The following is a 72,089-nucleotide window of genomic DNA, read 5'->3' on the forward strand; positions in this document are numbered from 1 at the left end:
GTAGAAGTTAGAGTCAGAAAGTTGTTTAGATGCTTCTTCTATATATAGATCATTTTTCCAAACTACTACAGCTCCTCCTTTGTCTGCAGGTTTTATGATGATGTCATTACGTTTCTGTATATTCTGTAAGGCGTGAAATTCATCTGTTGTCAAGTTTAAACGATTAGTGTGTTGTTGAAAATTAATTTGGCTTATTTCTTGTTCACATTTATTAATTAAAAAAATCTAAGTGTATAGTTTGAGAAAAAGGAAAACTGCTGTGTACCAAAATGGTCAATAAGAAAAAAGAAAAAAGAAAAGGATATTTCAGGTACTTAAAAAGGTAGAATAATTGATTACAAATCAATTATCAGGACGTTTCGGACAACAAGTTCTTCATCAGCTGAATACAAAAAAACAATGAATTATTCTACCTTTTTAAGTACCTGAAATATCCTTTTCTTTTTTCTTATATATATATATATATATATATATATATATATATATATATATATATATATATATATATATATATATATATATATATATAGTTTGATAATTACATATTTGATTAAGGGGTGGATTCTCCTTTCAAAAATACAACCGTTTCCAAGGAAAACGTACACATTTAGGCAGGAATTATATACTGAATTACTATCAAAAACACCACTTCAGGCAAAGATCTGTATGATGTTCTGATGTAACATGTATTGTTGTATATATAACATTTTAAATATTAAAATAACATGGTTCAAACCCTCTAAAAATGCCAGAATGAAATATTGATTATATTTTTTAAAGCAGTTGTTTTATTAAGAGTTGAATGCAACATAAGTTAGTGTCTTTTTTTGTCCCTCAGGAGCAACTTAAATTAAAAAAGTACAGTGTATGATGATACCAAATTCTTCTTTGTGACACCTCAAGGGTACATTATCGTAACGTGAAGTGTGTGGATGGGGACCAGTGAAATGTCATGAGTGTGAGAGTGTGTTTCCTCTCTGTTTGTTGAGGTTTTTGTACAGACAGTATACGGAAACGTATCACCGTGGCCCCCTGTCCCCACAGTATCACACTGTCATACAAAAACCTATGCGCGTGTCATTTCCTCTGCTGACATCACTGCTGAGGTCTGAAGAGAGACAGACAGTTCTCTTTTATAAAACTGTGAAAGGAAATGGCATCAGACACATCTTACCTAAAGACCTGCGTGTAAACTGAAGATAGGATCCACCTTTTTAAATATACAAACACATCACAGCCCTTTGCAGTCACGCCCCCTCCACATCATATCCGATACTGATTACACATTTCTGTCATCTATGTCTGAATACACTCCCCTCCCATAAGTATTGACACTGATGAATATATATTCTGCTTACTAAAAATCATCTCTGAATAGATCATTGTCATTTCTCCCATCTTAAAACAATGGCTCCTTTTGCCTCCCCTAGTAAAATCATTGCTGCATGTAGTGCAGGGGGAGTCATGAAATTGTGGTTTGAATTCCAAAGTTGCCGATCTTTGTTGGGGACTTACAGTTGGCCTTGGTGCTCCGCTGAGGAGTAATGAGAAAAACTGGCTGGGGATAGCTCCACCCCTCAGCACCCCCTACTGGTCAGATAGTTCACCGGACCACTCCTCAGCACCCCTTACTGGTCAGATGGCGCACCACCCCACTCCTCAGCACACCCTATTGGTCAGATAGCTCACTGCATCACTCCTCAGCACACCCTACTGGTCAGATAGCTCACTGCATCACTCCTCAGAGCCTCTTACTGGTCAGAAAGCTCACCGAATCACTCCTCAGTGCCACCTACTGGTCAGAAAGCTCACTGCACTACTCCTCAGCGCCCCCTATTGTTCAGATAGTTCACTGCATCGCTCCTCAGTGCCCCCTAAAGAAAAACTCAAATGAGATTATTATAGAATATTCTTACATTATATGTGTGTAGTTGTTTGGTCTGTAACACTGTAAAACATTCCTATGTTTAGTTTACCCTTCTGTGCATGGTGTCACAATAAAAGCATTCTATATGATGGTATCTGGAATCCAACTTATATGTGAAATGTAATAAATGTGTATTTTCTAATCCTATACCTTAACCATTGGCAGGATAGGAGGGTGACTTTTTACAACATATAAATGTGTTCAAGAGGCAAAGCTGAGGTTTACAGTAACTATGCATTCCTTCACTATCAGTGTTATATTTTAAGCTGTGTTGTTGTGTGATGCTAACATAAATGTAATTGTATCCTATCAACAGAACGTTTTAGCTTAACATATCCACACTTGAGATTTGTATTTTATAAAACCTGGAAGAAACACTATTGACAGAGACAGTAGCCCTGTCTGTCTGAAGAGAGACAGACAGTTCTGTTCGAAAAGGGAAGGGTGTGTTTTATAAAACTGAAAGGAAATGCTATCAGAAAGACCTGAAGACCTGCATGTAAACTGCAGATAGGAGCCACCTTTTTTAAATATACAAACATATCACAGACATTTATAGTCACGCCCCCTCCATGTCATATCAGGTACTGACTGCACATTTCTGTCATCTACGCCTGAATACACTTCCCTTCTCAAGACATCAGCCAGTGTTTTTGTATTAAGCACCAGCGCCATCTAGTGCACAAAAGTGTTATGCCAGCCAGGTGAGGGGCAGTAAAAACAAGCAAGAACATGAAATTCGAAGCTACTTTATAAGAATGTTTTTAAAGAGTTCTTGAACATGTTGATGGTATACGATTTCATGTATCATGTATTGCCTTAATATAAAATACTGATTTACACAAAGAAAATCCACAACATGTGGGAGAAACAAAACATTTTGTGTTACTGTGTGTTTAACATGCTGAACTCAACAACTGATCGCAGCTTTACAGGTTCTGCATTCACAAAGACAAGAAGCTGGTGAGCTGCTTTTCCGATAACACCCACGATATTTACCTGCAAAAATGAGAAAATCACCAATTATTACCTTTTTTTCAGTAACCACTGTGATACATTTTATATCAAATAAATATTGTAAATAAAGGGCTTTAGAGATAATGTATCGTGTTGTACAAGAGTTTGTACGTTTCAAATGCGTTGGGCTGAACAAGGGGGAACTTGAAAATTGTTCAGCCCTGTATTTCTACAGTATGCTGACAGTTGGGGCGATACAGTTTGTCTTAACAGTAGCAGATCTAAATACTGCCCTGGTGTAGCTCATTAAAACCGGGCTCTTGTGTATCAAGCTTGTGAAAACCAAACCTTAAACAGTGCATGTCTTTTGTGTATAATGTTTGAATGAAAATGTATGAAGATCAATGGAATAAATGCCAGTGAAGGGAACTGAGAACACTTGTCTTGGGTGGAATCCCATTGTTGAACTCTTCCAAAGCCACAAGAGGGCAGCAGAGATATCTGAAATTACCAAAGTGGGACAAAAATGGACTAGTTGCACTATACATTCTACAGGTGATTCACTGCATGAATACCTTGGTAAGCTGTGTGTTGTGCATGTAGTTATACAGCTGTAGTATGGAAAAGCAGACAGATCTCAGTGACTTCACAAGGGGCATGATAGTGTGTGCCTGTGTAACCGTCTCTCACAGTGGCTGCAATGACCAACAGCAATGTCCCCCACCATGACAGTCTCATGTTTCTTCCTGAAATGCAGAAAAAAAGAAAGAAAGACTGATGGCAAAGGGGTCATGATGGATTGAGCCTGCAGACAGGTGCACAACAGTGACCCCAATCACAGCTTCAACCCTGGATAAGAGACAAAGAACAGAAAGAACATTGACAAACAAGAGGCGGCCATTCCACCCATCAGTACTCGTCCACTTGTTTGCAGCTGATTGATCTCAAAACTTTGTCAAGTTGGGTCTTAAAAGACCCCAGTATCAACAACATGACCAGGTAACCCATTCCATCCCCTCACCCCTCTCTGTGTGAAGAAGTGTCTCCTTCCTTCTGTCCTACAGTAAGTATATCTCCACTTAATCTCCAACTGTGTCCTCTACTCCTGGTTTCTGCACTGCTCTTAAAGTATTGGCTATAGTGTTTGTTTGGTCAACTTCTTTACAGATTTTAAGGACTTCATCATCCTCTGTCTAATTCTTCTTTGTTCCAGGCTAAATTTATTTTATCCAATCTTCATAGCTCATTCATATAAGCCTTTGGGATTGGTCTCTTCAACACTACATAAGAGATACGTGTTTCCAACACAAACCACATGGTTCTCTTTTAATATTGACCGAGGCTTTATACTGACGGAAAATCTGGGCTGTAAAAAAGCAGCCTTAATTCTGAGGTAGCCTTTTTACTGAAGGGGGCCTAAAGCAAGGTTTTACTGTAAGATGCAAACTTGTCACCATATTTACTACATTTTACATGTTTCCCAACCCGTCACACTTACTACCAACCACTAACAAAACATTTAAAACATGATAAGAAAGCTGTTCACAGTTATAAACAAAAACAGTGCCCCAAAAACAGAAAAGAAATGACACACCTGTGTTTGAATGGTATCTACCTCATATCTTAAACAAAGCACTGAATAACATACACCACACTTTGCAGACTATTTGCAGGTTTCCTTTACAGCTGAGGAGGGATGCTTTGCTGAACTGGGTAACCACAACACTATGCAAAAGCGAGAAAAACTGCTTTAAAAACATGTCCTAGTTCCGGCCCGATATGGTAGTTTTTCTGGTAATTATATACCTCACACTTGTGGGTGGAGAAAAAACGTTAAGCACAGATGTTTTCACATCTGAGAATTGTTTATTTTATGATCTAGTTTAAGATCAAAAAGCTTCCTCTCTGGAAAATAATCTATTGTAGGTAGAGAGCTATTTATGTAATTTTTATTATGAATGTTGAGGGAAAACAGAAGGAAGAAAAATACACCGACTGGCCAAAGATATAGAAAACGGCCTTAAGGTCATTCCTGTATTCAGCATTAAGACTGTCAGCAGTCCCAAGTACATCAAGCTGCTGTTACCCTACAGTAAGATCAGCATGCTGTAAACTACCAGCCTCTTAAAACTAGGATGTAACGTGATGTAACTCACTTGATTTAGTTAAAAAAAAAAAAAAACTTAAAAAATAAAACAATAAATTAAAACACTATGCATAGACGAAAGCTACTATAAAGTACATCTCATTAAAATACTTAAACTCTGTACCTCAGTCGTAAGGCCACTCCCCTTTAAGGCCACAATTCTTTGGTATGGAGACTGGCTTTAATAACTACTTATTTTGTAATTAGTCTCCTATTCTGTTTTGTTTGACTGGTTCTGCGCTCCTGAGTATTGTGCAGGTTTAATCACCAGCGTATCACTGCAACCTTTGAGCGAGTTCCAGCATTCTGGCTTTTCTGTAATGAGACCACTATATAAATGACCACGAGGGCCAGTAAGTGTATCAAACATTTGCGATGGAAAACATCAGACAGCCTATTGCTTTAGTGGGGAGGTTAGTGGTGAACATCATTTTTACACTGCCCTCCGTATATAAACTGACATCACAAGGGTAAAATATAAAAATAGTACATTGCTTGTTTCTGTAAGAAAACTAAATGATCTTCGTCAGAGAACAACACATAGTATGTATGATTATTTTACACTCCCCCATGTCGTCTCATTTAGCGTCTCCCACCTCCTCCCCTTTCTCCACCTTGCAGCAGGTCTCATCTCAAGGGGGGGGGGGGGGGGGTTCTCTGGCTGCCACGGCCAACAGGGCAGCTTAATACGTCATTGGCATTCATGCATTGGAAGAGAAGCATGATCAAATCTGAATATCCCTATTTTAATTTTCTGGCTGAAATGCCTGTAACTTTATTAAGTGTCAATTTACCCATAAGTGCTGAAACAGTAATACATGATGATTGATACCATGGCATAATAAACACATACTTTATATATATATATATATATATATCGCATTATAAAGTTTCACGGCGGCAAAAAGGCCTTTTGGCCCCAATTACATTGTGCTATTTAAAAACAAAATGGGTCACACTGTTAGCATTTCAACCTCTTCTTAACATGTTCTGCGGTTAAATGACCTACTTCTTTCCACTCATAGCGATACACAAGCAGCACAAAAGCACCAGAGCAGACTCACCACTTCCTCCGCACCTTGGTTCTGAGAGCAGCTTGGAAACACAGGAAACGCTACAGTTTCCGAAGAGGGGGAGAGCACAGCACACAGCTGAAGCACACTTTTGTTCTTCGTTGAGCGAGGGTGTCATTTTACAGAAACTGTTGAAAGTATGCAGAGAAAAAGCATCCGTAGCACGTTAATATCTTGGTGTCTGCATTCTACAGTCGAACCATTTCGATAGCGCTTAAAGAGAACTAAACTGGTGACAGTAAGCGCCTGACTTGATCAGGAGTTCAGCAATAACAAGCATGTCATGCGGCTCTTACATCTACCCTTTCTAGGCTTTTATTTCTGATGTGATACTTGCTCTTATCTGCCCCCTATTTTATTGCATCTAATCATTTACATCAGAGTACTGTAATCTGCCAAGTGTTTAATCTGTAGTATTTTGTATTTAATCATATCCTGATGTAACTATCACTGACACTGTTATCTGCTGTATTATTGAATTGTATTTTGTCACACTTGTACTTGCCTCTCACCAGGACATTCTGATGTGGTGATAATAACCGGATGAGTGATATTAAGCAGGTTTAACTGTTTATCACTCAATTTACCTTCAGGAGTGTTACCTCAACTACAGGACATCTCCTTCAGTTCTAACCACTTAATGAGGACCCATGAGTGATGGCCTGAAGCAATGGTTTTAATGAGTTTCACCAGCCAGTCCAGACATTAGCCATGGCATCAGTGTAGCTGTGGAAGCTGCGTTTTAAAGGTTAGGTGTGCTGAAGCCAGCACACAGGTCCAGTGCTTCACGGCTGATGAGACAAATAGAGGAAACCGGATTCAGAACATGAAACAGACACTTTGAATTTGTTTTTGTTCTGAGTGATCAAAGGCCAAAGCTTCCCACTGTCTAATAATCTTCACAGTTCATTCAGTTTAAGGGGCTTTCTGGCATGATCAATTTTCGATCTGTTTTTAAAATGTAATAGCACAATATTCCAAGTGTCATAGGGCTCTGTCCCTAAAATGTTATGGACTGTTTCGTTAAATCAGTTTTGCAGTTCATGAAACCTATTTCAGCTGTTTCAGAGAGGTGGTTGTTGTGTGTTTGTAAGATTTCTTTTTTTCAAAGCTGTGTTTAAGCTAAGATGACCTTTAAACAGTAAACACACAAAAACTGTCCTTAAAAATCTTTCCTTAGAATAGGTCCTGAAGTTTTGTGAATAAGGCCTCTTAATGTTATGCCTTGAGAAGTGTTGAACATTGTCTCTGGTTAAATGCACAGGTTTGGTGTAACCAGGAGGAAGCTGGGCCTGAACCAGTGAACCCAAACACTGCAAGCGAGCATCTTAACCACTGTGCAAAAGAGCCGCCAGGAATCTTTAAAAAATATTTATTAACCTCATCTCACCGACAGGGACAGAAACCAAACAGGAGGACATCACCCAACACTGCCCGTTACGTTGTTTCTCGGTCATATGCTTAGAACAAAAACCGGGGCAGCAGTGTGGAGTAGTGGTTAGGGCTCTGGACTCTTGATTGGAGGGTCGTGGGTTCAATCCCAGGTGGGGGGACACTGCTGCTGTACCCTTGAGCAAGGTACTTTACCTAGATTGCTAGAGTAAAAACCCAACTGTAGAAATGGGTAATTTTATGTAAAAATAATGTGATGTCTTGTAACAATTGTAAGTCACCCTGGATAAGGGTGTCTGCTAAGAAATTAATAATAGGTTGGTCCTTCACTGTGGAATGCCTACACGTTTGTTTGAAATATGTATTACTGTACTTGTACCCTATTCATAACACTGCTTTCTAAGGCTGCATGTTTAAACATTATCTTTGATTAAACACTGCTTTGAAAATTTGGACTTGTAATCCTCTGTAACATCAATTGAAAAATTGATTTAATTAATAAAAGTTGGACACTGGATATGGAGTGATTTCAGCTGTTGAATTGCAAGCTTGAATAAACGCAATAAAGAAAATCACAGAAAAAAAAACAATATGCCACGTCTGTCCAGAGAGCAGCGCCTTCGTGCAATCGGCATGTTGGAGGCTGGACTAGGGCAGCATGCTGTGGCTGGCCGTCTTGGGTGTTCACGGTATAACCAGACACACTCTGTCAACGACAGTCCATGAACTGAGAGACCAAGAGTCACAATACCTGCCCGAGATCCACAGATCATTTTGTAGCATCTTTGTGATGTCAATTGTTAATCAGCACAATAAAAAGTCACCGCACCTGCTCTAAAACAGAGTTTGTCATTTTTCGATCACATCTAGTGAATTTTATCCAAACATAAGTCATAAGTTTCTTTAGATGCTCAAATATAAGTGATGAGTTTCTTTTGATGCTCAGTATATATTTTGATGTTTGGATATTAAGACACAATTCTGGATCATTTTTAAATGTTTAAATTCTAACATATCAACACATTACACAAGTACAATAGAAATAAAAACAAAATGACAGCAACATGATTTTATTAAGCTAGTTTATTAGGCTGTAAAGTAGGCAAGCTTGAAAAGTTCAAACGCATTGGCAAAACTAACATGTACTCTATCGTATTCATTTCTAGTAATTACCAAACATGTTCTGAAGCATACATGCACCAAGCTTACAGACGTATTAAGAAAATCTAAAGCTGAAATAATCAAAGAAGCCGATCATTCGTCTCTTCCGTTTAGCTGCTCTCTCTTCTCTCAGTTTAAGCGCTTGCTTGAAGAATTAGGCTGCAGGAGATAGAGGAAGGTGAGATCATTGAAACAAACCTGCATCTTAACCAGTACTTCTATTAAATGATCAAGTAGCAGGGGCTGGTTACTGTTGGGCATCAGGAACAGAATATATAATAGAAGGAGTGTTTCCATTTAAAGTATTCTATAGATTTCTATATACAGATTGTATTGCTGGTTCCATTCCACAGACACCAGCTCGCCTTTCGAATGACATGTCCTATAACTATGACTACAAGTAGATCATATTCATTTCCCTCAGAGAAACATGGCTGTACTAATTCAGGCTGTGTGTTTAATATAGGCAGAGACCATTACAGTGATTGATAACCACTTGAAACTTGAAAGATCTATTGTATTTGCAGCCCAGGTTTCAATGGCTAAGTTGATTGTATGACTCCTTCAGCAGCCTTTCTAGGTGAGCCAAAGACCCTGATAGAAGTAGTTTAAACCCAAGCACAATTTGGGGTTTGGTTTTCCAAACTCTTTCTAGTGAACTATGCTTAATTGTAAAAACAGCTTTTTACAGTCATCCTTACCCTCAGTTTCCACGCAAGAAATGTCACGAACAGTCCATACATTAAACTTTTGCCAACCAACAGCATGTATGAAATCTGTGCAGCCACTGATTCATTCCGATTTAAAGCTGCAAAAGAAAAAGATAAAAACAAAACGAAACTTTAAGAAATTCTACAGTCAGTGTATATTACTTCAGGTCTCTTTACTGTGTGTATTATACATATATTATACTTTAAAACAGAATACACAAGAAAAAATGCCATGATGCCCGTATAAGCATTTAGTATAATTCAGAAAGGGGAAACGGGGGATTACGTCTACAAGCTTCGTCGTAGGTCTGAATTAAACAAAATCATTCTACCTGATACAGCAGAAATAGTGAATAATGTCTATACGATCATGGCAAGCCATCTGCAGCATATACATTGTGCAAGTTATATTTTGTAATCTCTTGGCTTCGCTATACAATACTATTGAATACAGCTACAACGACAGATTTAAATAGCTGAGGTAAAAATAGTCAAGTAGGTGGGAGTTGTCACTATGGGGGTTAAAGGCTTTACTCCAGTCTTCAATTAACTATTATTTTTTGAAGGGACAAAAATCCATGATTATGTAAAAAACAAAACAGCTTGAGAGAGTTTAAGGAGTAAGTAGCGGGGTTCGGAAAATATATGGTTATATGTCCCCATGTGTTGCTACAACTGCTTGAAATACGAACTTGTAATTTTTTTCTTTTCGTTGTTAACATTCTACAATCCAACATATTAGATTCTGAGGTTAAAATGAGCTGCATTTGTATGATATTTTCTCCCTGTCTCCCCCAGCTTCATTGGGGCATGTCTCTTCAGGAACACAGGTAAGAAAATGACGTCAAAGAGAGGACACGCCTCTGATCTCAAACCCGAGTGCACTAAACAGACACCTTGAAAAGACCTTTGAGAGAGACTTTAAAGTGTAAAAGTTGTCAGTAAGTTAACAACAAAAAGAAAAATGCCAGGTATGTTATGTAAACAGTTGTAGCAACACGTGGGGATGTGTAACGCTATATTTTTCGGAACCCCGCTAATTCTTTAAGAGACCTTGGATTGTGCTTGTTTGTTTTTAAAAACTATTTATTAAATATCAAACATCGACTCTACATTTTAATGGATTGCAAGCACAAGTGCACTGCTGTCCATCTGAAACTGCATATTTCATAATGACTGCACAATCACATGACGTGCGACTAGTCGACTCCCAGTCTCTGAAACTGCATACTTCATAATGACTGCACAATCACATGGCGTGCGACTAATCGACTCCCAGTCTTTGAGGTCGACTATCACTTTACTATTCCACTAAATGGTAAGTTGACTATTAGGTGCTCCCCCTACTATTGAGCAGATGGGGCAGCTTTAGCTGAAATATCACAGCAAACAGTGATCTGAACACATGCCTGTATAACTCAGTCCAGTGCAGATCATCATTTTAATGTAAGAGCTTAATAAAGTTATAACAACCATGGGCAACACTTTATATCAAGGTGCTGCTTATTAATGTTTTATAACTGTTTTATAAATATATAATATATGCTTAATAACTATGCTATAGTGTTAATAAAGTATTATAGATGGTTTGTAACCATGCAATAGCCATAGGCTGAATTACAGTTTTATAAAGGGGACAGTTTTCAGCCACCTATTGTACTTTGGGATGTTAAACATAATTCCACCTATAGCTATGTCTAACTGTCTCTGTTTATTATGAGTATCAAAACTATAAATTAGAGACTACAAAAAGCCTTTTTATCGTACATTACCCCAAACAACATCTTATTAGCAAAAGTCTACTGTAGTAAAAAGAATATATATATATATATATATATATATATATATATATATATATATATATATATATATATATATGTGTGTGTTTACCTTTAGTCATGCCACATCCTGTAATGAAAGAGATAATATCATTGTTAAATGGTTAAAGTGATTTTTACATGTTCCATTACTAGTATGGTGTTTGCCATACCACACTCTGAAAGCGCATTAGCAAAAAGAAAGCATGAGGCTGAAATCATGACATCACATTTCTAGTGCCCCAATCATCTCCTCATCTGTGCCACTTCTATTGGGTATCACTTTTTTCTGCATTGTGTTCGTATAATCACAGAATTAAGAACTTGTTTGGAAATCAACATAAAAAAAATACACTTTCAATTTTTTCAAAATCCATTGTCTTGCCTCTTATTAGGACTAGCCATATTACCCCCACCTTTATGATGAGAACAATTGAATTTGGTTTTACATGGTTAATTGCAGACAGACTTACAGAAAGTCTTAATAAACCTACCATCCTTTCCAGAAATGTGTTTTTCAGGAGTTACAGTTTCTGAACCGTCTCCTTTGTAGAACTTCACAGCGCAGGTGAAGATGTTCTGGGGGTTAAACCATTCGCTCGGAGTCAGTCTTAGCCGGCTGCTGATGCTGTAGTTGTTGGCGTTATTGTCCTTGATAGCATAATCATCTGTTTTAACCCCGTCATCTCTATTCTTGCCATTGATCTTCCAGGTGATATTAATGTGATCCGGGTAGAAATTAGTGGCCAGACACACCAGGGTCACCCGCTTCTTCTGCACAATCTCTTCCTTCGACGGCTCGAGGATGTGAAGTATAGGTTCAGAAATATCATGCTCTGATAAAGAGAAATGAGAGTAGAATTGAACACACTGGTGAAGACAATTACATTTTAAAATATCAAATTCAACAATAGCATCTGTATTGCCGATTTTATTTTAAAGTAATCCATACTGTTACAAGTTACTGTTAGAGATTTTTTTTTTTTCGGTTTGGTCAGGCTGAAATATTCTCTGAAGATCCAGCAATGAAACTCGCTCTTTCTCTCCTTTGATGCCATTTTCTAGCAAGATGATATAAAATTAACTTGCCCTGTCAAAGCACTTTCTGATGTCCATGTTATTGATTATCCATAGTCTTTCTTTTAAATGCAACTAAAAGTAACTATGTTATTATTTCATATTATTTGTTTATTTAGTAGACACCTTTATCCAAGGCAACTTACAGAGACTAGGGAGTGTGAACTATGCATCAGCTGCAGAGTCACTTACAACTACGTCTCACCCGAAAGACAGAGCACAAGGAGATTAAATGACTTGCTCAGGGTCACACAATGAATCAGTGGCTGAGCCAGAATTTGAACTGGGGACCTCCTGGTTACAAGCCCATTTCTTTAACCACCAGACCACACAGCCCTCTCAAAAATGTAGTCCTTTACCTCATTTAGTTACCAACCTGAGAAAGGAATCTACAGTTACAAGGTACTGGAAACTAAGCAGAGTACAGTAATGTTACCTCCTTAACACTGCTAAATAGAATCCTGTTTTTGGCTTCATTATTCATTTTGCATGTGTTTGTATTTGGAATATTTTACAATAAACATTATTTTAGTTGATGAATAAATTATTTTTTGAATAATTCACATAAATATTACAAATGCACTTATTAAACATAAGTTTTAAAATCTCTTCCCTGGTACGCTATACCCCCATTTAAAAATCAAAACATTCCTCTCGTTGGATATGTCTTACTAATAGGTTATAGGGGTGTTAATAGTTTAGACATTTAAATGTTAGGTTATATCTCAAAGAAGCCTCTCCAGATACACATGCTCACCCTCATTGCTAGGCTATTCCTGAAGACAGCTACTATATACAGCTAACCACGCTGTTGAAGAAAGCAGTGCAATGCAGCTGGAACATGAACTGTTAACCTGCTATCCTGTCCCCATTCCCAGCACAGAAAAATCTTCCTTCCACATCCTAACCAGTTCTGAGTTTACACTTGATCAAGTTCAGGGTGTTAGAAGACCAATTCAATAAGCATTAACAAGTAATCCTATAGTCAAGTATTATTACAGCCAACTGAAGTGTATTCATCTTCCCAATAAATATTTACCCATTTCATACAGACCATGTACATTAGAATGAAAGACTATTCAGACCACTTCTGTAAGGTGTGACGGCACCAGTTTAATATAAGATAATACTTGTGTGGGGTATCCTATTCCCATGCAGTTCTGGGTTCTCAAACTGTGTGATGTCTGTTATACTAAGATACACCCTACACATGACATTTTATTATCAATACTCGTGAACCACAATTCAATATAAAGTGTTAGCTTAAGAATCGTGTTAGTTGCCCCAGGTGACATGTGTACACAGGGAATCATGCACTGGAATTAATAGTTGATTTCTCAAGATGTACAACACCGAATATAAATGGGTACAATTGTACCCAAAGCTTCCTCTGCATAGGAACATTTAACTACCTATTAACTACATTGTACCTGCAAGGATTTCTGAGTGATTTTTTTTTCCATAAAAGCTTGTGACTTTTTTTTTTTAACTTTTTTAAAAAAAACTAAATTTGCACATTTCCCATGATTGTACCATGCATTTACCAGTTTACCATAGTTTTTTTTAATATGCTTTACCATGTCTTTCTGTGCTTTACCAAGCTTACCTATGCTTTACCATGCTTTCACTGTGCTTTACCAAGTTTACCTATGCTTTACCATGCTTTCACTGTGCTTTACCAAGCTTACCTGTGCTTTACCATGCTTTCACTGTGCTTTACCAAGCTTACCTATGCTTTACCATGCTTTCACTGTGCTTTACCAAGCTTACCTATGCTTTACCATGCTTTCACTGTGCTTTATTACACTGTGCTAAGCTTGTTGTTGATTGATTGGAAAATGGGCATGTGTCTTCATAATGATGGGGGTGGAAGCACGCACAATTGCAGATTGTTCCAAGTAAATGTTTTCCCAAAACACGAAAAGAAACCGACTGCCTGGCTATTAATATGATAATTTGCAAGCCCATTTGGGTTATTTATGATGTTAGGCAAACACACTTATACTTGTATTCACTATCTCCATATTTCCCACATACTTTTAGGAATTCAAAGTGTATTACTTTACAGTTTATGGGTCACTGAGGAGTGTCCTGGAAAAAGATAATCTTTTCTTCTCATTAAATACATACAGCATTCTAAAAGCTGAAGATTTCCATTACATCCTTTTTTATTATTATAAAACATTTTCTACACAATAGTTTTTGATAGTAATATGAGGTTCATTAAAAATTGTGCTATATCAAGTTTTAACTGGACACCCCTCAACAAACAAAACAAAACTGTGCTAAAGTTAACTGATGGTTTTTGCTATTTTATAAACTGTTAACATTAAATTACTACACATATTGTCATATGTTTTCTTCACCTGCTATAAAGGGCACAGATATTTACATTTACAAGAATCCTATGATCTACATTTTTTTTCTTTCTACTCACCTAAAACTGTAAGTTTGGTGCCTCCACCAAAGTATTGCACATCTGCAGAACACTGTGCTAAGCGACTGTGAAAAAACTACATTTCTGAGATCTGGGTTATTTATACTTTTGTTTTATCAGTTTGCCAGTGGTTTCCTTACTTTAAATTATTAGAGAGATCTTAAAGAATCCCATTGATTCAGCCTTGATAACTTGGCTCCGTTCCATACCCTCCTCACTGTGTGTGAAGATGTGTCTCCTGCCCTCCGTTCACTTAATTTCCAACTGTGTTCTCTGGTCCTGGTTACTGTGCTGTGCTTAAAATACTTCAAAGTGATCATGCATAACTAGAAAACAGAATATGCAATCACAATAAAATAAACTTAATGACTGAGGAAGTCATTCTATATGGGGTAGATTCTCAAAACGATTTACTCCAAACTCATCAGCACATTATTATATAAAACACCAATTACTAAAACTGATAAAGCTAGAATATACATTTAAAGCCTGTGCATTGAACATCAGAGATCCCAGTGTCTTAGCGTTTGTTTTAAGACATGTTTTTTTTTAGTATTACTGCAATTGCTTTCCCACTGAACCAAATGTGTGCTGTGAAAGATTGTATTAATTTAATTTATGGATGTCCAAGATCAATGTAGAAATTTAGGTCTTAATTTATCGATCTGTCAAACTGCAACACTGACATTTGAATATGCTGTATTTTGGTTTATGTCTACAAAAAAAAAAAACACATTATAAAATGACCTAGAAAGAAAACATCTTTCCATTAGGAATATTAATAATTTCAAAATAACAACTGGCATATACCCGCAGCAATGCTGGCAAGGCTTGAGGAGTCTTCCTATAGAATAATGAATTCCTTACCAAGAGCAGTGAGGACGGCAGTGTCTCTAAAGTACTGTGGATTGCCCGCACCACGGCATTGAAATAGAGCACTACACAAGCATTAAATTATACAGCATTATTTCAGTTGGTGCCTCTCATAGCAGCAACACTGTACTGACAAAGAACTGCAATCCTTAAGCTGCACAGGGCATTATATATTTTACAAGAGCATTCCCTTCTTACCTAATACAGTTAGTTTAGTTCCTGTGCCAAACTCCAAGGGTGAAGTGTTAGAACACAGCACTGAAAGCCTTTAACAAAACCAGCACCTGTATCTAAGTTATTACAGGCTGAAGCTCTGCTGTTGTCAATCTTTACAGCTAATGTTTCTTACCCAGAACAGTCAGCTTTGTTCCTTTGCCAAAGTACTGGGGTGAATTTCCAGAACACAATGCTAAACGACTTTAACAAAACTAACACCAGCAAAAAAGCACCCACAATCTTGGAGACTACAAACTGTACGTTATGAATGTGAAGATGATACTGTTTTTCTGAATTCTTACCTAATACTGTCAGCTTGGTCCCATTGCCAAAGTACTGAGTATTTGAACCAGAGCACAATGCTCTGACTGTGTAAGAAAACTAGAGAAACACAATCCACTATCTTCACTGCAGAGCTTAAGAAAGAAACAGTCAAAACTACTGACGAACATTGAAATGCAATTGACAGGGGTATCTATTCACAAAACTGTTGTATATTTATGATACAGCCTCTTATAAAGTAAAGGCTTAGTTCCATGTTTTGGTAACATTTTAGTTTAGGGATGCGATATGCGTGATTATAAACTATTTATAAACATGTTATTAATTATGCTATTAACAATTACAGAATATGATTAGAAATAATAAGACTATTATTATACACTTTTGTAATTGTTTGTTTTGCTATTGTTTATAATCGCTTATAATGGATATAGTCCTTTCAGGTCTGTTTGTTCTATGTCTGTCTGTCTGTCTGTCTGTCTGTCTGTCTGTCTCACCAACTATATGGGGTTGCTTTGTTTTTGCAATACAGTTTGCTCTTGTTTTTCATTGAACCTTGTCAAATGTGTCATTTTAAAAATGTGTGCAAATACAGTACTGCTCTCTTGGAAATTAGGCTTCGGCTTTTCTGTCTGCAGACCTTGAACACAAATGTTTTTTTTCCTTTTGCCAATTTTTTTGCTATTGTTTATAAGCACTTATAATGGATCCCTAAAATAAAGTATTACCCGTGTTCATATAAGCATGTAGGCTGGTTTCACAGACCCTGATCATCACTATTCTTGGACTGCTGTACCTTAAGATAACATTATGTAGTCCAAGATTAGCCAATCAGGGTCTGTGAATTAGTTTAATACTATAATCTGATAAATAACTGTCTGATATGGTTTATAACACATTATTCATTGTTTATAAGAGATTTTTTTTTAGTGAACAAGCCCTCTCAAAAGAAGACTTAACCGTGATGCCATGCAACTGGCATGTGGCGTAAAGACTAAATCACTCAGATCATTGACTTTCAAGGTGGTCTCTTACCTAACACAGTTAATCTGGTGCCATCCCCGAAGTACTGTTCTCTGTTATTACACACCGTCTCTCAGCTATAGCAAAACCACCAGCTGCAGGTGCACTGTATCTACAGTAACTGGAATGTGTTAACTAACCGGCCTAGATACTTAGAAATGAACAAACTAAACCCTTCGACAATCTAAATTAACATGAGAGATATGGATTTTTATTACTGTGCTTAAACCCTAACTTTAACATGAGCTAAATTATGTTCACAGTTTTTTTTATTTTTTGTTTTTTTTTCAATCCTACAATTCGAACTTTTGGCTAGAGCTGTACAAACCTAACAAACCATCCCCTGTGCCAAACATGTTTCCTTCTCCTTTTTCTGGTAAAGCAGAATTATCATCAATATTTATTTAACACAGATGTCTATCTGACAACCAGAATACAGAATGATGCCGTGCACTTTCTCTATAAAATACAGTTTTGCTTAAGCCTGTATGCAACTAATGTACCCTGGGGCTAACTGTTTTAAACATTACATTTCCGTCTGGTTTCACAGACCCTGATTAACACTGATCTAGGACTTTCTAATGTTAGCTTGGGTAAGGTTGTCCAAGATTAGTGCTAACTGGGGTCTGTGTAACCTGCAATACACACAAACCTGTATAGTAAATTAGATGTTTACTATAGACTGCAATAGCAGAGTTCTCTATTAACATGTTTACAACTACACTAAACATTACAGTATGCCATTCAATTAAACTAGAATGATAGACTATAGCCTGACTACATTAAATACAAAATCTACTATTCCACTCAACAAAGGGTTCCAGAGACAGCAATTAATCAACCAACTAGTCTGTCTGGATTGAAGTACTTATTGCTAAAATATGTTCATCTTTCTTACCTAGCACTGTGAGTTTGGTTCCATTTCCGAAGTAAGCTGGCTGTGAGTTCACACTGTTTGGCAGCTGCAGTAAAACTGCCTTTGCCCATCGGACACAGATGGGCTTTGGGCTGACTGCCACAGCTAGCGTTATGCTTGTGTATATTCAGAAACAAGATTATGTGTACAGTGCAGTACAATATTTTACACAATCGCTTGGAATTGGTCTGTCATCCATTAGGTGATTATTCGTTCTGTGTTCTTACCTAGAACTGTGAGTTTGGTTCCTTCTCCAAAGTAAGCTGGGTAGTTGTTCACACTGTTTCACAGCTACAGAAAAACTTCCCCCATGAAACAAGGGGCATTGGATTGACTGTCGCACAAACTTTTATACAGCTTCATACTGGTGAACATCCACTAGCAAAATTTCATGATGTGTACAGTACAGTACAGTACTTTACATAATGCTTACGCTTGGTTCATCATGAGTTATGGGATATTCATTCTGTTTTCTTTTGTTTTCTCTTTCTTTTCTTACCTAGAACTGTGAGTTTAGTTCCATTCCCAAAGTAAGGCTGGTTGAGATTCACACTGTTTCACAGCTAAAGAAAAACTACCGCCACCCATTAAAAATAAATAACAGGCAAATCAAAATAAAAACTCCATATTTTAGACATTAATTAGCTTGATTTTGAAAGGGACGAACAAGCATCCCCCTTTTAAAATACACACAACTGGAATTTGGACATGGTGTTGCAATGACCTTAATATACTAAGGTCATGAAACTAAGCTGAAATCACACTTATTGTAACGTAAAAAATAAATGTCATTACATTTCTGCAGTTTAAAATTTCAGGTAACTTACCAAGAACGCTTAACCTGGTGCCTTCACCAAAGTAAGCTTGGCTGGTACTGCTGAGCACAGCCACAAAGGACTCTCAGATATCAGCATTAACCCCCCCCAGCACCCATGTAGACCAGCAAACCAAATCACTATGCTTCTCACTGTACACACATGTCCTTAATAATTGAATCTTGAATTCACCTTCCATCAGTTTTCTTACCCAGAACTGTGAGTTTGGTTCCTTCTCCAAAGTAAGCTTGTTCAGTATTCACACTGTTTGACAGTTATACAGAAAGATGGGCTTGCCCACTAAATACCAAGGGGGTTTGGGCAGAATGACATGGAACATTAGTACAGCTTCAATTGTGCTTTTACCCTGCTTAAAAATGTACTGTTGTATTCCAGTGCCACGATACAATGAAAACTGCTTAATAGTATCACTGAATAAATTGCAGTGAAAAATTACATTCTCTTGTTAACAATGCATCCGCTTAATGTGATCAAAATGAAGGTGCACAAACATTATCACATTAAGAGTTTTCACTGTAAAAGAAAAGTTCAGTATCGTAAAGTACTGTGAAACACAGGCAACTGTATAACTGCACAAGTAGCACAAGCGGACTGTGGTGAAACTAAATTTACAAATTAGCTTTCATTGTGTTTATCAGGAGCCTCTCTGACCAAAGTACAGCATTTCAAAAGATTGTGTCTTGAATTTGAAAGGTATTTAATCTGTTTCTTACCAAGAACTGTGAGTCTGGTTCCTTTTCCAAAGTAAGCTGGGGTGTTTTGTGTCACACCGTTTTACAGAAACAGAAAAACTGCCTTTGGGGTTTGGGCTGACTGCCAAGGCAAACTTTAAAAGAGCTTTTATCCTTCATGGAGGTTTTTAGAGTGTTTGCGGTTTAGGCAAAGTGCAGTAAAGGACTGTGAAATAATATGCAAGTACTGAACAAGGCAAACCATGGTATATGCATTGTATATATGTTAACTGCAGAAGTAGACATAATAACAGAGACATAATAAATTCAAAGACAACCGTTTCAACTAGAAGTCTTTCTCATTTTCTTCAGTCGTTGAGAAAACCTTCTAGCTGAAACGTTTGTTATTGAATATATTCCATTTCATTTAGTATTTCTAAATGTAGCACTATTGAGTGTATAAAAATGAAGGGTGATGATGCACTGCAAAGTGCTATAAGGGATGGTTGTGAATATTCACAAACCAGATTCCATTAACTTTCATTCCTCAACTAATTCCTAGCCAGGCAGTTTTTAACTAATGGTTAAGTAGGGGCTGCTCTTATTCGTTACTGGTAAGTGTACTAGACTAGACCAACTCTCATCCTTATAACTTAACTTATTACATGAGTAATTGCTATGGCAACCATTGGGTAAATATTATTTTTTGGTATGTTTTTCACAGGAACCCCTCTAATTAAAATAGAATATTTAAATTAATGTTGTCTTAAATTGGAAAAATATTGAATCAGTTCCTTACCCAGAACTGTGAGTTTGGTTCCATTTCCAAAGTAAGCTTGGCCGAGGTTCACACTGTTTCACAGCTACAGAGAAACTGCCTTCCCCACAAAACACAGATGGGCTATAGGCTGACTGACAAGGCACATTGTAATAGAGATTTCAAACTTAATTGATTCTTGTTGTCCTATATGGGTACCATTGTAAAAGTACAGTATAGCAAAGCAAGGGCTATATACTTTAAGAACATAAGAACATTTATAACTTTGTCATCCGCTTCCTATAGCTGGTTGATCTCAAAAGTCAGATCTTAAAGGATCCAAGTGATTAAACATTAACAACATGACTACCCATTCCATCCCCTCACCACTCTTTGTGTGAAGAAGAGTCTCCTTCAGCAACCTGTCAAGGTAACCCATTCCATCCCCTCAGAACTCTCTGTGTGAAGAAGAGTCTCCTTCACACTGTCCTAAGTCTATCTCCACTTAATTTTCACACTGTATCCCCTCCGGTCTTGGTTTTAGTGCTGCGCTTAAAGTATTGGTAAAGGTTAACTTTGTAACTCATGTCCCACTTAATTCTTCTATTAAATTAATTATTCTAAAAGAACGTATTTGCTCTCAAAGCTAATTACTCCCAATAATAATTTAATGTTGGGATTGCAAGTCGAGTGTGGTAAAGATAAAAAAAACGCTGACAATGCCAACTACATAATATGGGAAACAAAAATGACCATTGAACAGTGCACAGTATTTTAATAAGGGTGGTTCTTGTAGGAACACATATCACCCTTCATTATGTTTTAAGATATAGTCTAGTAACAATTTCATCCTGTATTATAAAGACATTTATTTCAGTTTCTTACCTAGCACTGTGAGTTTGGTGCCGTTTCCGAAGTGAGCTGGGTTATTGTTCACACTGTTTGACAGCTGCAGTAAAACTGCCTTCCCAACCAGACACAGATGGGCTTTGGGCTGACTGCCAAGGCAGACTTTAATAGCTTTTGTGCTATAGTGGCACCATGGTTAAAACTTCTATATACTGTAATAGTATGCTTTTGAATAGCCACACATAATATTGCATGATATTGTGGGATATCTAGGGACCCCTCAGAATGAAAGTAAAATACTTTACATACATGCTTAAAATAAAAAGGTTCATTTTCTGTGTTCTTACCTAGAACTGTGAGTTTGGTTCCTTCCCCAAAGTAAGCTTGTTGGTTGAAACTCACACTGCTTCACAACCACAGAAAAAACTGCCTTTGCCCATTAATGACAGCAGAGCTTGAGCTGACTGCCTAGCAAACTTCAATACATCTTTTTTTTGTGAATTCATTTCTATTAGGCTTTGGGTTAGAACCATTGCTGAATTATTTTTCAATTTGTCTGTTTCTTTACACTCACTCACACGGTAAGGCCACTTGACAGTAACATTTGAAAGCTGTTGCATACTTTATCCGTCACTAAATATTTCACCATTGTTTTATGTTTAAGTCAGCAAGCGAAGTGGATATCTATCATAGTGTCAACTGTACTAAACGGAATTGGAGAATAATATTAGCTTATGGTCATAAAAGTACTTCTTACCTAAAACTGCCAGCTTGGTGCCATTTCCAAATGTAGCTGGAGTGGTTTGAGCACAGCGTGAAAACAACGTCTTAAAAACAAAGCAGCTGTGCCTAACAACACACCTCCTTCACTACAGACTGCAGACTTATTGGAAAAACCAGAAGAAACCAAGTCAAGCAGACAAATGTTGTAGCTAATGACATGAGGTCAAACAAGAAACTTTTCAGCCACTGCATTCAATGGAGGTATAACTAGAGGAAACTAAGAAAGGAGACTTTTACATATCTTGTTTTTTTGACATGCTAAACATAATCACTCTTCATTTATACAGCAATATATTTAATGATAGCTCTTACAAAATATTTTCAAAAATGATAATAACTTCCGAGGAAATGTTCATTTTGTGCCCTCAACAAAGTGTGCTTGGAGGTCAGTACAGTGCTCAAGTGTCCTATCAAAATACTGGGGCACTAGAAAGCAGCAGTAGGTATTTTATATTGAAAACAATGGGCGCATACACTACCTTAGAAATCAAGATGTACTTTTCCACATTTTTATAATGCTTTCTGTGCAGAATGCTTTAACTACAGTACATCACAGGACATAATTATACAATCTTAAACATCTTCTAGTACAGTACATTAACTACAATTGCTTTGGCTAGTGTCTTCATCATTTGAAATAACTAATGAAGGAACTAGCTGAAACATCTGTGTACTTGACCTAGTTTTTTCACGGTCTTGCTCCTTAAAATGATCATGTCTTTTTCAGTGTGAAAATGTTTGTGTTGAAATGTTTGTCTAGTAGACTAAGACGCTTCATTAGATTTACTCAGATTTGACGAGTGTTTAAGAGACCGGTGAACTCAATAAAACAGATATTACATCAGTTTTCTTACCTAGAACTGTGAGTTTGGTTCCTTTTCCAAAATGAGCTGGCTCGTAAGTGTTCACATTGTTTAACAGCTGGGAAAAAACTGCCTTTGCTTATAGAAAGGGTGTGTGGCTGTCTACCAGACACACATACAGCACACAAAGGAGATCTCTATCACCACATACATATCTACAATTAATAAGAATGTAACTACTAAGCCATTACAACTGAATACATTCAAATCCAAACCTAGCATTCATCACAAACTCATCATGAATTCATCAAAAGTAGTGTTGGTGTTGGGTTTCTTAATATAACAAGTGTTGAATGTGTTATGAATTCATATTTAATGTGTGTGAGTTAAATAATTAACTAATGTGGGTGAATTTTCATGTGTAATTCCACTGAATTTTTTGGAACATAAACAAAATAACCTAAAATTATTTATATCACCTTCAGTCATTGCGTGTATAATTGTACCATGTTAAATGTCCTATCTATGTATCTATTTTATAATGCATATATATATATATATATATATATATATATATATATATATATATATATATATATATATATATATGCATTATAAACATTTCACTCAACATTTCGTAATAATTAATGATTAGTTCACTAATTAAGTAGGCAATGTGTATGAATGCATATTAACTGCATAGTTTTCTTAATCTAACATATACAGTTACCTATATTTTTCAGAGTGGTATTAGCTTGTTGCAAGTATATCTGTTTTCTTACCCAAGACTGTGAGTTTGGTGCCGTTTCCAAATGCAGGCTGAATGCTTGAGCACAGCGAGAAACAGCTGGCATTAAAACATGGAGCTCTACCTAACCACAGACTTGCTGGACTGCAGACTGAAGATCAATCAAATCAGATAGGAGGCAAGATTTTCAAATGTAGGCAAACGCTGGGCAATTGAACTCAGCTATCAATACAACCCGTCTACATTACATTACGAATCTGCAAGTGAACTGAGTCTGCATCTGTGTTACGTATCATAGATATCTGTTTCTGTGCTTGATGAGGATATCGGGATTCCAGTAGTCAGTCAATACATACAAAACTGGCAGCAGAAACATTTGTCTGCTTGAGGTAAAACTATCAGCTGAAACGCTTGTCTGTTTGATTCACTTTCAATAACACTGATGAAGGCACTTCTAACGTTAGTCTGCCTGACTTTGTTTTAATAGTTTTACCCCAGAAACTATAATTATTTACCAAGAACTGTTAGCTGTAAGTCTTCCCTGAAGTAACAATAATCATAATGAAATTTATAATTAAAGTTCGGTCAGACACCAATCTCCGCGTCACCAAATTAAATCATTCAATTTACACATTAGCTAATTAAATTGTTAGCACTATAAATACCCTCTTCACTTATCTCTCAGTTGCGTTTTGATTTCATCGTAACCCACCATCTCCTCATCTCCACCTTTCTTAATAACAATTTTTATGTTTTAATCAATGGGGGTCTCAGCCTTGTCCAGTCGGCCAGGCAGCGAACCCTCAAACCAAGTTAGGTTTGATGCCAAATGAATGTGTATATACAGCATACTTTTCTGTAAAATCGCATACTCCGCATTCTCTACAATAAATATTTGTACTAAAACATTTTGTGATTGGTGTTTGTCCCGAACTACTGAACTATGTTTTAAAATATTGAAATCTTGTAAAATATAACAGACGTATTATGAGACATTTTACAAAACAGCATGATTCTTACCGAGAACGGTCAACCTAGTTCCTTCACCAAAGTAAGCTGCCCCGCCACCGCTAGCACAGTGCTGAGTCCTCAATCAAAATAAACTACACAGAACAAGGCATTCTGTCTCTAGTGATAATTAGACTAATACACCCTCACTCATTGGAGCCAGCGAAACAGACAACGTAGTTCAATGAAACAAAGTTTTCAGATACGTTCAGACATCAGTGTTGCTAAGTCATGACCAGTTTTATAAATTATAATGCCTTGATGTAAAAATATCATGCTGCTTATATATTCTCCTAGAGCACATTTTAAAGAGATTACAGAACAAACAATGGAAATGAAAGATAGATATCGTTTCTTACCTAGAACTGTAAGCTTGGTACCTTCACCAAAGAAAGCTTGGTAGCCACCACTAGCACACTGGTAAAGTCCTCAAACAAAATTCACTTGAAAGAACTTCAGAATTAGCTACTTTCTTTTAGTACACCTCAATTATGAGTGTAAAAAAACCCTCAGGTCTCAAGTTTATTTATTGTTGCTTTAGTAACTTTATTTCATCTTTCTGAAAAAAAATGCTAATGATTTACTGTAGCGTAGAGAATCTAGACTTATATATATTTTAAACAAAGAAGATGTACAATTACAATTACACTGTTTCGCGATCACTACAGTCATTTGTCATGATCTGTACTAGCTCAGTCTGTAGTGTAAAAACAATATTGACTTACCAAGAACTGTTAGTTTTGTGCCTTGCCCAAAGTAATACTGGGTGTTGGCACAGTGGTGAGTGATCATGCAGTTTCAAAACTCTCCTGGAAGCTCATTCTGGTAATGTATTACAGAATTTATAAAGACAAATCGTTTCTTACCTATAACTGTTAATTTAGTACCTTCACCAAAGAATGCTTGCCCAAAACCAGTTTGCACAGTGATACAGTCATCAATACAAATACACCAGACAGAACCCACCACTAAGCTGTGTTATACAGTTCTATAGCCTGTTTGTGTCGGTAATAACTGGTTGATTGTTAAGCCATAAACCCATAGGTCAGACTCTCACTTAAACAAATAAGATGTACAATTGTGTAGTTTCAGTATAACTGCAGTTATCTGTAAAATACAACTACTTACTAGGAACTGTAACAAAAAATATAATTTAGCTTCAAAGCTCTTCTTAGAGTTCATTTTGTTAATATATGACAGAAGAAAAAAGGTATGTATTTCCTTACCTAGAACTGTCAGTTTAGTGCCTTCTCCAAAGTAAGCTTCGTAATTTGCACAGTGCTTACGTACTATGTCTAAAAACACTACAAACCGAACTACCTCTGAAAGCTAAAACAGGCGAACTTTAGTGTAAAGAAATGCTATAAACAGCCCAGAATGCATATAGACGTGTTATAAACAATATTAAACAGTTTATAATAATATTTCATTAAAAATGTGACGAAACATACAATATCTAGTTTAATATAACCCAATACCTGACATGTTTTTATTTTTACGGTTATTAATGGTTTAACTTACCTAAAACTGTCAACTTGGTCCCTTTCCCAAAGTAAGCTTCATAGCCCGCACAGTGCTGGCCCCCATAGAAATAATTGCCCTGTAAGTATTCCCTTACCTGAAACAGTCAATGTGCTCTCTAGTCCAAACAGCTACAAATAATGCCAGAACAGACTTTCCTCTCATGCCAGGCATGTGTCCTGTTCATTTTACACCTCATTGTTTACTGTTTCATCTAATTAGACATTTCAAGAAACAAACACTCAAACTTACCTAGTACAGTTATTCGGGTGCCTTCACCAAAGTGATAGTCGTAACTGGCACACTGATACACTAGCTGGTCAAAAATAATCAACGGCAAACGTGTCCCAATGTATCATCAGCTTACCCAGGAATGTGCTCAAACTAAACAAGATAACACTTTCTGGTGACCGGCATGTATATATACACTCTACTATGTTAGTTACAATAGAAGTGTTCTTTTATTAATGAAAAGCTAACTTACCTAAAACAGTAAGTTTAGTCCCCTTTCCAAAGACTGCTGCACTTCCAGTAGCACACAGTTCAATCCAATGACAAGAATATACTCATGTATAAAATCCTAGCACTGGAGCCTCATTGTAATAATAATATCCATAGTTAATCCTGAAATCGACTCTCAATTGTTGTAAAATGGAAAAGTCGTTAATTTTTTATATTTGCCATATGTTCTACTTACCCAAGAAAAAAAAAAAAAAAACTGAATTAATTAATATGCTTTTGGGTACACTCACACACTATATTGATTGCAGTGAACTTGTTTATTGTGTGAACTTACCTAAAACAACAAGTTTTGTTCCTTTTCCGAAGTATACCTCGCTGCCGGAGTCACATTGTTAAATTCAATGACAAGAACAATTCTATGTATAAAACAGCAGCAAAGCATCTTTATTGTTTAGAAATACAGCTGTAATCCTGAAATCAAGTCACATTTAAATCAGTGTTTTTCACTGAACATTTTAATATTTCACATCAATATTCAAACTCTGTCTTGAGTTTAAAAATCGCTCAAGCTTCACATCAGTATAAATCCAAAATCTGTTTTCTTGATTTTTATAAACAAGGTTAATATTCCGTTCAGTAATTTGTGAAAGTGCTCCCCATCTTGTTCTCCAGAGGCAGGTACAGTGCCAGTATTCAGCAGTGTAGGCTGCTGTGTTTCACACTGAGGTTTTTGTACAGCCAGTCAATGGGAATGTATCACCGTGGCCCCCTGTCCCCACAGCGTTAGACTGTCATACAAAAACCGTGCTGCTCACAGCGGCAACTTCCTGTGCTGTCTGACTCTAAGCTCTGAGTGCTATCAGTGCAGACAGTTTGTATTTCTACAGAGCTCACTCTCTACAGGAAGGGTATCTGTGCAGGTAATACCCACCCACTGGAAGGAAATGACACGTCACTGACCCATAAATAGCAACGCTCTTTATAGCAGAGCATTCATTAAGAAAGTGGCAGCTAGGCTCATCCTCCTAAAAAGAGAAGTAACCACCTCCCCCATATAAAGGGTTAGCATGAGGAATGGGAGGTACAAGAAAACTTAGTAGCAAATACTTTGCTGTGTTAAAAGCACATGGTTACTTTGGTCACACTTTAGGGTTAGAGTACATATATTATTATGGGCTTGTTATAAAATCTTTAAATTCATTCACAAACATATCGTGATCGTCAGTCTCATGTACCCAGTGAATTGTAAGAACACCTAGATTTGCATTAATAGCTAAACTGGGTCTATCTTTTACACAAAAGGTTTCCAGTGTGCACGTGTATAACTCTGAAGTGAATGCTGAGTAACATACAGTATGACAAGGGCTTCGATGGTTAACAGCAGACTTAAAGAGATCTTTGACATTCGGTGGGATGGGGGTGGGGGTTGGTATGATTCTATGACACCTGCTGTACAACTGTAAGCCTCCGTGGCATAGAAAGTTATGCATTTTAATAATCAACAAATACATTATATGAATAGTCCTGGTATGTGTAAATATAAAATGGACCTTTTTTCCTCCAAAAAACAGAACTAACTTAATTTATAGTGAACTTTTTTCTATACAAATAGACTCTATACTTGCATTTTGGAACCAACCAATTTTCACAATTGTAATAATAATAATAATAATAATAATAATAATAATAATAATAATAATAATAATAAAGTCACCTTTAAAATATTGGCTCCACTTCCATATGTTATGGACTCCAATGCATTAGCTGCTATTCTTGCAGTGTTAATTAAAAGTTTTATCGTTTTTGTCTTTTTAAAAATATACCTTAAAGCCATAAATATTTGCGACCAAAATATTTGTTGAATCACACCCATTAAACCTATTTTGCTCCAGAAATGTTGGCGCCCCGCTGCAATATACAAAGTATGTATTGTTAGTGGAATTTGATATTCGTGCCAAAAATATTTGCAGTTTTTTTTTCATACTCCTACAAATATTTATGGCTTTACAGTAGAATAACTGGAGTAGCACAGAATATCCTGCAGGGGGCAGTATTTGATAAGGTAAATGGCAATGCATTAAATCAGCATTACCATGACAGAGACAGTTAAGCTGATAACTCAGCACCTGCAGCTGCTTTTGTGTGGGTTTGGTGGGTACCTTTCATATATTATCTGTATCCCAGAATACACAAGGAAGCGATATTTACCAGAGTCTATCACATTGTTATATACAGAACATTCAGCAGGGGGCAGCAGTGCTCAATCAGTGCCAATTTCTGAACAAAGTAAGAGATGCTTCGGCTAATGTTATTGAGGTAATGCTAGAAGAAAATGAATCAAGCAGACTAAGTTCCTGCTACTGCTTTTATCAGTATGAAGCAGGGATTCGGATTGCTTACAGATTGAAGCAATAGAAGCCTGATTAGAGGGGAGTGTCTTCTGGTAGCTGAGCATGCTGGTCAGACAAGCTTCACAGCCCAGGTCACTCCTAGAGGTTAGTGCAGTAAGATACTGAACACAGACTAGGAGGTGGGTTCAATCTAAAACCAAGGCAGGTGTGTGTTCTGAGAAGCTGACGGCTTGACGGTTTGCATTGTTTCTTACAGAGCATCAAATCAAAGAATTCCTGAAATGCAAGGATTTACGGGAGGAGAGATATCACATGGGGATGCTTTGCATAGCTCACCCTTGTATTAAATGACATACAGTAGTCTTTTTTTTGTTGCTTTGATAGATTCCAGTTTCATTTGCTGGACTGTACTTTATTGAATCTATATGGCAGGACCTTCAACACTAGGCTTCCCATGATCAACGAATGCTGTACGAAAATGCAACACTGCATCCTAACCTCCTTATGGGGGTGGGTATCATTCCGAGCGGCTCTTATTTGCAATATATATATGTATATATGTTTGTATTGTTTTTAGTTGTTCTAGTTGCCTGCCACAGATACATTTATAGAAATCAGAGAAGCACCATCTAGATCAGTGGTTCAAAACCCTGGTCATGGGGACACCCTGCTGGTTTTCATTCCAACTGAGCTCTCAGTTACTTAACTAGACCCTTAATTGAACTGATCATTTGCTAAATTAGACCTTTTTTAATAGTTTTTATCTCCTAAAAAGCTCAAGTTCAAGTTCAAGTTCGTTACTTATTGGGACGCGCTGATCTAGTGCACAGTGTATTGCCTTCAGTATAAGAATAACCCTCTGTATCTGTTCACTAGGTGACGCTGGCTGATCATCTTATCACATCTAATCACAAGCTACAAGCCGGCTGTCAGAACCACTTCCCTTTCAGCTGTGTCAGAGCTGTGCTGTGAGTGTCAGTTTTTGTAAAGCTGTGATGCAGTTCTGTGTCAGTGTGATACTCGATGCACAGAAATACACGGCAGTGTCTTCAGATGTTAAGCTTGTTATTTCTAAAGAGGAGTGGTAGGTGTCTGGTCTAATTATGCCAAACTTGGATTCAAACCCTTTTTCTATTTCTTTATGATTCGCACCAGTTGAATAACCTATTAAAGTTAATCCTCCATCTCTGACTTGCCGGTACCAGTAGATTTGGTAGTGAGTGCTTTGATCATGTTTACAGTTTATCGTCACATTTGTTCTTTTGCTGCTCAGTAAGATCTCGGGTGTCTGAGTGACAGTCACTGCCTGAGAAAAACCTGTAAAAGAAGAGAATAGCAGATATAATGTTAGGTAAATAGACAAACAGGAAGACTAACAACTAATTAGTAAATAGCAGTAATTTACAGGATAATAATAATAATAATAATAATAATAATATTAATAATAATAATAATAATAATAATATATTTTATTTTTTAATTAATATAAAACATGACTAAAATGTCTTACTGGTAATAGAAAGCAGCACAGTGAGTGAACAGAACAGAGTGGCCATGTCTGTAATACACACACACACAAAAGAGCAGAGCAGAGCAGAGCAGAGCAGACTCTCACACTGAAACACCCGGCAGCCACTCCAAGAGAAGAACGACTAAGAAGTGACGTCTCGGAGGAAGGTAACTCTTACATCACTGTCACTGAAAAAATGGGTGGAGCTAAGACCCCAACTTTGTTACCATATTTCATGTTTCCAGTTCTGTCATTTGTTTTCTGGCAAATGAACCCATATTAGAGCACAGAGACCGTGTTTAAGACACAGGTTTTGCCCCCTAATGATTATTTAGTGCAGCACTGAGAGGGGCTGCCAGGTGATTCCAGGCTCATGGAATCACAGGGCTGGAGGGACACATGCGGTGCCTGGCCTGGGTTTGTACCAGAGAGAGGTTAATCCAAATGCCAGTGCTGTTTAAATGATTTTAAAATCAGCAGGATTGACACAGCATTTTAACACCTTTTCTTGCAACGGTTTGTTGCATTTTTAAGTTGATTTATAAATGAGAGGGTGGACTGGGAGTGGGATAGCAATCCTTGCTGGAGGGCTGTTTCTCTTTTAGACTCTACGCCCCCAGATTGTCACTTCCCTTTCAGCTGTGTCAGAGCTGTGCTGCGAGTGTCAGTTTTTGTAAAGCTGTGATGCAGTTCTGTGTCAGTGTGATACTCGATGCACAGAAATACATGGCAGTGTCTTCAGACTTCACACTCTTTATCTCAAAAGAAGATCTCTTGATTTCGGGTCTGTGAATAGTGAAGCTGGATTCAAACCCTGCTTCATACTGTGTATCATCCTTATTCCCTGAATAAGCGATTAAAGTTAACCCTCCATCTCTGACTTGCCGGTACCAGTAAAGACAGTTGTGATCAGCGGCATCATGTACACAGTGTAGCACTGCAGGCTCTCCAGTCCTGCTCAATAAGATGATACTGGGAGTCTGAGTGACATTGACTGCAATAGAAAAACCTGCAAATGGAGACATTAGAAGTGATGATGAGATACATGGATAGACTGACAGGCATTTGTAAATATCATCCTTATGCAACATGTTAATATTAATGAGAATATTGAGAATTACAAATAATAATGCAATTCCATTTGTCAATTATAATTTTTATTATATAAAATTCTGAAGCCTCTTACTGGTAATAGAAATCAGCACAGTGACTGAACAGAACAGAGTGATCATGTCTGCAACACAAACACATACACACAGCAGAGCAGACTCTCACACTGGAACACCAGCACTAAGAGCAGAAAGACTAGGAAATGAATTATCAGAGAACCAGCACATCACTGTCATGTTAGCAAACAGGCAGGGCTTAAAGAGTAAGTAGCGGGGTGTGACAAGCAGGCTCTAGTGGTTACATCAGACCAGAAAGGAGTACACAGACAGATGGTGGATGAAATGGTAAAGGTGCTTGCTTGCGCCGGTTTATTGTAAAATAAAAGGTTTGAACAAAACAAAACACAGGACACAGCACTTGTGGCCAAAATAAACAGACAAACAAAACGAACAGACACTAACAGACAGGGACGAACACTAAACAAACACGTACTGTGCTGGTCCTCCAGCACCACGTAGCAATTGCTTACTATTTACTTTACTTTAGATTTTCTCTTCTCACTCTCTCCCGTTCCTTCGCCCTGAACACAAAAAATACTTGTGCTCATTACACACATTATATCCCGTGTACCAACTACAATACACCAACATTAACACACGTAACATACAACACAGAAATGCACACAAGGGCGGGGCACATTGCCACACGGGGTTCCAGAAATACAGCGTCACACGTCCCCACGTGTTGATACAACTGTTTAAATAACTGACCTGGCATTTTTCTTTTCATTGTGAACATCCTGACAACTTTTCACACTTTAAAGTCTGTTTCAAAGCTCTTTTCAAAATGCCTGCTCTATGCACTAATAGTGTAAGGATTATTACCCACATTGTCAAACAGGTAACACAGCAATAACGATCCATGATGTGGTACGGAACAGAAAAGCCAGAGTACTTGTTATAATTTTTTTTTTTAATTGTTCTTTCTGCAGTGATATAGAGGACAGATCTCAAAACCTAGTGCACTAGAGCTGCCATTTTGAAAATAGCTTTGAAAAAGACTTTAACGTTATGTGTCAAAAGTTGTCAGGATGTTAACAATGGAAAGAAACATTACAGGTAGCAACACGTGGGGATGTGTAATGCTATATTTTTCAGAATCCCTCTACTTAACTCTTTAAGAATATTTCTAAAGGAAGGTCACTTTTTGTGAGGGGTTGTGGGTCCCAAACAGACCACAGGAGAATGTTGAGCCATCCCAGTAAATGAAGTGCAAAGTGTCTCTACATGATTACCTTGAAATATTCATAATGCATTTGTACATGTTATTACTACAGTTTAGAACTCCATGGTGTCTTAATAATATCTCTAACTTAATGTATAAAGCATATATATATATATATATATATATATTTCACCTTGCTAATAGGCGTACAATACAGTGTTGTCCCCAGGGATATTGTATTACAAGAGTGTGCTGTATTTGCACATGACACATGGTTTGAATATGACTGGACTGGGAGGTTGGGAGGTTGGGAGGTGGGCGCACACTCATTTTGCATTTTCATTTAAGTTTTGTTTGCATGTCTTAAAACAGGAGTAAGTTCTCGACTCAGAAATGGGAACACTTAAAATGCACTTCTGGCACCCTCTTCTGTTGCAAAAAAAGAACTACAACTGAAATCGGATTCATCTTATCACATCTAATCACAAGCTACAAGCCGGCTGTCAGAACCACTTCCCTTTCAGCTGTGTCAGAGCTGTGCTGCGAGTGTCAGTTTTTGTAAAGCTGTGATGCAGTTCTGTGTCAGTGTGATACTCGATGCACAGAAATACACGGCAGTGTCTTCAGATGTTAAGCTCGCTATTTCTAAAGAGGAGTGGTAGGTGTCTGGTCTAATTATGCCAAACTTGGATTCAAACCCTTTTTCTAGTTATTTGCGAGTCGCACCAGGTGAATAACCTATTAAAGTTAATCCTCCATCTCTGACTTGCAGGTACCAGTAGATTTGGTAGTGACTGCTTTGATCATGTTCACAGTTTTATCGTCACATTTGTCCTTTTGCTGCTCAGTAAGATCTCGGGTGTCTGAGTGACAGTCACTGCCTGAGAAAAACCTGTAAAAGAAAAAAATAGCAGGTATAATGTTAGGTAAACAGAGAAACAGGAAGACTAACAACTAATTAGTAAATGGCAGTAATATACAGGATAACAATAATAATAATAATAATAATAATAATAATAATAATAATAATAATAATAATACATTTGCTAAAACATGACTAAAATGTCTTACTGGTCATAGAAAGCAGCACAGTGAGTGAACAGAACAGAGTAACCATGTCTGTAACACACACACACAGACGAGCAGAGCAGAGCAGACTCTCACACTGAAACACCCGGCAGCCACTCCAAGAGAAGAACGAGTAAGAAATGATGTCTCAGAGGAAGGTAACTCTTACATCACTGTCACTGAAGAAATGGGTGGAGCTAAGACCCCAACTTTGTTACCATATTTCATGTTTCCAGTTCTGTCATTTGTTTTCTAGCAGAGGAACCCATATTAGAGCAATGAGACCGTGTTTAAGACACAGGTTTCGCCCCCTAATGATTATTTAGTGCAGCACTGAGAGGGGCTGCCAGGTGATTCCAGGCTCATGGAATCACAGGGCTGGAGGGACACATGCGGTGCCTGGCCTGGGTTTGTACCAGAGAGAGGTTAATCCAAATGCCAGTGCTGTCTAAATGATTTTAAAATCAGCAGGATTGACACAGCATTTTAACACCTTTTCTTGCAACGGTTTGTTGCATTTTTAAGTTGATTTATAAATGAGAGGGTGGACTGGGAGTGGGATAGCAATCCTTGCTGGAGGGCTGTTTCTCTTTTAGACTCTACGCCCCCAGATTGTCACTTCCCTTTCAGCTGTGTCAGAGCTGTGCTGCGAGTGTCAGTTTTTGTAAAGCTGTGATGCAGTTCTGTGTCAGTGTGATACTCGATGCACAGAAATACATGGCAGTGTCTTCAGACTTCACACTCTTTATCTCAAAAGAAGATCTCTTGATTTCGGGTCTGTGAATAGTGAAGCTGGATTCAAACCCTGCTTCATACTGTGTATCATCCTTATTCCCTGAATAAGCGATTAAAGTTAACCCTCCATCTCTGACTTGCCGGTACCAGTAAAGACAGTTGTGATCAGCGGCATCATGTACACAGTGTAGCACTGCAGGCTCTCCAGTCCTGCTCAATAAGATGATACTGGGAGTCTGAGTGACATTGACTGCAATAGAAAAACCTGCAAATGGAGACATTAGAAGTGATGATGAGATACATGGATAGACTGACAGGCATTTGTAAATATCATCCTTATGCAACATGTTAATATTAATGAGAATATTGAGAATTACAAATAATAATGCAATTCCATTTGTCAATTATAATTTTTATTATATAAAATTCTGAAGCCTCTTACTGGTAATAGAAATCAGCACAGTGACTGAACAGAACAGAGTGATCATGTCTGCAACACAAACACATACACACAGCAGAGCAGACTCTCACACTGGAACACCAGCACTAAGAGCAGAAAGACTAGGAAATGAATTATCAGAGAACCAGCACATCACTGTCATGTTAGCAAACAGGCAGGGCTTAAAGAGTAAGTAGCGGGGTGTGACAAGCAGGCTCTAGTGGTTACATCAGACCAGAAAGGAGTACACAGACAGATGGTGGATGAAATGGTAAAGGTGCTTGCTTGCGCCGGTTTATTGTAAAATAAAAGGTTTGAACAAAACAAAACACAGGACACAGCACTTGTGGCCAAAATAAACAGACAAACAAAACGAACAGACACTAACAGACAGGGACGAACACTAAACAAACACGTACTGTGCTGGTCCTCCAGCACCACGTAGCAATTGCTTACTATTTACTTTACTTTAGATTTTCTCTTCTCACTCTCTCCCGTTCCTTCGCCCTGAACACAAAAAATACTTGTGCTCATTACACACATTATATCCCGTGTACCAACTACAATACACCAACATTAACACACGTAACATACAACACAGAAATGCACACAAGGGCGGGGCACATTGCCACACGGGGTTCCAGAAATACAGCGTCACACGTCCCCACGTGTTGATACAACTGTTTAAATAACTGACCTGGCATTTTTCTTTTCATTGTGAACATCCTGACAACTTTTCACACTTTAAAGTCTGTTTCAAAGCTCTTTTCAAAATGCCTGCTCTATGCACTAATAGTGTAAGGATTATTACCCACATTGTCAAACAGGTAACACAGCAATAACGATCCATGATGTGGTACGGAACAGAAAAGCCAGAGTACTTGTTATAATTTTTTTTTTTAATTGTTCTTTCTGCAGTGATATAGAGGACAGATCTCAAAACCTAGTGCACTAGAGCTGCCATTTTGAAAATAGCTTTGAAAAAGACTTTAACGTTATGTGTCAAAAGTTGTCAGGATGTTAACAATGGAAAGAAACATTACAGTTAGCAACATGTGAAGACGTATAACGGTATATTTTTCGTAATCCCTCTACTTAACTCTTTAAGAATATTTCTAAAGGAAGGTCACTTTTTTGTGAGGGGTTGTGGGGCCCAAACAGACCACAGGAGAATGTTGAGCCATCCCAGTAAATGAAGTGCAAAGTGTCTCTACATGATTACCTTGAAATATTCATAATGCATTTGTACATGTTATTACTACAGTTTAGAACTCCATGGTGTCTTAATAATATTGTTATCTTAATTTATAAAGCATATATATATTTCACCTTGCTATTAGGCGTACAATACAGTGTTGTCCCCAGGGATATTGTATTACAGGAGTGTGCTGTATTTGTACATGACACATGGTTTGAATATGACTGGACTGGGATGTTGGGAGGTTGGGAGGTGGGCGCACACTCATGTTGCATTTTCATTTAAGTTTTGTTTGCATGTCTTAAAACAGGAGTAAGTTCTCGACTCAGAAATGGGAACACCTAAAATGCACTTCTGGCGCCCCCTTCTGTTGCAGTAGAAGAGCTACTACTGAAATCGACTATTTCATCACATCTAATCACAAGCTACAAGCCGGCTGTCAGAACCACTTCCCTTTCAGCTGTGTCAGAGCTGTGCTGCGAGTGTCAGTTTTTGTAAAGCTGTGATGCAGTTCTGTGTCAGTGTGATACTCGATGCACAGAAATACACGGCAGTGTCTTCAGATGTTATGCTTGCTATTTCTAAAGAGGAGTGGTAGGTGTCTGGTCTAATTATGTCAAACTTGGATTCAAACCCTTTTTCTAGTTCTTTAAGATTTGCACCAGGTGAATAACCTATGAAAGTTAATCCTCCATCTCTGACTTGCAGGTACCAGTAGATTTGGTTGTGATTGATTTGATCATGTTCACAGTTTATCGTCACATTTGTTCTTTTGCTGCTCAGTAAGATCTCGGGTGTCTGAGTGACAGTCACTGCCTGAGAAAAACCTGTAAAAGAAGAGAATAGCAGGTACAATGTTAGGTAAAAAGACAAACAGGAAGACTAACAACTAATTAGTAAATGGCAGTAATTTACAGGATAATAATAATAATAATAATAATAATAGTAATAATAATAATAATAATAATAATAATAATAATAATAATAATACATTTGCTAAAACATGACTAAAATGTCTTAATGGTCATAGAAAGCAGCACAGTGAGTGAACAGAACAGAGTGATCATGTCTGTAACACACACACAGACACACACACAACAGAGCAGAGCAGAGCAGAGCAGAGCAGACTGTCACACTGAAACACCCAACTGTCACACTGAAACACCCAGCAGCCACTCCAAGAGAAGAACGACTAAGAAGTGACGTCTCAGAGGAAGGTAACTCTTACATCACTGTCACTGACGAAATGGGTGGAGCTAAGACCCCAACTTTGTTATCATATTTCATGTTTCCAGTTCTGTCATTTATTTTCTAGCAAAGGAACTAATATTAGAGCAATGAGACTGTGTTTAAGACACAGGTTTCTCCCCCTAATGATTATTTAGTGCAGCACTGAGAGGTGCTGCCAGGTGATTCCAGGCTCATGGAATCACAGGGCTGGAGGGACACATGTGGTGCCTGGCCTGGGTTTGTACCAGAGAGAGGTTAATCCAAATGCCAGTGCTGTCTAAATGATTTTAAAATCAGCAGGATTGACACAGCATTTGAACACCTTTTTTTGCAACGGTTTGTTGCATTTTTAAGTTGATTTATAAATGAAAAGGTGGACTGGGAGTGGGATAGCAATCCTTGCTGGAGGGCTGTTTCTCTTTTAGACTCTATGCCCCCAGATTGTCACTTCCCTTTCAGCTGTGTCAGAGCTGTGGTGCGTGTGTCAGTTTTTGTAAAGCTGTGATGCAGTTCTGTGTCAGTGTGCTTGTTTCGATGCACAGAAATACACGGCAGTGTCTCCAGACTTCACACTCTTTATCTCAAAAGAAGATCTCTTGACTTCAGGTCTGTGAATAGTGAAGCTGGATTCAAACCCTGCTTCATATTGTTCATCATCCTTATTCAATGAATAAGCGATTAAAGTTAACCCTCCATCTCTGACTTGCCGGTACCAGTAAAGGTAGTAGTGATCAGCGGCATCATGTACACAGTGTAGCACTGCAGGCTCTCCAGTCCTGCTCAATAAGAAGATACTGGGAGTCTGAGTGACATTGACTGCAACAGTAAAACCTGCAAATGGAGAAATTAAAAGTGATGATGAGATACATGGATAGACTGACAAGCATTTGTAAATATCATCCTTATGTAACATGTTAATATTAATAAGAATATTAAGAATTACAAATAATAATGCAATTCCATTTGTCAATTATAATTTCTGTTATATAAAATTCAGAAGCCTCTTACCGGTAATAGAAATCAGCACAGTGAGTGAACAGAACAGAGTGATCATGTCTGCAACACAAACAGAAACACACACACACACACACACACACAGCAGAGCAGAGCAGACTCTCACACTGAAACACCGGCACTAAGAGCAGAAAGACTAGGAAATGATCTATCAGAGAACCAGCACATCACTGTCATGTTAGCAAACAGGCAGGGCTTAAAGAGTAAGTAGCGGAGTGTGACAAGCAGGCTCTAGTGGTTACGTCAGACCAGAAAGGAGTACACAGACAGATGCTGGATGAAATGGTAAAGATGCTTGCTTGCGCCGGTTTATTGTAAAATAAAAGGTTTGAACAAAACAAAACACAGGACACGGCACTTGCGGCCAAAATAAACAGACAAACAAAACGAACAGACACTAACAGACAGGGACGAACACTAAACTAACACGTACTGTGCTGGTCCTCCAGCACCACGTAGCAATTGCTTACTATTTACTTTACTTTAGATTTTCTCTTCTCACTCTCTCCCGTTCCTTCGCCCTGAACACAAAAAATACTTGTGCTCATTACACACATTATATCCCGTGTACCAACTACAATACACCAACATTAACACACGTAACATACAACACAGAAATGCACACAAGGGCGGGGCACATTGCCACACGGGGTTCCAGAAATACAGCGTCACACGTCCCCACGTGTTGCTACAACTGTTTAAAGAACTTACCTGTCATTTTTCTTTTCATTGTGAACATCCTGACAACTTTTCACACTTTAAAGTCTGTTTCAAAGCTCTTTTCAAAATGCCTGCTCTATGCACTAATAGTGTAAGGATTATTACCCACATTGTCAAACAGGTAACACAGCAATAATGATCCATGATGTGGTACGGAACAGAAAAGCCAGAGTACTTGTTATAATTTTTTTTTTTAATTGTTCTTTCTGCAGTGATATAGAGGACAGATCTCAAAACCTAGTGCACTAGAGCTGCCATTTTGAAAATAGCTTTGAAAAAGACTTTAACGTTATGTGTCAAAAGTTGTCAGGATGTTAACAATGGAAAGAAACATTACAGGTAGCAACACGTGGGGATGTGTAATGCTATATTTTTCAGAATCCCTCTACTTAACTCTTTAAGAATATTTCTAAAGGAAGGTCACTTTTTGTGAGGGGTTGTGGGTCCCAAACAGACCACAGGAGAATGTTGAGCCATCCCAGTAAATGAAGTGCAAAGTGTCTCTACATGATTACCTTGAAATATTCATAATGCATTTGTACATGTTATTACTACAGTTTAGAACTCCATGGTGTCTTAATAATATCTCTAACTTAATGTATAAAGCATATATATATATATATATATTTCACCTTGCTAATAGGCGTACAATACAGTGTTGTCCCCAGGGATATTGTATTACAGGAGTGTGCTGTATTTGCACATGACACATGGTTTGAATATGACTGGACTGGGAGGTTGGGAGGTTGGGAGGTGGGCGCACACTCATTTTGCATTTTCATTTAAGTTTTGTTTGCATGTCTTAAAACAGGAGTAAGTTCTCGACTCAGAAATGGGAACACTTAAAATGCACTTCTGGCACCCTCTTCTGTTGCAAAAAAAGAACTACAACTGAAATCGGATTCATCTTATCACATCTAATCACAAGCTACAAGCCGGCTGTCAGAACCACTTCCCTTTCAGCTGTGTCAGAGCTGTGCTGCGAGTGTCAGTTTTTGTAAAGCTGTGATGCAGTTCTGTGTCAGTGTGATACTCGATGCACAGAAATACACGGCAGTGTCTTCAGATGTTAAGCTCGCTATTTCTAAAGAGGAGTGGTAGGTGTCTGGTCTAATTATGCCAAACTTGGATTCAAACCCTTTTTCTAGTTCTTTGCGAGTCGCACCAGGTGAATAACCTATTAAAGTTAATCCTCCATCTCTGACTTGCAGGTACCAGTAGATTTGGTAGTGACTGCTTTGATCATGTTCACAGTTTATCGTCACATTTGTTCTTTTGCTGCTCAGTAAGATCTCGGGTGTCTGAGTGACAGTCACTGCCTGAGAAAAACCTGTAAAAGAAAAAAATAGCAGGTATAATGTTAGGTAAACAGAGAAACAGGAAGACTTACAACTAATTAGTAAATGGCAGTAATATACAGGATAACAATAATAATAATAATAATAATAATAATAATAATAATAATAATAATAATACATTTGCTAAAACATGACTAAAATGTCTTACTGGTCATAGAAAGCAGCACAGTGAGTGAACAGAACAGAGTAACCATGTCTGTAACACACACACACAGACTAGCAGAGCAGAGCAGACTCTCACACTGAAACACCCGGCAGCCACTCCAAGAGAAGAACGAGTAAGAAGTGATGTCTCAGAGAAAGGTAACTCTTACATCACTGTCACTGAAGAAATGGGTGGAGCTAAGACCCCAACTTTGTTACAATATTTCATGTTTCCAGTTCTGTCATTTGTTTTCTAGCAGAGGAACCCATATTAGAGCAATGAGACTGTGTTTAAGACACAGGTTTCACCCCCTAATGATTATTTAGTGCAGCACTGAGAGGGGCTGCCAGGTGATTCCAGGCTCATGGAATCACAGGGCTGGAGGGACACATGCGGTGCCTGGCCTGGGTTTGTACCAGAGAGAGGTTAATCCAAATGCCAGTGCTGTCTAAATGATTTTAAAATCAGCAGGATTGACACAGCATTTGAACACCTTTTTTTGCAACGGTTTGTTGAATTTTTAAGTTGATTTATAAATGAAAAGGTGGACTGGGAGTGGGATAGCAATCCTTGCTGGAGGGCTGTTTCTCTTTAAGACTCTATGCCCCCAGATTGTCACTTCCCTTTCAGCTGTGTCAGAGCTGTGGTGCGTGTGTCAGTTTTTGTAAAGCTGTGATGCAGTTCTGTGTCAGTGTGATACTCGATGCACAGAAATACACGGCAGTGTCTTCAGACTTCACACTCTTTATCTCAAAAGAAGATCTCTTGATATCGGGTCTGTGAATAGTGAAGCTGGATTCAAACCCTGCTTCATATTGTTCATCATCCTTATTCAATGAATAAGCGATTAAAGTTAACCCTCCATCTCTGACTTGCCGGTACCAGTAAAGATAGTAGTGATCAGCGGCATCATGTACACAGTGTAGCACTGCAGGCTCTCCAGTCCTGCTCAATAAGAAGATACTGGGAGTCTGAGTGACATTGACTGCAATAGAAAAACCTGCAAATGGAGAAATTAGAAGTGATGATGAGATACATGGATAGAGTGACAAGCGTTTGTAAATATCATCCTTATGTAACATGTTAATATTAATAAGAATATTAAGAACTACAAATAATAATGCAATTCCATTTGTCAATTATAATTTCTGTTATATAAAATTCAGAAGCCTCTTACTGGTAATAGAAATCAGCATAGTGAGTGAACAGAACAGAGTGATCATGTCTGCAACACAAACACAAACACACACACACAGCAGAGCAGAGCAGAGCAGACTCTCACACTGAAACACTGGAACTAAGAGCAGAAAGAATAGGAAATGATCTATCAGAGAACCAGCACATCACTGTCATGTTAGCAAACAGGCAGGGCTTAAAGAGTAAGTAGTGGGGTTCCAGAAATATAGCGTCACACGTCCCCACGTGTTGATACAACTGTTTTAAATAACGAACCTGGCATTTTTCTTTTCATTGTGAACATCCTGACAACTTTTCACACTGTAAAGTCTGTTTCAAAGCTCTTTTCAAAATGCCTGCTCTATGCACTGATAGTGTAAGGATTATTACCCACATTGTCAAACAGGTAACACAGCAATAACGATCCATGATGTGGAAGGGAACAGAAAAGCCAGAGAACTTGTTATAATTTTTTTTTTTTAATCGCTCTTCCTGCAGTGATTTAGAGGACAGATCTCAAAACCTAGTGCACTAGAGCAGACATTTTGAAAAAAGGTTTGAAACAGACTTTAAAGTTATAAGTGTCAAAAGTTGTCAGGATGTTAACAATGGAAAGAAACATTACAGTTAGCAACATGTGAAGACGTATAACGGTATATTTTTCGGAATCCCTCTACTTAACTCTTTAAGAATATTTCTAAAGGAAGGTCACTTTTTTGTGAGGGGTTGTGGGGCCCATACAGACCACAGGAGAATGTTGAGCCACCCCAGTAAATGAAGTGCAAAGTGTCTCTACATGATTACCTTGAAATATTCATAATGCATTTGTACATGTTATTACTACAGTTTAGAACTCCATGGTGTCTTAATAATATTGTTATCTTAATTTATAAAGCATATATATATTTCACCTTGCTAATAGGCGTACAATACAGTGTTGTCCCCAGGGATATTGTATTACAGGAGTGTGCTGTATTTGCACATGACACATGGTTTGAATATGACTGGACTGGGATGTTGGGAGGTTGGGAGGTGGGCGCACACTCATGTTGCATTTTCATTTAAGTTTTGTTTGCATGTCTTAAAACAGGAGTAAGTTCTCGACTCAGAAATGGGAACACCTAAAATGCACTTCTGGCGCCCCCTTCTGTTGCAATAAAAGAACTACTACTGAGATGGGCTAATCTTATCACATCTAATCACAAGCTATAAGCCGGCTGTCAGAACCACTTCCCTTTCAGCTGTGTCAGAGCTGTGCTGCGAGTGTCAGTTTTTGTAAAGCTGTGATGCAGTTCTGTGTCAGTGTGATACTCGATGCACAGAAATACACGGCAGTGTCTTCAGATGTTAAGCTCGCTATTTCTAAAGAGGAGTGGTAGGTGTCTGGTCTTATTATGTCAAACTTGGATTCAAACCCTTTTTCTAGTTCTTTACGATTCGCACCAGGTGAATAACCTATTAAAGTTAATCCTCCATCTCTGACTTGCCGGTACCAGTAGATTTGGTAGTGAGAGCTTTGATCATGTTTACAGTTTATCGTCACATTTGTTCTTTTGCTGCTCAGTAAGATCTCTGGTGTCTGAGTGACAGTCACTGCCTGAGAAAAACCTGTAAAAGACGAGAATAGCAGGTACAATGTTAGGTAAACAGAGAAACAGGAAGACTAACAACTAATTAGTAAATGGCAGTAATCTACAGGATAATAATAATAATAATAATAATAATAATAATAATAATAATAATAATAATACATTTGCTAAAACATGACTAAAATGTCTTACTGGTAATAGAAAGCAGCACAGTGAGTGAACAGAACAGAGTGATCATGTCTGTAACACACTCACACATCAGAGCAGACTCTCACACTGAAACACCCGGCAGGCACTCTAGAAGAAGAACGACTAAGAAGTGACGTCTCAGAGGAAGGTAACTCTTACATCACTGTCACTGAAGAAATGGGTGGAGCTAAGACCCCAACTTTGTTACCATATTTCATGTTTCCAGATCTGTCATTTGTTTTCTAGCAAAGGAACTGTGGCAATGTGACCCAGCCTTGTGCGTATTGTTTGTTTATATGTTGCATGTAGTGTGTTAAATGTTGGTGTATAGTCATTGGTACATGGGATATAAAAGGGTCTGTGTAACACGAGTGATTTCAAATGTAGATGTGTATATTGAGTGTCACAGTATTGCACTTAATTAATCCATGTGCAGTTGTACCGAGATTCTAATTGAATGATTGATTAGCAATCGAGTCTCGGTACAACTGCATAAAAGACGCACAATGTCACTCAATCGGGGTTGAGTGCACAGAGAGGAGGTACGGGAGAACACGGGAGACCGAGCGAACAACAATTGCTATATTGAAAATATACTTGTTTATTTGTTTGGCCATCGCGCCCTTTTGTTTTGTAGTGTTTTGTTGTTTGTTTAAACCTTTTGTTTTGTTTTATTTAGTTAATAAAAAATCAGCTGAACGCCATTGCGTTCCGCTTTCACTTGCAAATCCATTGTTTTGGTTCAGTTACTTCCTGGTCCGTGACATCACCACTGCAAGCCATCCTGCCACAGGAACCCATATTAGAGCAATGAGACCGTGTTTAAGACACAGGTTTAACCCCCTAATGATTATTTAGTGCAGCACTGAGAGGGGCTGCCAGGTGATTCCAGGTTCATGGAATCACAGGGCTGGAGGGACACATGCAGTGCCTGGCCTGGGTTTGTACCAGAGAGAGGTTAATCCAAATGCCAGTGCTGTCTAAATGATTTTAAAATCAGCACGATTGGCACAGCATTTTAACTACTTTTTTTGGCAACGATATGTTGTTGCCTTTTTGAGTTGATTTATAAATGAGAGGGTGGACTGGGAGTGGGACAGCAATCCTTGCTGGAGGGCTGTTTCTCTTTTAGACTCTACGCCCCCAGATTGTCACTTCCCTTTCAGCTGTGTCAGAGCTGTGCTGCGAGTGTCAGTTTTTGTAAAGCTGTGATGCAGTTCTGTGTCAGTGTGATACTCGACTACACAGCAATAACGATCCATGATGTGGTACGGAACAGAAAAGCCAGAGCACTTGTTATGATTTTTTTTTTAATCGCTCTTCCTGCAGTGATTTAGAGGACAGATCTCAAACCCCAGTGCACTAGAGCGGAAATTTTGAAAATAGCTTTGAAAAAGACTTTAAAGTTATGTGTCAAAAGTTGTCAGGATGTTAACAATGAAAATAAAAATGCCCAGTAGCAACACGTGGGGATGTGTAACGCTATATTTTTTGGAATCCCGCTACTTAACTCTTTAAGAATATTTCTAAAGGAAGGTCACTTTTTTCTGAGGGGTTGAGAGGCCCAAACAGACCACAGGAGAATGTTGAGCCATCCCAGTAAATGAAGTGCAAAGTGTCTCTACAACATGATTACCTTGAAATATTCATAATGCATTTGTACATGTTATTACTACAGTTTAGAACTCCATGGTGCCTTAATAATATCCTTAACTTAATTTATAAAGCATATATATTTCACCTTGCTAATAGGCATACAATACAGTGCTGTGCCTAAGCATGCTGTATTACAGGAGTGTGCTGTATTTGCACATGACACATGGTTTGAATATGACTGGACTGGGAGGTTGGGAGGTTGGGAGGTGGACGCACACTCATGTTGCATTTTCATTTACGTTTTGTTTGCATGTCTTAAAACAGGAGTAAGTTCTCGACTCAGAAATGGGAACACCTAAAATGCACTTCTGGCGCCCCCTTCTGTTGCAATAAAAGAACTATAACTGAAATCGGATTTATCTTATCACATCTAATCACAAGCTACAAGCCGGCTGTCAGAACCACTTCCCTTTCAGCTGTGTCAGAGCTGTGCTGCGAGTGTCAGTTTTTGTAAAGCTGTGATGCAGTTCTGTGTCAGTGTGATACTCGATGCACAGAAATACATGGCAGTGTCTTCAGATGTTAAGCTCGCTATTTCTAAAGAGGAGTGGTAGGTGTCTGGTCTTATTATGTCAAACTTGGATTCAAACCCTTTTTCTAGTTCTTTGCTAGCCGCACGAGGTGAATAACCTATTAAAGTTAATCCTCCATCTCTGACTTGCCGGTACCAGTAGATTTGGTAGTGAGAGCTTTGATCATGTTTACAGTTTATCGTCACATTTGTTCTTTTGCTGCTCAGTAAGATCTCGGGTGTCTGAGTGACAGTCACTGCCTGAGAAAAACCTGTAAAAGAAGAGAATAGCAGGTACAATGTTAGGTAAACAGACAAACAGGAAGACTAACAACTAATTAGTAAATAGCAGTAATTTACAGGATAATAATAATAATAATAATAATAATAATAATAATAATAATAATAATATATTTTATTTTTTAATTAATATAAAACATGACTAAAATGTCTTACTGGTAATAGAAAGCAGCACAGTAAGTGAACAGAACAGAGTGGCCATGTCTGTAACACACACACAGCAGAGCAGAGCAGAGCAGACTCTCACACTGAAACACCCGGCAGCCACTCCAAGAGATGAACGAGTAAGAAGTGACGTCTCAGAGGAAGGTAACTCTTACATCACTGTCACTGAAGAAATGGGTGGATCTAAGACCCCAGCTTTGTTACCATATTTCATGTTTCCAGTTCTGTCATTTGTTTTCTGGCAAACGAACCCATATGAGAGCATTGAGACCGTGTTTAAGACACAGGTTTCGCCCCCTAATGATTATTTAGTGCAGCACTGAGAGGGGCTGCCAGGTGATTCCAGGCTCATGGAATCACAGGGCTGGAGGGACACATGCGGTGCCTGGCCTGGGTTTGTACCAGAGAGAGGTTAATCCAAATGCCAGTGCTGTCTAAATGATTTCAAAATCAGCAGGATTTACATATTATTTTAACTATTTTCTGGCAGCTGTATGTGGCCTTTTTAAGTTGATTTGTAAATGAGTGGGTGGACTGGGAGTGGGATAGCAATCCTTGCTGGAGGGCTGTTTCTCTTTTAGACTCTACGCCCCCAGATTGTCACTTCCCTTTCAGCTGTGTCAGAGCTGTGCTGCGAGTGTCAGTTTTTGTAAAGCTGTGATGCAGTTCTGTGTCAGTGTGATACTCGATGCACAGAAATACACGGCAGTGTCTTCAGACTTCACACTCTTTATCTCAAAAGAAGATCTCTTGATTTCAGGTCTGTGAATAGTGAAGCTGGATTCAAACCCTGCTTCATACTGTGCATCATCCTTATTCAATGAATAAGCGATTAAAGTTAACCCTCCATCTCTGACTTGCCGGTACCAGTAAAGATAGTCGTGATTAGCGGCATCATGTACACAGTGTAGCACTGCAGGCTCTCCAGTCCTGCTCAATAAGAAGATACTGGGAGTCTGAATGACATTGACTGCAATAGAAAAACCTGCAAATGGAGAAATTAAAAGTGATGATGAGATACATGGATAGACTGACAAGCATTTGTAAATATCATCCTTATGCAACATGTTAATATTAATAAGAATATTAAGAATTACAAATAATAATGCAATTCCATTTGTCAATTATAATTTCTATTATATAAAATTCAGAAGCCTCTTACTGGTAATAGAAATCAGCACAGTGAGTGAACAGAACAGAGTGATCATGTCTGCAACACAAACACACACACACACACTGCAGAGCAGAGCAGACTCTCACACTGAAACACCAGCACTAAGAGCAGAAAGACTAGGAAATGATCTATCAGAGAACCAGCACATCACTGTCATGTTAGCAAACAGACAGGGCTTAAAGAGTAAGTAGCGGGGTGTGACAAGCAGGCTCTAGTGGTTACGTCAGACCAGAAAGGAGTACACAGACAGATGGTGGATGAAATGGTAAAGGTGCTTGCTTGCGACGGTTTATTGTAAAATAAAAGGTTTGAACAAAACAAAACACAGGACACAGCACTTGCGGCCAAAATAAACAGACAAACAAAACGAACAGACACTAACAGACAGGGACGAACACTAAACAAACACGTACTGTGCTGGTCCTCCAGCACCACGTAGCAATTGCTTACTATTTACTTTACTTTAGATTTTCTCTTCTCACTCTCTCCCGTTCCTTCGCCCTGAACACAAAAAATACTTGTGCTCATTACACACATTATATCCCATGTACCAACTACAATACAGCAACATTAACACACGTAACATACAACACAGAAATGCACACAAGGGCGGGGCACATTGGCACACGGGGTTCCAGAAATACAGCGTCACACGTCCCCACGTGTTGCTACAACTGTTTAAATATTGGACCTGGCATTTTTCTTTTCATTGTGAACATCCTGACAACTTTTCACACTTTAAAGTCTGTTTCAAAGCTCTTTTCAAAATGCCTGCTCTATGCACTGATAGTGTAAGGATTATTACCCACATTGTCAAACAGGTAACACAGCAATAATGATCAATGATGTGGAAGGGAACAGAAAAGCCAGAGCACTTGTTATGATTTTTTTTAAATCACTCTTCCTACACTGATTTAGAGGACAGATCTCAAAACTCAGTGCACTAGAGTGGATATTTGCACGACACATGGTTTGAATATGACTGGACTGTGATGTTGGGAGGTTGGGAGGTGGGCGCACACTCATGTTGCATTTTCATTTACGTTTTATTTGCATGTCTTAAAACAGGAGTAAGTACTCAACTCAGAAATGGGAACACCTAAAATGCACTTCTGGCGCCCCCTTCTGTTGCAAAAAAAGAACTACTACTGAAATCGGTTCATCACACCTAATCACAAGCTGCAAGCCGGCTGTCAGAACCACTTCCCTTTCAGCTGTGTCAGAGCTGTGCTGTGAGTGTCAGTTTTTGTAAAGCTGTGATGCAGTTCTGTGTCAGTGTGATACTCGATGCACAGAAATACACGGCAGTGTCTTCAGATGTTAAGCTCGCTATTTCTAAAGAGGAGTGGTAGGTGTCTGGTCTAATTATGCCAAACTTGGATTCAAACCCTTTTTCTACTTCTTTGCGAGTCGCACCAGGTGAATAACCTATTAAAGTTAATCCTCCATCTCTGACTTGCCGGTACCAGTAGATTTGGTTGTGAGTGCTTTGATCATGTTCACAGTTTATCGTCACATTTGTTCTTTTGCTGCTCAGTAAGATCTCGGGTGTCTGAGTTACAGTCACTGCCTGAGAAAAACCTGTAAAAGAAGACAATAGCAGGTACAATGTTAGTTAAATAGACAAACAGGAAGACTAACAACTATTGAGTAAATGGCAGTAATTTACAGGATAATAATAATAATAATAATAATAATAATAATAATAATAATAATAATAATAATAATAATAATAATAATACTTTTGCTAAAACATGACTAAAATGTCTTACTGGTAATAGAAAGCAGCACAGTGAGTGAACAGAACAGAGTGACCATGTCTGTAACACACACACACAGACGAGCAGAGCAGAGCAGAGCAGAGCAGACTCTCACACTGAAACACCCAGCAGCCACTCCAAGAGAAGAACGACTAAGAAGTGACGTCTCAGAGGAAGGTATCTCTTACATCACTGTCACTGAAGAAATGGGTGGAGCTAAGACCCCAACTTTGTTATCATATTTCATGTTTCCAGTTCTGTCATTTGTTTTCTAGCAAAGGAACTAATATTAGAGCAATGAGACCGTGTTTAAGACACAGGTCTCGCCCCCTAATGATTATTTAGTGCAGCACTGAGAGGGGCTGCCAGGTGATTCCAGGCTCATGGAATCACAGGGCTGGAGGGACACATGCGGTGCCTGGCCTGGGTTTGTACCAGAGAGAGGTTAATCCAAATGCCAGTGCTGTCTAAATGATTTTAAAATCAGCAGGATTGACACAGCATTTGAACACCTTTTTTTGCAACGGTTTGTTGCATTTTTAAGTTGATTTATAAATGAGTGGGTGGACTGGGAGTGGGATAGCAATCCTTGCTGGAGGGCTGTTTCTCTTTAAGACTCTATGCCCCCAGATTGTCACTTCCCTTTCAGCTGTGTCAGAGCTGTGCTGGGAGTGTCAGTTTTTGTAAAGCTGTGATGCAGTTCTGTGTCAGTGTGATACTCGATGCACAGAAATACACGGCAGTGTCTTCAGACTTCACACTCTTTATCTCAAAAGAAGATCTCTTGACTTCAGGTCTGTGAATAGTGAAGCTGGATTCAAACCCTGCTTCATACTGTTCATCATCCTTATTCAATGAATAAGCAATTAAAGTTAACCCTCCATCTCTGACTTGCCGGTACCAGTAAAGATAGTAGTGATCAGTGGCATCATGTACACAGTGTAGCACTGCAGGCTCTCCAGTCCTGTTAAATAAGAAGATACTGGGAGTCTGAGTGACATTGACTGCAATAGAAAAACCTGCAAATGGAGAAATTAAAAGTGATTATGAGATACATGGATAGACTGACAAGCATTTGTAAATATCATCCTTATGCAACATGTTAATATTAATAAGAATATGGAGAATTACAAATAATAATGCAATTCCATTTGTCTATTATAATTTCTGTTATATAAAATTCAGAAGCCTCTTACTGGTAATAGAAATCAGCACAGTAAGTGAACAGAACAGAGTGATCATGTCTGTAACACACACACACACACACACACACACAGCAGAGCAGACTCTCACACTGAAACACCGGCACTAAGAGCAGAAAGACTAGGAAATGATCTATCAGAGAACCAGCACATCACTGTCATGTTAGCAAACAGGCAGGGCTTAAAGAGTAAGTAGCGGGGTTCCAGAAATACAGCGTCACATGTCCCCACGTGTAGCTACAACTGTTTAAATAACGGACCTGGCATTTTTCTTTTCATTGTGAACATCCTGACAACTTTTCACACTGTAAAGTCTGTTTCAAAGCTCTTTTCAAAATGCCTGCTCTATGCACTGATAGTGTAAGGATTATTACCCACATTGTCAAACAGGAAACACAGCAATAATGATCCATGATGTGGAACGGAACAGAAAAGCCAGAGCACTTGTTATGATTTTTTTTTTTAAATCACTCTTCCTGCAGTGATTTAGAGGACAGATCTCAAAACTCAGTGCACTAGAGTGGATATTAAATATAAAAAATGTTTGAAACAGACTTTAAAGTTTTAAGTGTAAAAAGTTGTCAGGATGTTAACAATGGAAAGAAACATTACAGGTAGCAGCACGTGAAGACGTATAACGGTATATTTTTCGGAACCCCGATACTTAACTCTTTAAGAATATTTCTAAAGGAAGGTCACTTTTTTGTGAGGGGTTTTGGGGTCCAAACAGACCAAAGGAGAATGTTGAGCCATCCCAGTAAATGAAGTGCAATGTGTCTCTACAACATGATTACCTTGAAATATTCATAATGCATTTGTACATGTTATTACTACAGTTTAGAACTCCATGGTGCCTTAATAATATCATTAACTTAATTTATAAAGCATATATATTTAATCTTGCTAATAGGCATAAAATACAGTGCTGTCTCCAAGCATATTGTATTACAGGAGTGTGCTGTATTTGCACATGACACATGGTTTGAATATGACTGGACTGTGATGTTGGGAGGTTGGGAGGTGGATGCACACTCATGTTGCATTTTCATTTACGTTTTGTTTGCATGTCTTAAAACAGGAGTAAGTTCTCAACTCAGAAATGGGAACACCTAAAATGCACTTCTGGCACCCCCTTCTGTTGCAATAAAAGAACTACAACTGAAATCGGATTCATCTTATCACATCTAATCACAAGCTACAAGCCGGCTGTCAGAACCACTTCCCTTTCAGCTGTGTCAGAGCTGTGCTGCGAGTGTCAGTTTTTGTAAAGCTGTGATGCAGTTCTGTGTCAGTGTGATACTCGATGCACAGAAATACACGGCAGTGTCTTCAGATGTTAAGCTCGCTATTTCTAAAGAGGAGTGGTAGGTGTCTGGTCTAATTATGCCAAACTTGGATTCAAACCCTTTTTCTAGTTCTTTATGATTCGCACCAGTTGAATAACCTATTAAAGTTAATCCTCCATCTCTGACTTGCCGGTACCAGTAGATTTGGTAGTGAGTGCTTTGATCATGTTTACAGTTTATCGTCACATTTGTTCTTTTGCTGCTCAGTAAGATCTCGGGTGTCTGAGTGACAGTCACTGCCTGAGAAAAACCTGTAAAAGAAGAGAATAGCAGGTACAATGTTAGGTAAACAAAGAAACAGGAAGACTAACAACTAATTAGTAAATGGCAGTAATTTACAGGATAATACTACTACTACTACGACTACTACTACTACTACTACTACTACTAATAATAATAATAATAATAGCACATTTGCTAAAACATGACTAAAATGTCTTACTGGTAATAGAAAGCAGCAGAGTTAGTGAACAGAACAGAGTGACCATGTCTGTAACACACACACAGCAGAGCAGAGCAGAGCAGAGTCCCTCACTGAAACACCCAGCAGCCACTCCAAGAGATGAATGACTTGGAAGGAAGTGATGTCATTGAAGGTAACCTATACTCAACTGCATTTGTTTTGCATGCTGTAACCCGTGATTGTCTGTGACACTGTAGCCCTTAATCAATTCATTGCAACATCTTTCTGTTTGAAGTCTGATGGAAGCTTGTGTGTGCATGTGGCACCCTCTAGTGGTGCAGTGTGGGATGTAGGAAATAATTCAGCTCCTTTAACCCTTTCATGCACAGCGACCTCATATGGGGACGGATAACTTCATGCTGTCACAAGGCTGGCTGAGTGGTGACGTCAGACCCAGGAAAGGAAACACACAGTACTGCGAGGTGATGCGATGAATTCAATGTGCTACTGCGCGTTTATTATCAAACAAACAGAAAATAAAATGTTTGGAACACAAAGCACAAAACAAAACGGCATGTTGGCCAAAGTAAATAGACAGACAAACAAAGTGGACGAACACTAAACAAGTACCGAGCTTCCAGCACGAAATAGCAATTGTTATTTTTATAAATCTCCTTCTCTCTCACCCGTTCTCCACTCACGAACACACAACCTGAGTGAATGAAACGTGCATCTATATATGCAATTGTGCTGGGATTCAATTACCAATTAATTATTCACTTGAATTCCAGCACGTGAACTAATCTGTGCAACTTCGTGCTCACATATTATTAAATACTTTAAATGCACTTGAAGTGCAATCCCCGTGCCTAAATACAATTATACATTTTAAACACTCATGCTCATTACCCACATTATATCCCGTGTACCAACTACAATACACCAACATTAACACACCACACGCAACATATAACACACAAATGCACAAAGAGGCGGGGCACATTGCCACACGCAGTAAAGGGTTAACGTGAATTTCAATCATTCTATTTCCAGCTCTCTAATTGATATTAGTATCATTGCTCTCGATGATCAATCTAAACATTTGCCAGGATTGTTCTAATTGTCCTTTTTTTCTCAAAAAATGAATAATAAATAAAAAATGGTGCTATTCTATCACACAATCACAGTCAAGTTCGGTTTCTAATTATTTTTATTACAACATTTATAGTTTAACAAATATTTTGAACTGTTAAGAAAATATGATGAGTTCTTACCTCCAACTGAACAAGCATGTCCTTATTATTACTTACAAAATCTCCAGAAGCTCATGCTTATTTACAAAATATATATTAAAAGATTGTACGCTAAATAGGTTTGTTTCTAGAAACTCATTAATTTTCCTTTTTGTTTTTAATTTACTCTTTTATGGGTGTGCTTGGAGTAAACTAGAATGCCCACTGGAGGAATATAGCTGCACTTTCTTTCCCCTCTGTTACTATGGTTTTGTACAGAGATTTCGATTTACTAACTCACAGTGCGACAGTAGAGGGGACAGTTGCACACCCCTAGTGGTCTTTTCTAAAATATCTCAGTTCAGAGAAAGTGATTAAAAATGACATGGACTAGTAAACCTGTTTAACAAGGATGTAAGCATGAACAAAAATAGAGAATTATAGGAAACACACACAGTATTAAAACAGATCAGAGATTAAATAATATGAATATAGAGGATATATATTATCATAGGCATTGTTTTAGTAATAAGTGAATCAGGCAGGTTGATTGAAGAAGCAAAACAAAACAAAAAGAAGTTACATGTTGGCAGCAATCCTGCTTGCCAGTAGCTTCGAGCAGATGTCAGTTTGTGTACAGCACCGATGCACTTCTGTACCAGTGTGCATCACTAGTTGCACAGTAGTACACAGCGCTGTGTTCAGAACTCAGACTCTTTATCTTTAAAGAGGAATCAGTATTTTTTGGTCTTTTTACTTCATAGCCATCTTTAAAGTTTTCTTCATAAGTAGGCTCCTGGTTTGCACCAGGTGAGTGGGCTATCAATGCCAGCCCTTCTTTCTTTTCCTGCCGGTACCAGAAGATGTTGCTGTAAGTGCCAATGGTATCATCGGTTTCACAATTTAATTCTGCAGAATTTTTAGGTTGACCAAATAAGACCTCTGGCTTCTGTGTGACCTTGATTCCATGTGCAAAACCTGTGAAAAAACAAAAGTACATTTTGACAGATTTTGATAGGTAAATAAAACAGTTGTTCTAGTTTAAAATTAAACTTAGGAATACAATTAGAAAAATGTTTTAACAAGATGTCTTTTTATCGAATATATAAGCTAAAAAATGAAGAAAATGCCAATTTAAAAATATCTTACTAATCCATCATAATGGCAAAACATCATAGTGTAGAAATATCGAAAACTAGATACATTTACATGTTGTACTGCAGTGCTTCAGCCACTGCTTTACATGCTGTAATTTACTGAGAATAAAACAATGAAACAATACATATAAGTAAGAAGACATATCTAGTTAATGAAAAAAATGTGTCATTAAAGTTTCTTACTGGTAATAGAAAGCAGCACAGTGAGTGAACAGAACAGAGTGACCATGTCTTTAACACACACACACAGCAGAGCAAAGCAGAGTGACTCTCACCCTGAAACACCCGGCAGCCACTCCAAGAGATGAATGACTTGGAAGGAAGTGATGTCATTGAAGGTAACCTATACCCAACTGCATTTGTTTTGCATGCTGTAACCAGTGATTGTTTGTGACACTGTAGTCCTTAATCAATCCATTGCAACATCTTTCTGTTTGAAAAGTCTGATGGAAGCTTGTGTGTGCATGTGGCACCCTCTAGTGGTGCTGTGTAGGATGTAGGAAATTATCCAGCTCCTTTAACCCTTTCATGCACGGTGACCTCATATGGGGACGGATAACTTAATGCATTAAAGGGATCATGAGAGTTTCAGTCATTCTATTTCCAGCTCTCTAATTGATATTAGTATCTTTGCTCTCAGTGATCAATCTAACCAGTTGCCAGGATTGTTCTAATTGTCTTTTTTTCCCTGTCTTTCTTAAAAAAATAATAATAAATAAAAACATGTGCTATTCTATTACACAATCACAGTCAAATTCAGTTTCTAATTATTTTTATTACAACATTTATTGTTTAACAAATATTTTGAACTGTTAAGAAGATATGATCATTTCCTACCTCCAGCTGAACAAGCAGGTCCTTATTACTTCAAAATCTCCATAAGCTCATGCTTATTTACAAAATATATATCAAAAGATTGTACGCTAAATAGGTTTGTTTCTAGAAACTCATTAATTTTCCTTTTTGTTTTTAATTTACTATTTTATGGGTGTGCTTGGAGTAAACTAGAATGGCCACTGGAGGAATATAGCTGCACTTTCTTTCCCCTCTGCTACGATGGTTTTGTCTAGAGATTTCCATTTACTAACTCACAGTGCGACAGTAGAGGGGACAGCTGCACACCCCTAGTGGTCATTTCTAAAATATCTCAGTTCATAGAAAGTGATTAAAAACGACATGGACTAGTAAACCTGTTCAACAAGGATGTAAGCATGAACAACAATAGAGAATTATAGGAAATATTAAAACAGATCAGAGATTAAATAATATGAATATAGAGGATATATATTATCATAGGCATTGTTTTAGTAATAAGTGAATCAGGCAGGTTGATTGAAGAAGCAAAACAAAACAAAACGAAGCTACATGTTGGCAGCAATCCTGCTTGCCTGTAGCTTCGAGCAGATGTCAGTTTGTGTACAGCACCGATGCACTTCTGTATCAGTGTGCATCACTAGTTGCACAGTAATACACGGCGCTGTGTTCAGAACTCAGACTCTTTATCGTTAAAGAGGAATCAGTATTTTTTGGTCTTTTTACTTCATAGCCATCTTTAAAGTTTTCTTCATAACTAGGCTCCTGGTTTGCACCAGGTGAGTGGGCTATCAATGCCAGCCCTTCTTTCTTGCCCTGCCGGTACCAGAAGATGTTGCTGTAAGTGCCAATGGTATCATCGGTTTCACAATTTAATTCTGCAGAAATTTTAGGTTGATGAAATAAGACCTCTGGTTTCTGTGTGACCTTGATTCCATGTGCAAAACCTGTGAAAAAACAAAAGTACATTTTGACAGATTTTGATAGGTAAATATAACAGTCGTTCTAGTTTAAAATTAAACTTAGGAATACAATTAGATAAATGTTTTAACAAGATGTCTTTCATCTAGAATATAAGCTAAAAAAATGATGAAAATGCCCGTTTAAAAACATCTTACTATTCCATCATAGTGGCAAAACACCTTAGTGTAGAAATATAGAAAACTAGATACATTTACATGTTGTAATGCAGTGCTTCAGCCGCTGCTTTACGTGCTGTAGTTTATTGAGAATAAAACAGAACAATGAAACAATACATTTAATTAAGAAGACATATCTAGTAAATGAAAATATGTTGTTATTAAAGTTTCTTACTGGTAATAGAAAGCAGTGAACAGAACAGAGTGATCATGTCTGTAACACACACACAGCAGAGCAGAGCGCAGCAGACTCACACTGAAACACCTGGCAGCCACTCTAAGAGATAAATGACTAGGAAGGAAGTGATGCATTGACCATTATCAGACTCATTTTATCAGACTCATTTTATCAGACTCATTTTAGCAATGTATTATCTTTAACACTAGAACCACCATGCGAGTAAATTTGGCCCATTTTGGATTTAAAATGTTAATTACTCTTCTATGTATTAAATATCATAACAGCGTTTAATAGCCAGAATCGCAAAAATGATAAAGTTATAAAGAGTTCTACTAGAGCCGCCACATTGGTCAATTTGACCCATGAATTACAATACATGTTTTTTTTTTTAATATAACGCAAGATATTCTATTTTTTTGTAAATTCAGAAAACAAGACCCGCCCCCTCCTCCTCAAGCACAAGTTTTTTTTATTATATCAAGCCTTTATTTTTTTGTAGACTGAATACGAGACAGAGATTGCTATGATTGTGCATTTGAACAATTGCACCAAGATGCCAACTCAGTGAAAGCCTAGTTGCTTTGTTTCTCAATGTACATGGGAGACAGCAATCCTTTGTTTTGTTCCAGAAATGCAACAGGAATGTGAATAGATTAGTAGACAGATAACAAAGACATAAGGAGGTAACTGAGATAACTGAGATAACAAATGGTTTGGAGAAGGTTGCTGAAAACTCAAGGCAGTTATTGTAGAGTGGGGAGGACAGACAGATGGACAGATTGGACGATATATGGACAGCATCCACGCATAAGGTTCCACATTTGGAGTGATGATCAAATCAGTGAAGTACAAAATCATTTTGAGCACAATTCACTGGACAAGAGCAATGTCTATGCAGGGTCAGATTGGTGTGCACTTGTCTATTGGTTGTCTTACATTTTGTGCCAGTGGACCCCCTCTGTCTTGTCTCCAGTATTGTCTTCTCCAGAGGGAGATGCTGTAGGGAGCAAGCTTCATCTGCTCCAGAGGGAGATGCTGAAGGAGCTTTGGACGCTCCAGAGAGAGAGGCTGTGGGGGGCGAGCTTCGCCTGCCCCAGTAGGAGATGATGATGCTGGTGGTGGAGGGGAGCCCTTGCTTCTGACACTACCCCCATGGCAACAATAAAAGGCAAGTGCTGTTGTTGAAGTTAATAAAAAAAAAACACTTTTAACTTACAAAATACCATTTTGATCAGGTAGTTATTTTTAGAGGAAGGTAAAAACTCTGCACATCTCCAGTGATTCCTTTGGTGTGCTTCTGGTGCCCCCTGCTGTTGTAGAGAAGCACTGCAGTACAAGGATTCGCTTATTCTATCACCAGCCGCAAGCCAGCTATCAGTATGTGTGAGCTTCTGACATCAAGCTCTGTAAGTCAAACCTCACTTCCCATAGAGCAGGACTTTCCGTCCCCTCTGGAGCTGTGATTTTGTAAAGAGATTGTTGTAGGGAACTGGAATTAGAGTTGCTCTCGGTCACTTCTAAATTCAACTCACTTCAGAAAGATGGGTTTAGAAATGGTTGGAAAAGAACATTTTGCTGTAAAGTAGTAATTGATCCTGTTAAACAATGACCCCAGCAGAAACAATGACGGAGAAGGATAGAGAAGAACATACATAATAGGATATTAAAACAGGTCAGAAATGAAATATTCTGAAAATGTACATGGCATTTTAACATCTGTAAAAGGAGAGACTGGCAGTTGTTGAGAAGCAAAACATATGAAGACATTCTCTAGCATCTGCTGGCCCCATTCAGTTTGCCAGTAGCTTCGTGCAGATGTCAGTTTGTGTACAGCACCGATGCACTTCTGTATCAGTGTGCTTTGCTAGTTGCACAGTAGTACACGGCGCTGAGTTCAGAACTCAGACTCTTTATCATTAAAGAGGAATGGGTCGCTGTTTTTCTTTTCACTTCATAGCCATCTTTAAAGTTTTCTTCATAAGCTGTCTCCTGGCCTTCGCCAGGTGAGTGGGCTATCAATGCCAGCCCTTCTTTCTTGCCCTGCCGGTACCAGAAGATGTTGTAGTAAGTTGTATCATCAGTTTCACACACTAATTTTGCAGAATTTTCAGGTTGATCAAATAAGACCTCTGGCTTCTGTGTGACCTTGATTCCATGTGCAAAACCTGTGAAAAACAAAAGAACATATTGACAGATAAGTTATACAGTACTAAAATTAAACCTTAACAGTGTGATAACAATGAGACAAACATTTTTACAAATTACTGTAGGTCTTTAATGAATTAAAAAACAAATGTACTACTCTAACATATTGGCAAAACACTATATTACAACAGACAGGGCAAAACATGATTTTATACTGCAGTATTTTTTATAATAAAACAAATGAAACATGAAATTAAAGTAAAAAAAAATTGTCATATTAAAGTCAGAAGCCTCTTACTGGTAATAGACAGCAGCATAGTGAGTGAACAGAACAGAGTGATCATGACTGTAACACACACACACACACACACAGCAGAGCAAAGCAGAGCGACTCTCACCCTGAAACACCCGGCAGCCACTCCAAGAGATGAATGACTTGGAAGGAAGTGATGTCATTGAAGGTAACCTATACTCAACTGCATTTGTTTTGCATGCTGTAACCAGTGATTGTTTGTGACACTGTAGCCCTTAATCAATTCATTGCAACATCTTTCTGTTTGAAAAGTCTGATGGATGCTTGTGTGTGCATGTGGCACCCTCTAGTGGTGCTGTGTGGGATGTAGGAAATTATCCAACTCCTTTAACCCTTTCATGCACAGCGACCTCATATGGGGACGGATAATTTCATGCATTAAAGGGATAATGAAAATTTCAATCATTCTATTTCCAGCTCTCTAATTGATATTAGTATCATTGCTCTCAATGATCAATCTAACCAGTTGCCAGGATTGTTCTAATTGTCTTTTTTTCCCTGTCTTTCTAAAAAAAAAAAAAAAAAAAAAACATGTGCTATTCTATTACACAATCACAGTCAATTTCAGTTTCTAATTATTTTTATTACAACATTTATTGTTTAACAAATATTTAGAACTGTTAAGAAAATATGATCATTTCCTACCTCCAGCTGAACAAGCATGTCCTTATTATTACTTACAAAATCTCCAGAAGCTCATGCTTATTTACAAAATATATATTAAAAGATTGTACGCTAAATAGGTTTGTTTCTAGATATTGATTAATTTTCCTTTTTGTTTTTAATTTACTACTTTATGGGTTTGCTTCGGCTAAACTAGAATGACCACTGGCGGAATATAGCTGCACTTTCTTTCCTCTCTGTTACTATGGTTATGTACAGAGATTTCCATTTACTAACTCACAGTGTGACAGTAGAGGGGACAGTTGCACACCCCAGTGGTCATTTCTAAAATATCACAGTTCAGAGAGTGTGATTAAAAACACCATGGGCTAATATCTCTGTTCAATAAGGATGTAAGCACGAACAACACTAGAGAATTATAGGAAACACACACAGTATTAAAACAGATCAGACATGAAGTATTATGAATATAGATGACATAATATTATAGGCATTGTTTTAGTTATAAGTGAATCAGGCAGGTTGACTGAAGAAGCAAAAGAAACAAAGTTACATGTTGGCAGCAATCCTGCTTGCCTGTAGCTTCGAGCAGATGTCAGTTTGTGTACAGCACTGATGCACTTCTGAATCAGTGTGCTTTGCTAGTTGCACAGTAATACACGGCGCTGTGTTCAGAACTCAGACTCTTTATCGTTAAAGAGGAATCAGTATTTTTTGGTCTTTTTACGTCATAGCCATCTTTAAAGTTTTCTTCATAACTAGGCTCCTGGTTTGCACCAGGTGAGTGGGCTATCAATGCCAGCCCTTCTTTCTTGCCCTGCCGGTACCAGAATATGTTGTAGTAAGTGCCAGTGGTATCATCGGTTTCACAATTTAATTCTGCAGAATTTTCAGGTTGATGAAATAAGACCTCTGGCTTCTGTGTGACCTTGATTCCATGTGCAAAACCTGTGAAAAATAAAATACATGTTGACAGATTTTGATAGGTAAGTAAAACTGTAGTTCTATTTTAAAATTAAACTTAGGAATACAAATAGACAAATGTTTTAACAAGACGTCTTTTATGTACAATATAAGCTAAAAAAAAATGATGAAAATGCCCATTTTAAAACACTTTACTATTCCATCATAGTGGCAAAACACCATAGTGTAGAAATATACTGCAGTGCTTCAGCCACTGCTTTACGTGCTGTAGTTTATTGAGAATAAAACAGAACAATGAAACAATACATTTAATTAAGAAGACATATCTAGTAAATGAAAATATGTTGTTGTTAAAGTTTCTTACTGGTAATAGAAAGCAGTGAACAGAACAGAGTGATCATGTCTGTAACACACACACAGCAGAGCAGAGCGCAGCAGACTCACACTGAAACACCTGGCAGCCACTCTAAGAGATAAATGACTCAGAAGGAAGTGATGCATTGACCATTATCAGACTCATTTTATCAGACTCATTTTATCAGACTCATTTTAGCAATTGTGAAAGAATCGAACCTCTTCGCGGTTCGTTGCCCCTTTAAAAACACCGACCCAACACACACAAATGGATTTTTAAAGCGCGGTTGCGCAATTTTTAATGAAACACAAAAACAAAATAAACAAAACAAACACCTAGCTCTCTTTGAGCACTAACTAAAACAAACCAGGAACCTAAATTAAACAGGACAGCTAAGCTGTTTACCTGTACAAAAATAAACAAACAAAACAGCACACACACAAAAAGGCTTCACTCTACCTTTTACAAATTACAGCTGTACCCACACCAGCACAGTCAGGCCTCTGCCCTCTTCAGCAGCCGCCTTGAGCAGACTGACTGCTTTCCTTTTAAACCCTGCACCTGGCTCCAATTTTCAATAGTAGCCAGGTGCAGGTAATGATCAATCAATAAATCAATTAAACAAAAACAATTAAACAATTAAACAAAACAAAAGTGTGCCTTCCGCACATGTTTTTCCAGCAGAGAGGTTTAACCCCCTCCCTGCCATCTCACACAATGTATTATCTTTAACACTAGAACCACCATGCGAGTAAATTTGGCCCATTTTGGATTTAAAATGTTAATTACTCTTCTATGTATTAAATATCATAACAGCGTTTAATAGCCAGAATCGCAAAAATGATAAAGTTATAAAGAGTTCTACTAGAGCCGCCACATTGGTCAATTTGACCCATGAATTACAATACATGTTTTTTTTTTAATATAACGCAAGATATTCTATTTTTTTGTAAATTCAGAAAACAAGACCCGCCCCCTCCTCCTCAAGCACAAGTTTTTTTTATTATATCAAGCCTTTATTTTTTTGTAGACTGAATACGAGACAGAGATTGCTATGATTGTGCATTTGAACAATTGCACCAAGATGCCAACTCAGTGAAAGCCTAGTTGCTTTGTTTCTCAATGTACATGGGAGACAGCAATCCTTTGTTTTGTTCCAGAAATGCAACAGGAATGTGAATAGATTAGTAGACAGATAACAAAGACATAAGGAGGTAACTGAGATAACTGAGATAACAAATGGTTTGGAGAAGGTTGCTGAAAACTCAAGGCAGTCATTGTAGAGTGGGGAGGACAGACAGATGGAGAGATTGGAGGATATATGGACACCATCCACGCATAAGGTTCCACATTTGGAGTGATGATCAAATCAGTAAAGTACAAAATCATTTTGAGCACAATTCACTGGACAAGAGCAATGTCTATGCAGGGTCAGATTGGTGTGCACTTGTCTATTGGTTGTCTAACATTTTGTGCCAGGGGACCCCCTCTGTCTTGTCTCCAGAGCAGGGGAGTGAGCATCGTCTTCTCCAGGGAGAGATGCTGTAGTGAGCAAGCTTCGGCTGCTCCAGAGGGAGATGCTGTGGGGAGCGAGCTTCGTCTGCCCCAGTAGGAGATGATGCTGCTGGTGGTTGAGGGGAGCCCTTGCTTCTGACACCTGAACCACCCCCATGGCAACAATAAAAGGCAAGTGCTGTTGTTAAAGTTAATAAAAAAAGACACTGGTGACTTTTAACCTACAAAATACCATTTTGATCAGGTAGTTATTTTTAGAGGAAGGTAAAAACTCTGCACATCTCCAGTGATTCCTTTGGTGTGCTTCTGGTGCCCCCTGCTGTTGTAGGAGAAGCACTGCAGTAATACGATTCAGCTTATTCTATCACCAGCCGCAAGCCAGCTATCAGTATGTGTGAGCTCCTGTCATGAAGCTCTGTAAGTCAAACCTCACTTCACATAGAGCAAGACTTTCCGTCCCCTCTAGAGCTGTGATTTTGTAAAGAGATTGTTGTAGGGAACTGGAATTAGAGTTGCTCTCGGCCACTTCTAAATTCAACTCACTTCAGAAAGATGGGTTTAGAAATGGTTGGAAAAGAACATTTTGCTGTAAAGTAGTAAGTGATCCTGGTAAACAATGACATAGAAGTATAGAGAATAACACACATAATAGGATATTAAAACAGGTCAGAAATGAAATATTCTGAAAATGTACATGGCATTTTAACATCTGTAAAAGGAGAGACAGGCAGTTGTTGAGAAGCAAAACTTATGAAGACATTCTCTAACACCTGCTGGCACTGTTCAGTTTGCCAGTAGCTTCGAGCAGATGTCAGTTTGTGTACAGCACCGATGCACTTCTGTATCAGTGTGCTTTGCTAGTTGCACAGTAATACACGGCGCTGTGTTCAGAACTCAGACTCTTTATCATTAAAGAGGAATGGGTCACTGTTGATCTTTTCACTTCATAGAGATTTTTAAAGTTTCCTTCATAAGAAGGCTCCTGGTTTGCACCAGGTGAGTGGGCTATCAATGCCAGCCCTTCTTTCTTGCCCTGCCGGTACCAGAAGATGTTGTAGTAAGTTGTATCATCAGTTTCACACACTAATTTTGCAGAATTTTTAGGTTGATCAAATAAAACCTCTGGTTTCTGTGTGACCTTGATTCCATGTGCAAAACCTGTGAAAAACAAAAGAACATATTGACAGATAAGTTATACAGTACTACAATTAAACCTTAACAGTGTGATAAAATTAGACAAACATTTGTACAAATTACTGTAAGTCTTTTATGAACTAAAAAAAAAAAAGTACTATTCTATCATAGTGGCAAAACACTATAGCAGACAGGGCAAAGCATGATTTTGTACTGCAGTATTTTTATAATAAAACAAAAAAATGAAACATGGAATTAAAGTAAAAGGGCTCTTAATTTACATGTGCAGTAAATTAAAAAATGCTGTCATATTAAAGTCAGAAGCCTCTTACTGGTAATAGAAAGCAGCACAGTGAGTGAACAGAACAGAGTGATCATGTCTGTAACACAAACACACACAGCAGAGCACAGCAGAGCAGACTCTCACACTGAAACACCCGGCAGCCACTCCAAGAGAAGAACGACTATAAAGTGATGTCATTCTGAAGGTAACCAATCCCTGGCTGCCATTTTAGCAATGAGATCCGTGTTCTGTTTAAAAAGACCTTCATTCTAATAGTAACCGTAGTAACAGTTGTAAGGTGGATTTATCCATTGTCGTTTTTTTCTAAGGTCATGTGTACATATTGAAAGTAAACATACAGTGCTTATCCAGTGCTATAAACTGAATCCTCAATTTAACAATATCTTTACGTCATAGGTTCAGCTAAATACTTGCTTGTTTGACAAATACAGAAAAAGAATGAAGTATGAAAAGGAAAAAAAATGCTTAGCATACTAAAATACCACAGCAACACTGAGAGTTATCATTTGTTTATTTATCAGACACCTTTATCCAAGGCGACTTACAGAGACTAGGGTGTGTGAACTATGCATCAGCTGCAGAGTCACTTACAACTACATCTCACCCGAAAGACGGAGCACAAGGAGGTGAAGTGACTTGCTCAGGGTCACACAATGAGTCAGTGGTTGAGGTGGGCTTTGAACTGGGGATCTTCTGGTTACAAGCCCTTTTCTTTAACCACTGGACCACACAGCCTCCTGTTTAGGTATTAAATATATTTAAACAACATTCAAATCTTAACTTATGCAGCGGTAAATTCAATGTGTCTCATAGTTCCCTTCCTTTGTTGGAGGAATGCCTGAGGCTGAACCCCTTCCCTTTCAGAGGGCCAGTTAGGGGAGCTGTGCTGGATGCACAGTAATACACGGCAGAGTCTTCACAAGCTTTCACTTTGAGAAGGGGGTTGTTTGGTCTTGGGTCTTAATACTTTAAATCTGGTTTCAAACTGGCTCGGAATTGACATGATCCACAGTGAGTGAATAAACTCCAGTATTGTCATCGTGTTCACAGTGCTGCAGACTCTGTATTCTTCCTGAGTATGAATTCTGAGTGACATTTACAGAGTCAGAAAAAGCAGTGACAAGTCTCTGCAAGTCGCTTTGGATAAAAGAGTCTGCCAAATGGCTAAATAATAGAAATATGGAGAGAGATTAATACAAATCTAAATTTAAATTGAAGGATTTATTTTTTATTATTTATTTATTAGCAGAGGCCCTCATCCAGGGCGACTTAAAATTGTTACAAGATATCACATTATTTTTACATACAATTACATTATTTTTTACACATTATTTTTTTACATACAATTACTCATTTATACAGTTCAGTTTTTACTGGAGCAATCTAGGTAAAGTACCTTGCTCAAGGGTACAGCAGCAGTGTCCCCCACCTGGGATTGAACCCACGACCCTAAGGTCAAGAGTCCAGAGCCCTAACCACTACTCCACACTGCTGCTAATTATACGAGCTTCCACTACTACCAGTCCCACGACTATTACTAATATAATGCCTGATAATTAATTATATACATTTTCTATCAGAACAAAGTTTCTTACTAGAAATAAAATGCAGCAGAGTGAGTGAAAAGAACAGAGGGACCATATCTGTAAAACACACACAGACACACAGACACACACACACACACACACATGCACGCACACACACACAGCAGAGCAGACTCTCACACTGAACCCACGGCTGCCATTGCAATCACTGGGAAGTCATGCAAATTAGGGATAAAGTTCATACATCTTCCCACCCTCACGCTGTAGATTTACATATAGTGAGTTACAGGATAAATGAACTTCACCAGAAAAAAAATCTGGAAAAACGAAATGATTAACTGAATGTTTTTTTTTTGTTTTTTTTTGCCAGCTATTGCTAATCCTGATTGATTGAATCGAAACGGATTTCGTTGTGCTGTGAAATCCTCCAGAGACAGGGTGGTCAGACGAAGCCGTGACACTGAAGACTGGTGGAAATGCAAGGCAGTTATTGTATGAGTTTGAAAGACAGAAATACAAGGGCATACTGATGCAACCAGCGCATGAGGGTTCCCAGTGTGAAAGTTCAGAAAATGATAATGTTAATAAAGATAATAAGAAGTGATCAAGGTCAAGTAAATCCTGCTAAACATTATGAAATTAACTGCAAACCTCACCCTGGTTAAACAATTAAGAACTGAATCAAATAGAACAGCTCAGGTTATTTCTATTGGCTTTTAGAACTCAAACTGAGAAACTAGCTGTTACAAGGGCAGTGAAAAAGGTCTTTTATTGCACAAAACTGACTGCTACGGACTGCATGGAGAGCTGTAGGTACAGCATAATTACAGTATAAGCCTACAGTATAGCATTGTTGAGATGATTCATTTTACCTATTTCTGTTACCATGTCGCCCTCTGCAGCTCACTTCCATTACTACAGCACTAGAGCTGGTAGAAGAGAAGGCAGAGTGCTTTTTGCCAGGTGCTGCAGTGGGATTGTATCACTGTGTTTGCTTGCTGAACAGAAGTACAGGGCACTGTCACCCGGCTCCAGATTCTTAATCTTTAAAGATCCCTTGTCTACTGCAGATCTGTTGACTTCATATCTGTCTTTACTGAAGTCCTTTTCAAATTGTGTGTCACTACCAAACACAGAGAATACCAGTAACTGAATCCCTTGTCCTCTCAGCTGACGGTACCAGTACATTTGGTTGTAGTCAATGCCACCATCGTGCTCACAGAACATCCCTGCAGAACCTCCTGCTCCCTGCAAGAGGACCTGGGGGGTTTGAGAGACTCCAATCCCCTGACTGGGGCCTGCAAAATGAAAATAAAAAAAGTGGAAATATGTGAGATAAATATCAGTGGAAATTATTGGTATTGAAAAGGAAATAAATCTCCCTTTCAAGATACCAAATTAAGAATAAACAAACCAAGTAGAACCTAAAACGCCTGAACACCTGCTGATTTCATTTGTAGTTTTGTAAATTGAACAATTATTTAAATATAGTCACAGTCCATCGTTAATAATAGCTTTAAATATCAACCCTTTTATAAATATTACTTGTCAGCATGTTTACGTAATTGTCTTGTCTCTGCTGCTGTAGAAGAAAGAAAGAAAGAAAGAGACTTCATGTACTTGTTAAATATTCAGCAAAAATGACAACACAGAACATATTCCAAATATCAGCCTCTTTCTTTCTTTCTTTCCTTCTGTGCTGCGTGTGCTCTTCAGCTGCTATTAATACAGGCAGCTTGGATGTCATGATATCATTCTAAAGCAGTCGTACTTGGCAGCCAGTGGTATAAAAAGAATAAAAGCAGCCTGGAGCTCATCTCTCCTGATAATGCCCTCCTGCAGTCCTTGCTGTGGAATTGTGAACACTCTGAGACACAGGGGCTGATTGTGTCAGGGTTTGCTGAAACGTTACAGGAAATGACAGAATCACACAGCAAATAAATACCAAATGAACCAGTCATGTGAAGGACAGCCCACTTACACAAAAGTGTGTGCTGCAGATGGCAGGTGTTTCATATTCACTCCTGTGTGAGTTCTCTGTGATGAACTGATAGTGCTAGATAGTGAATTGTAGCAGGTGGTGAGATGACGTGTTCTCATGTAAGCGCAGGGAAGGTTGTGGGTAGGCAGGGTTATTGTAAAGGATAGAGGTGATCTGCAGCACTGTGTATGCTGGCTGCACAGAAGTACACAGCGGTGTCTTCAGCTGTTACACTGGAGATGGTTAAAGAACCTGCCTTTTCTGCATCTCCAGTTAAACTGAATCTTTTCTTAAACTTCTCTTCTGGTTTTACATCTTTATAGCTAAGATACCCAATCAGATCCAAAGTTCCTTTCCTGGTTTGCTGGTACCAGTACAACTGGTCATAGTTGGTAATATTATGAGAGCACTGGAGTGCAGCAGACTGTCCAGGACTCTCAAACAGTGAAGGAGGGGACTGGCGAACGTTACCATCAGAGAAATCTGTGGACAGGGAGAGGATTAGAAGTGAAATTAAAAAAGAAAGAAAACAATAACATTGGTTAGGAAACAACAACTAATAGTAGCAGATGTAATATCTTTGTTTTAATTTTTTATCAAGTAAAAAATAAATGCTTTGGAGGTTCTTACCTGGGAGACACAGCAGCAATGCCGTGAACACAATAAAAACTCCAGCCATCTTCACGTGCCTGTGCTGGAGTGAGAGGAGCAGCACAGCAGGCCTGCCCGGGGTTTCATTGCTAAGATACAGCATGACAAGACAGGAAGTGACATCACTGCAACAAGTTGAAGCAAGTGATCAACACAATTTTTTTTAGTGCTCCAAAAAGGAATGGGCAACTCTTTGCATTTCATATTCCTGAGTATAGATAATGTTTTAATTCAATCACTTTTTTTCTTGTACTATTGTTATTAGTAGTAATATAATATGAATCAGCTCTAGTTCCAGCCTCTAGTTAATTGTAGTCAATACAAAAGAAGTCATTAGTACTCAATGTTGGTTAAAAAGTCATCAATCCTTGCTGTGTCATCACATGTTAATTGCGACTTTCCAAAGCATGTTCCTACAATTCCCAGTGTGTCTTTTAAACCTAGGTTAAGGGTCCCCTTTGAAATCCCCACACTAAAGCCAGAGAATCATTCATCACTGAACAAGAGAAACACACTCGTGACAAAGAACAATGCCTTTGATATTATCCTTGTGAAGACATCCTGGGATCTGAAACAGGGAGGAAAGGAGCGAGCCTCAGATATCCATGACCTCTTTATGTTGCACTGTTTTCCAAACAATACAATCCTGTTCCTTTAAAAAATATTATACAAATAACAAATGAGGAAGCTGAAATTACTCTACATTATAATTTGGATCTGTGGATTCTGCTGCCTTGAGCGTCATTCTAATGATTTATAATGTCACTAGAACCTTAATGTATTTAAATACATTGTAATTCACCTGTTCATGTATTGATACCTTGGTTAGTGGTTAACCAGTAAAGAATTGAATTACACTGAATAGTATTATTGAAGTTGTTTCTTTGGCTTTTAAAAATCAATCTGAAAAACTAGCATTTACAAGGACAGTGGAAAATAAAAACATTATTTAATTAGGAGAAATAGACTTTTACAATGTACAAGGACTGTAACTATATGTATTGTGTAAGCAGCTGTACAGTAATCATCAGTGTTAAATAAACCTGAATAATATAATAGAAAAACAGATTCCCTTCAATTATATCTTTTACCTATTTCTGTTACCACGTCGCCCCCTGCAGCTCACTTCTATTACTACAGCACTAGAGCTGGTAGAAGAGAAGGCAGAGTGCTTTTTGCCAGGTGCTGCAGTGGGATTGTATCACTGTGTTTGCTCGCTGAGCAGAAGTACAGGGCACTGTCACCCGGCTCCAGTTTCTTAATCTTTAAAGATCCCTTGTTTGCTGTAAGTCTGTTGACTTCATATCTCTCTTCATTGAAGTCCTTTTCAAATTGTGGTGCACTACCAAACACAGAGAATACCAGTAACTGAATCTCTTGTCCTCTCAGCTGACGGTACCAGTACATTTGGTTGTATTCAACGCCACCATTGTGCTCACAGAACATCCCTGCAGAACCTCGTGCTCCCTGCAAGAGGACCTGGGGGGTTTGAGAGACACCAATCCCCTGACTGGGGCCTGCAACATAAAAATAAAAAAGAAAGTGGAAATATGTGTGATAAATATCAGTGGAAATTATTGGTATTGAAAAGGAAATAAATCTCCCTTTCAAGATACAAAATTAAGAATAAACAAACCAAGTAGAACCTAAATAGAACACCTGATGATTTCATTTGTAGTTTTGTAAATTGAACAAGTATTTAAATATAGTCACAATTCATGGTTAATAATAGCTTTAAATATCAACCCTTTTATAAATATTACTAGTTAGCATGTCTGTGTGTAATTGTCTGTCTCTGCTGCTGTAGAAGAAAGAAAGAAACTTCATGTAGATGTTAACTATTAAGAAAAAATGACAACAGAGAAGATATTCTTTCTGTCTTTCTTTCTTTCTTTCTTTCCTTCTGTGCTGCGTGTGCTCTTCAGCTGCTATTAATACAGGCAGCTTGGATGTCATGATATCATTCTAAAGCAGTCGTACTTGGCAGCCAGTGGTATAAAAAGAATAAAAGCAGCCTGGAGCTCATCTCTCCTGATAATGCCCTCCTGCAGTCCTTGCTGTGGAATTGTGAACACTCTGAGACACAGGGGCTGATTGTGTCAGGGTTTGCTGAAACGTTACAGGAAATGACAGGACCACACAGCAAATAAATAGCAAATGAACCAGTCATGTGAAGGACAGCCCACTTACACAAAAGTGTGTGCTGCAGATGGCAGGTGTTTCATATTCACTACTGTATGAATTGTCTGTGATGAGCTGATAGTGCTAAACAGTGAATTGAAGCAGGTGGTGAGATGACGTGTTCTCATGTATGTGCAGGGAAGGTTGTGGGTAGGCAGGGTTATTGTAGAGGAGAGAGGTGATCTGCAGCACTGTGTATGCTGGCTGCACAGAAGTATACAGCACTGTCTTCAGCTGTTACACTGGAGATGGTTAAAGAACCTGCCTTTTCTGCATCTCCAGTTAAATTGAATCTTTTCTTAAACTTCTCTTCTGGTTTTACATCTTTATAGCTAAGATATCCAATCAGTTCCAAAGCTCCTTTGCTTTTTTGCTGGTACCAGTACATGTATTGATAGCTGCTAACATCATGAGAGCACTGGAGTTCAGCAGAGTGTCCAGGACTCTCAAACAGTGAAGGAGGGGACTGACGAACGTTACCATCAGAGAAATCTGTGGACAGGGAGAGGATTAGAAAGTGAAATTAAAAAAGAAAGAAAACAATAACATTGGTTAGGAAACAATAACTAGTAGTGTCAGATGTAATCAAGTAAAAAACAAATCCTTTGGAGATTCTTACCTGGGAGACACAGCAGCAATGCCGTGAACACAATAAAAACTCCAGCCATCTTCACGTGCCTGTGCTGGAGAGAGAGGAGCAGCACAGCAGGCCTGCCCGGGGTTTCATTGCAAAGATACAGGAAGTGACATCACAGCAACAAGGTGAAGCAAGTCTGTTATATGTCAAAAAGTTGCCAGTGTCATCACTATTTTTGAAATGTTTCCACCTGCTGGTCATTCCCTCTTACTACAGTTCAGTGTTCCGACAAGATACAATAAAACACAGAAACACACCCCATAAGGAATTCAATATTAAGAACATGTAGATGGTATGTAGTGTCCATTTAAAAGGACTTCGCCTCTCGCCCTCTCCGCTCCTCCTCTACTGGCTGACATGCCTTCCCTCCACTCCCCATCCTCCGGAGCCCGCTCCTTCCCTTCCCCAGCTCCTCTGTGGTGGAACCAGCTACGCCTCTCACTTTCTCACCTGGCTTTGTATTTATTGTGTTTTAATGTTTGCATCATTAATATTTAACACAACAGTAAATCCAACACAACTAAAAAGAAAGGAGAGAATCTCTGACAGCACGAGCCTCCTCAGATCTCTGCTGTGCAATTGAAACTGCCGGCTGAGGTAACCAGTATGGAGTAGTGATTAGGGCTCTGGACTCTTGACCGGAGGGTCGTGGGTTCAATCCCCAGTGGGGGACACTGCTGTTGTACCCTTGAGCAAGGTACTTTACCTAGATTGCTCCAGTAAAAACCCAACTGTATATACGGGTAATTGTATGTAAAAATAATGTGATATCTGTATAATGTATAATGTGATATCTTGTAACAATTGTAAGTCGCCCTGGATAAGGGCGTCTGCTAAGAAATAAATAATAATAATAACCTTCACAGTTGCCAAGTCTGCTTATAATAAGCGGGATTGGGCTTGTTTTTTTGAGTTGCGGGTTGGAATTTGCATAAACACCCATACTCTAACATGGGTTGTGCTTGTTTTGCAAGGCAGTGCTGCTTCTTTTTCTCGTGAGACGGCAACACGTAACCTTCCCTGTCTGTCTCACAGGCAGCCACTGATTCCTGAAAACCTCATTTTTTTGTTGACAGGAGTTTGTGCAGGATACAGCAGGCAGTGGCAATTTTGGGAACAAACTCAAGGTGCATTTCAGTCCATTTCACCAGTATCCGCCAGCTCTCTTTCAAGTGCCCACTACCCGTATTTGCCCAAGCGTGGTGTTGAATGCTTCCTCAGCAGCTGTCAGTTGTCTGGAC

At 38.3% G+C, this 72,089-nt stretch overlaps 1 protein-coding gene across 1 annotated transcript; it reads right to left on the reverse strand.

Annotated features, from left to right (window-relative positions):
• Positions 1-8,560: 8,560 nt before the first annotated feature.
• Positions 8,561-30,396, reverse strand: LOC117967940 (M1-specific T cell receptor beta chain-like). Its single transcript, XM_059015358.1, has 7 exons — positions 30,307-30,396; positions 29,824-30,113; positions 21,157-21,310; positions 11,678-12,019; positions 11,257-11,274; positions 9,358-9,464; positions 8,561-8,815 (listed from the first exon to the last, which is right to left on the reverse strand). Exons 1-7 carry the CDS (start codon positions 30,350-30,352, stop codon positions 8,786-8,788), a joined length of 987 nt encoding a protein of 328 aa, XP_058871341.1. The 5' UTR covers positions 30,353-30,396; the 3' UTR covers positions 8,561-8,785.
• Between the last annotated feature and the right edge of the window lie 41,693 nt (positions 30,397-72,089).

This window comes from Acipenser ruthenus, chromosome 50, assembly GCF_902713425.1.
Source record: "Acipenser ruthenus chromosome 50, fAciRut3.2 maternal haplotype, whole genome shotgun sequence".
NCBI lineage: Eukaryota > Metazoa > Chordata > Actinopteri > Acipenseriformes > Acipenseridae > Acipenser > Acipenser ruthenus.

Bases quoted from the DNA above. Each gene is read 5' to 3' on its own strand.
- LOC117967940 (XM_059015358.1), bottom strand. From the start codon at position 30,352: ATGGCCACTCTGTTCTGTTCACTCACTGTGCTGCTTTCTATTACCA. The intron at 30,114-30,306 runs GTAAGACATTTT...CTTCTTTTACAG, and splicing joins TGTGCTGCTTTCTATTACCA to GTTTTTCTCAGGCAGTGACT. The intron at 8,816-9,357 runs GTAAGGATGACT...TATCTCCTGCAG, and splicing joins TTCTTGCGTGGAAACTGAGG to CCTAATTCTTCAAGCAAGCG.